This window comes from Nyctereutes procyonoides, unplaced genomic scaffold, assembly GCF_905146905.1.
Source record: "Nyctereutes procyonoides isolate TBG_1078 unplaced genomic scaffold, NYPRO_anot_genome, whole genome shotgun sequence".
Taxonomy (NCBI): Eukaryota; Metazoa; Chordata; class Mammalia; order Carnivora; family Canidae; genus Nyctereutes; species Nyctereutes procyonoides.
In genome coordinates this window covers 446,004-518,092 of record NW_026575025.1, presented here as the reverse complement: position 1 = coordinate 518,092, position 72,089 = coordinate 446,004, and the positions used below count along the sequence as shown (strand labels likewise).

Genomic DNA, 72,089 nt, shown 5'->3' with positions numbered 1-72,089 from the left:
CTTTATCCATTCATCTTTCGATGGACACCGAGGCTCCTTCCACAGTTTGGCTATCGTGGACATTGCTGCTAGAAACATTGGGGTGCACGTGTCCCAGCGTTTCATTGCATCTCTATCTTTGGGGTAAATCCCCAATAGTGCAATTGCTGGGTTGTAGGGCAGGTCTATTTTTAACTCTTTGAGGAACCTCCACACGGTTTTCCAGAGTGACTGCATCAATTCACATTCCCACCAACAGTGTAAGAGGGTTCCCCTTTCTCCACATCCTTTACAACATTTGTGCTTTCCTGCCTTGTTAATTTTCCCCATTCTCACTGGTGTGAGGTGGTATCTCATTGTGGTTTTGATTTGTATTTCCCTGATGGCAAGTGATGCAGAGCATTTTCTCATGGGCTTGTTGGCCATGTCTATGTCTTCCTCTGTGAGATTTCTCTTCATGTCTTTTGCCCATTTCATGATTGGATTGTTTGTTTCTTTGGTGTTGAGTTTAATAAGTTCTTTATAGATCTTGGAAACTAGCCCTTTATCTGATATGTTATTTGCAAATATCTTCTCCCAAAAGCTTCTTATCTTGATGATGTCCCAATAGTTCATTTTTGCTTTTGTTTCTTTTGCTTTCGTGGATGTATCTTGCAAGAAGTTACTGTGGCCAAGTTCAAAAAGGGTGTTGCCTGTGTTCTCCTCTAGGATTTTGATGGACTCTTGACTCACATTTAGATCTTTCATCCATTTTGAGTTTATCTTTGTGTATGGTGCAAGAGAGTGGTCTAGTTTCATTTTTCTGCATGTGGATGTCCAATTTTCCCAGCACCATTTATTGAAGAGATTGTCTTTCTTCCAGTGGATCGTCTATCCTCCTTTATCGAATATTAGTTGACCATAAAGTTCAGGGTCTACTTCTGGGTTCTCTATTCTGTTCCATTGATCTATGTGTCTGTTTTTGTGCCAGTACCACACTGTCTTGATGACCACAGCTTTGTAGTACAACCTGAAATCTGGCATTGTGATGCCCCCAGATAGGGTTTCTTTTATAAGATTCCCCTGGCTATTCAGGGTCTTTTCTGATTCCACACAAATCTTAAAATAATTTGTTCTAACTCTCTGAAGAAAGTCCATGGTATATTGATAGGGATTGCATTAAACGTGTAAATTGCCCTGGGTAACATTGACATTTTCACAATATTAATTCTGCCAATCCATGAGCATGGAATATTTTTCCATCTCTTTGTGTCTTCCTCAATTTCTTTCAGAAGTGTTCTATAGTTTTTAGGGTATAGATCCTTTACCTCTTTGGTTAGGTTTATTCCTAGGTATGTTATGCTTTTGGGTGCAATTGTAAATGGGATGAACTCCTTAATTTCTCTTTCTTCAGTCTCACTGTTAGTGTATAGAAATGCCATTGATTTCTGGGCATTGATTTTGTATCCTGCCCTGCTACCAAATTGCTGTAGGAGTTCTAGCAATCTTGGGGTGGAGGCTTTTGGGTTTTCTATGTAGAGTATCATGTCATCGGCGAAGAGGGAGAGTTTGACTTCTTCTTTGCCAATTTGGATGCCTTTAATGTCTTTTTGTTGTCTGATTGCTGAGGCTAGGACCTCCAGTACTATGTTGAATAGCAGTGGTGAGAGTGGACATCCCTGTCTTGTTTCTGATCTTAGGGGAAAGGCTCCCAGTGCTTCCCCATTGAGAATGATATTTGCTGTGGGCTTTTCATAGATGGCTCTTAAGATGCTGAGGAATGTTCCCTCTATCCCTACACTCTGAAGAGTTTTGATCAGGAATGGATGCTGTATTTTGTCAAATGCTTTCTCTGCATCTAATGAGAGGATCATATGGTTCTTAGTTTTTGTCTTGCTCATATGATGAATCACATTGATTGTTTTACGAGTGTTGAACCAGCCTTGTGTCCCGGGGATAAATCCTACTTGGTCATGGTGAATAATTTTCTTAATGTGCTGTTGGATCCTATTGGTTAGTATCTTGTTGAGAATTTTTGCATCCATGTTCATCAGGGATATTGGTCTGTAATTTTCCTTTTTGGTGGGGTCTTTGTCTGGCTTTGGAATTAAGGTGATGCTGGCCTCATAGAATGAATTTGGAAGTACTCCATCTCTTTCTATCTTTCCAAACAGCTTTAGTAGAACAGGTATGGTTTCTTCTTTAAACGTTTGATAGAATTCCCCTGGGAAACCATCTGGCCCTGGACTTTTGTGTCTTGGGAGGTCTTTGATGACTGCTTCAATTTCCTCCCTGGTTATTGGCCTGTTCAGGTTTTCTATTTCCTCCTGTTACAGTTTTGGTAGGTTGTGACTTTCCAGGAATGTGTCCATTTCTTCTAGATTGCCTAATTTATTGGCATATAGCTGTTCATAATATTTTTTTTAAAATCGTTTGTATTTCCTTGGTGTTGGTAGTGATCTCTCCTTTCTCATTCATGATTTTATTAATTTGAGTCTTCTCTCTCTTCTTTTTAATAAGGCTGGTAATGGTTTATCTATCTTATTAATTCTTTCAAAGAACCAACTCCTGGTTTTGTTCATCTGTTCCACTGTTCTTCTGGTCTCGATTTCATTGAGTTCTGCTCGAATCTTTAACTCTCTTCTTCTGCTGGGTGTAGGATCTATTTGCTGTTTTTTCTCTAGCTCCTTTAGGTGTAAGGTTAGCTTTTGTATTGAGTTGTTTCCAGTTTTTGAATGGATGCTTGTATTGCGATGTATTTCCCCCTCAGGACTGTTTTTGCTGCATCCCAAAGATTTTGAACGGTTGTATCTTCATACTCATTAGTTTCCATGAATCTTTTTAATTCTTCCTTAATTTCCTGATTGACCCTTTCATCTTTTAGCAGAATGGTCCTTAACCTCCACGTGTTTGAAGTCCTTCCAAACTTCTTGTTGTGATTTAGTTCTAATGTCAAGGCGTTATGGTCTGAGAATATGCAGGGGACAATCCCAATCTTTTGGTATCGTTTCTGACCCGATTTGTGACCCAGCATGTGGTCTATTCTGGAGAAAGTTCCATGTGCACTTGAGAAGAATGTGTATTCAGTTGAGTTTGGATGTAAAGTTCTGTAGATATCTGTGAAATCCATCTGGTCCAGTGTATCATTTAAAGCTCTCATTTCTTTGGAGATGTTGTGTTTAGAAGACCTATTGAGTGTAGAAATTGCTAGACTGAAGTCACCAAGTATAAGTGTATTATTATCTAAGTATTTCTTCACTTTGGTTACTAATTTATTTAAGTATTTGGCAGCTCCCACATTTGGGGCATATATATTGAAGATTGTTAAGTCCTCTTGTTGGAGAGATCCTTTAATTATGAGATAGTGTCCCTCTTCATCTGTCACTACAGTCTTCGGGGTAATTTTAGTTTATCTAATAATAAGGATGGCTACCCCTGCTTTCTTTTGAGGACCATTTGAATGGTAAATGTTTCTCCAACCTTTTATTTTCAGGTTGTAGGTGTCCTTATGTCTAAAATGAGTCTCTTGTAGACAGCAAATAGATGGGTCCTGCTTTTCTATCCAGTCTGAAACCCTGCGCCTTTTGATGAGTCATTAAGCCCATTCACGTTCAGAATTACTATTGAAAGATATGAGTTTAGTGTCATCATGATATCTACTCAGTCCTTGCTTTTGTGGATTGTTCCATTGAACTTCTTCTTAAAGGGGAATTTTAAGAGTCCCCCTTAAAATTTCCTGCAGAGCTGGTTTGGAGGTCACATACTCTTTCAGTTCCTGCCTGTCTTGGAAGCTCTTTATCTCTCCTTCGATTTTGAATGAGAGCCTTGCTGGATAAAGTATTCTTGGTTGCATGTTTTTCTCATTTAGGACCCTGAATATATCCTGCCAGCCCTTTCTGGCCTGCCAGGTGTCTGTGGAGAGGTCTGCTGTTACCCCAATACTCCTCCCCATAAAAGTCAGGGATTTCTTGTCTCTTGCTGGTTTAAAGATCTTCTCTTTATCTTTGGAATTTGCAAGCTTAACTATTAAATGTCGAGGTGTTGAATGGTTTTTATTGATTATGGGGGGGATCTCTCTGTCTTCTGGATCTGAATGCCTGTTTCCCTTCCCAGATTAGGAAAGTTTTCAGCTATGATTTGTTGAAATGCATATTCTGGACCTCCGTCCCTTTTGGCGCCCTCAGGAGCCCCAATTAAACGTAGGTTTTTCTTCTTCAGGCTGTCACTTATTTCCCTCTACTATCCTCATGATCTTTTAATTGTCTGTCTCTTTTTTCCTCAGTTTCCCTCTTTGCCATCAACTGGTCTTCTATGTCACTCACTCGTTCTTCCACCTCGTTAACGCTCCTTGTTAGGACTTCTAGTTTGGATTGCATCTCATTCAATTGATTTTTAATTTCTGCCTGATTAGCTCTAAATTCTGCAGTCATGAAGTCTCTTGAATCCTTTATGCTTTTTTCTAGAGCCACCAGCAGCTGCATAATAGTGCTTCTGAATTGGCTTTCTGACATTGAATTGTAATCCAGATTTTGTAACTCTGTGGGAGAGAGGACTGTTTCTCATTCTTTCTTTTGAGGTGAGGTTTTCCTTCTAGTCATTTTGCTCAGTGCAGAGTGGCCAAAAGCAAGCTGTATTGGGAAAAGGAGAAAAAGACAGGAGAGAAAGAAGGAAAGGAAAGAGAAAAATAAAAAAGAAAAAAGGAAGAAAAAGAGAAAGAAAAAGAAAGAGTAAAAAAAGGGTGGCGGAAGGAAACAAATCAAAAAGCAAAAAACAAACAAAACAAAACAAAACACAACAACAACAAAAACACCACGGGGGAGTATCTTCTGATTCTGTATACTGTAAGTCCCTTGAGTTCCCCCGGTACTTGTCCGTCCAGCTGGTCTTCTGGGGGAGGGGCCTGCTGTGCTGATTTTCAGGTGTTAGCACTTGGGGGAGCTGCTCTGCCCCTGCTTGGTGCAGGGCTCAGTGGGGGTTGTTTACCCCGTGAGGCCCCAGGTGAACAGCCACAGTGGCTATTGCAGCTCTGGAGCCCTGGAGTCAGCTCCCGCAGTAACTATGGGGCTCTCCGTGCAGGGCTTGGAGGCTCCGGGGCGGGGCCGCTGATCTGCTCAGCTCGGGGCAGGAGCGTCCTCGCTGTCCTGGGCCCTCCCGGCCTCTGCCTGTCCCAGGGGGAGGCCGGATCCTGGGCTGTGTCCCGGCGCCCTGTGCTCCGGGGCCTGCGCTGTTGGCTTCGCGCTCCCGCCCCGCAGCCCCCTCCGCGGAGCCGCCGCCCGAGCCCCTCCGAGCTGCTCCGGCCCCGCCGTGCGCGCTGCAGCCCTTAGGGAGCTCGGCGCACTCTCCCGGGGCGCAGGTGTCTGTTAGTGTCCCAGGGAGCCCGAGGGCATCCCCGCCCTCCTGGGTCCTGCTCTAACTCCCTGCAAGCCCCTTTCCCCCGGGAAGGTTGGTGCAGCTCCTGCTTCTCCGGGACGGGGCTCTCCTGTCCTGGGGACACTCGCCCCGGCCTCAGCCCGGCTCCTCGCGGGGCCCCTCCCCCTCGGAGGCTTTTTGTTTCTTTATTTCCTTTTCCCCGTCTTCCTACCTTGATAGAAGCGCGAACTCTTCTCACTGTAGCATTCCAGGTGGTCTCCATTTAAATCTCAGGCCGAATTCATAGATTTTCAGGATGATTTGAAGGTTATCTAGGTAATTTGGTGGGGACAGGTGACTGGGGACCCTACTCTTCCGCCATCTTGCCCCCTCCCTCCTGCATCTGTCTGGAGTTATTTTTGAGAAGGATTTTAACCACAAATTCCATTTCTTTACCTGATATAGGACTATTCTGGTTTTCTATTTCTTTTTCAGTCAGATCTTGTAATACTTTTCAAAATAATTGGGTTTTAGTTGTCAAATGTATTGGCATTAGTTTGTCATAATATTTCCTAGTATCCTGTTAATGTCTGAAAAATATGTAATGATCTATTATCTTTTATTCTTTCCCTTTTTTAGAGACAGAGAGAGTACACTTGCATATGAGAGGTAATGGGAGAGGGCTGAGGAAGAGGGAGAGAGCAAATCTGAAGCAGGCTCCATGCCCAGTGTGGATCCCAACCCCAGGCACAATCTCACAACCCTGAGATCATCACCTGAGCCAAAATCAAGAGTTGGATGCTTAACTGATGGAGCCACCAGACACCCCATGTTTTATTTTCGATATGAGTGATTTGCCTCTTTTTTTTCTTATCCTTTCTTACTCTTCCTCTTTCTCTCTCCCTTCCTCTTTGTTATTCTAGCTAAAGTTTTGTCAATTTTATTTAAGCTTTCAAAGAACCAGCTTTTCATCTCATTGATTTTTTCTATTGTTTTTCATTTTCTGTTTCATCAATTTTTGTTCTTATCCTTATGATTTCCTATCTTCTACTCTCTGATTAATTTCCTCTTATTTTTCTACCTGTGTAATCATCGCAACTACCTAATTGCAGAACATTTTTATCACACTATACCAGTTATATAGTCCATTTCTAGTTCTCCCTTCCATAGCCCCTGTAGCCAGCCACTACCCTGTTTTCCATTTCTATAGATTTGTTGATTCTGGATATTTTTTATATACATAAATAACTTTTTGAGAACCACCAACTTTTTTCCACATCTCTAGACCATTTTATATCCCTATAATAATAGGGATAATAAATAAAAATAAGGTATAACAAAGTAATGTATCAGATTTTTATTTATTCCTCATTTCAAGAAGCTGGTTACAATTGGGGTTCTTCAGCTGCTTTATGCATTTTAACTCTTCTGCTAAAGTAATTTTCAGCTAATTGATAGCGACAATGAAAGTTTGTAGTCAACTTGAATATATGATTGGAAAAGTACAATTGATTGGTCTTAACTCTAACAGAATAGAACCACAAATACCTTTGGTGGGCTCACACATAAACCCTGTTCATTGTTGACATTCACCAAATGGTATAGTCTGGCTCAATCTCCTCTCTTACGTATTTAATCTAGACCTTGGGTAATGTTTTTGTAGGTTCAACTTCAACATTACTTTGTCTCCAAGAATTCCACCTCCACACTAGTTTAAAGCATGTTCCTATTGTGGCACTGTGTTCTTTTTTTATAATGCTCACCGCTGTCTCTTCTTTTTTTAATAGTTGAATTCTTTCATATGAGGGCAGAGACACTATCTGGGCTGTGGGGGCAAATATGTATTTAAAGTTTAGTTTTTTTAAAATTTTTTTAATTTATTTACGATAGTCATACAGAGAGAGAGAGAGAGGCAGAGACACAGGCAGAGGGAGAAGCAGGCTCCATGCACCGGGAGCCCAACGTGGGATTCGATCCTGGGTCTCCAGGATCGCGCCCTGGGCCAAAGGCAGGCGCCAAACCGCTGTGCCACCCAGGGATCCCTTAAAGTTTAGTTTTATGGGTTGTCTGTGTGGCTCAGTCAGTTAAGCATTCAACTCCTGATTTCAGCTCAGGTCATGATCTTGGGGTCCTGGGATTGAGCCCCATGTTGGGCTCCATGGTCAGTGGGGAGTCTGCTTCAGGGTTCTCTCTCTCCCACTTCCTCTGCCCCTCCTCCCCCTCCTGCATGTTTTCTGTATGTCTCTAAAATAAATAAATAAATCTTTAAAAATGAATAAATAAATTTTAGTTCTGTCACCACTCAGCTTCTGATCATGGTTAAATTACCTATATTCATAGTGCCTGTTTCCTCATTTGTAGAATGAAAATTAATAATAGTGCCCATCACAAAGTGTACATCATGTATTGTGTTTAATACAGGGCTTGGCATATAGCACTCACTAGTTACCATTATTATTATTGAACAACATTGTGCCTGGTATATTTTAGATGTTCCATGAACATTTATTGGGGAAAAAAAGAAACAAATAATCTAAGGTTCTAACTAGGAATAATTATCCTATTCCTGGAGACAAACTCTAACCCTTGTCAAAAAAGTCCTTCTGGGGATCCCTGGGTGGCGCAGCGGTTTGGCGCCTGCCTTTGGCCCAGGGCGCGATCCTGGAGACCCGGGATCGAATCCCACATCGGGCTCCCGGTGCATGGAGCCTGCTTCTCCCTCTGCCTGTGTCTCTGCCTCTCTCTCTCTCTCTCTCTGTGTGTGTGACTATCATAAATTAAAAAAAAAGAATTAAAAAAAAGTCCTTCTGTAGTCAGAGGGACTATAGGAGGAAGAGAGAAGCATTTGGCTGCCATTTTGGCAAAGATTCTTAAAATTAACTACTCTTCCTTTGGGGGAATAGCATAGAGGTGTTCACCATTTAAATAAAACTGATGCCTTTCTCATGAGAATTGAAGGAGTTGAGAAGCAGGACTGTGAGGATTCCTTGGCAGAGTGAACCATAAAGGCAGCACCTCTTCTTGACTATGTCTGTGCCTGGACATGGGGAGCTAGTGAAATGATGGGAGAAAACAGTGCACCCCAAGGACCAAAGTACGTGGCTCAGCACTAAGCATAAATGCTCTGAAAAAAGGCTCAGAATTGGCTTCAAGAGATTCCTCATCTCAGAGACTTTTAGTCGACTGCTGATGTTTTGGTAATTGAATTTACTTTTCTGGCTTCATGTGCTTAGGGCCTGTATCAAGTCTCTCACAACAACATCTATAGAAAAAACTTAAAAATCTATAGATTGCTGTGAATCCCACAGAAATAGAAATGTGCTAATCTGCTGAAGCTCTTCCCCATTCCTCCCAGCCCAAATTCCTTTTAAATATAAAGTGAATGTGTCTACTATCTGGAATAGTTTCTTATCTGAACAAATCATGCCAGGGTGAGAAGTTCCAGGCATACAACATATAGGGAGGATTGGTATGTAAGAAGAGCATAATTTTCTTCTTTTTGATTTCTGGAAACACTTTGATTCTTTTCTTTGAACAAGTAAATTTACATAAATTAAATGACTATGACTTGGGTTTCATATACCTTGAATCGAAGATAACCCTAATGGTGTTAAGTATTATTGAAGTTGCAAAGGACCAACTCTTGACAAGACAGTAGTTTATAACCCTCAGCACCAAGGTAGGCAAAAACAACTTCTTTTTCTGACCAGTGTGTGTGTAAGGACAACCTATGACTTCTTGATTTGTTAGCATTTTTCTCTGAAGTTGACCCAGAGGACCATTATCAGCAAGCAAATTTGATAAAAAGTTCAGATTTCAGATGCAGCACTTTTGGAAATATTCCAACATCTAAAGTCATAGATGACTTTAGTAAGTGTAGTGTCTCCATTTTCTCCCTCTTGCCTTTTTTTTCTCTTTTTCCTTTTTGGTTTTACCTTTTCTCCTTTTTCTTTCTCCTTTTCTCCCTTTGTTCTGTCTCTACATCTCTTTTGTTGCTCTCTCTCAAATGCTTCCCCCCCTTTTAAAAATTTAAATTCAATTAGCCAACTTATAGTACATTATTAGTTGCAGATGTAGTGTTCAATAATTCATCAGTTGCCTATAACACCTAGTACTTATCACGTCACAGACCCTCCTTAGTGTCCATCACACAGTTATCCCATCCACCCTCTTACCTCCCCTCCAGCAACCCTCAGTTTGTTTCCTATAGTTAAAGAGTCTCTCATGATTTGTCCCCTTTCTGATGACTTCCCATTCAGTTTTCTGTCCATTCCCCCCATGCTACTCTGACCTGTTTCTTATACCCCAGTGTTCAAATGCTTTCTAATACCTCATATTGGTCATCACTGTGGATGTAAAATTGAATAGGGTTATAAAACTAGTAAGACACAACACTGTACAAAGCACTTATTTGTTTTTTTTTAATTTTTATTTATTTATTTTATGATAGTCACAGAGAGAGAGAGAGAGAGAGAGAGAGACAGAGACAGAGACAGAGACACAGGCGGAGGGAGAAGCAGGCTCCATGCACCGGGAGCCCGATGTGGGATTCGATCCCAGGTCTCCAGGATCGTGCCCTGGGCCAAAGGCAGGCACCAAACCGCTGCGCCACCCAGGGATCCCCAAAGCACTTATTTGAATAATGAACAAGGTTTATATGATTTCCTGTTTCCTGGAAAAGTCCATGCTTGGTCATAGAGTTAAATTTGGAAGGAGTACATTATTTTGTATTTAGAATACATCTTCAACAAATCAATTGATCAATAGAGAATACATTACACAAACAAAGCAAGCAAATTAAATAATAATATTTATATTAAAGAGTCTTGTAATCACTTGCTTAAAATTTTTTCTTAAATCTGATGACCTTTCTTTTTGATATTTATTACTTTTACTTTTTCTCCTGTTTCTTCTCACTTGGTTAGCTTACATTTTTAGAATCTTTGCCTTTTGGAGATGTTCAGAGACAATTTTGAAAGATTTCTTTGGTGATACTCTTGTGAGTATCTTGTAAAGTCATATTAACAACAACAATAGTAAATTTAAAATGATTTGATCTTCATGACACTCCTAAATACAGATATATTTATTCCCCGCTTTAACAGATGAAAACGTTGAATCCCAGAGAGATAAAATAAATTGATGCTATGCAGTCAATAAGTGGTGTATACCAGATTCTAAACTAAGTCTTTGAATTTAAGCTCACTTCTCTTTGCTCTTTTTCCTTTATATTTCTCTCCCTCTTTCTTTGTCTCTTTTTTTCTTCTCCCTCTCTCAGTGAATGCTTTATGACTGTTTACTTTTTGGCCATCACTGGGAATATAAAAATTAATTATTACAATTGCATGAAGGCACATTTTTGCCTTCAGGGATGCACACTGTTGAAGAAAGAGAGATGAGTACCAGACAATGTGGCACAAGTCTTTAGGGTGGTTTACCATCTTCTGTGAGATTAGGAGGAGGTAGCAAAACCATTTTTAGTCTTAAGCTGAGAAGCTACCACACAGGTAAAGTATGAAAAAACATGGCTTGTGAAAGAATCTTTATATGTCTTTGAGTATTTTGCATGACCTCAATTATAACAAATTGGATTTTTCACTGGTAAACATATCCAGCCATTTTGGAGGTAAAATACACAAATCTTTGGGTATTTGTGAATGTCCCACATCCAGGGCTATATCATTGATTGGCTCTTCCAAATTGATGCATGGCATTTTTTTTCTGATTTTAAATGTTGCACATTTTGTTGTGAAAACTAAAACAAGGGATGCCTGGGTGGCTTAGTTGATTAAGCTTCTTGATTTCAGCTTAGGTCATGATTTCAGGGTCATGGGATTGAGCCTGTACTGGGTGTCGAGCTTGCTTAAGATTCTCTGCCACCACATCTCCTTCTGCCCCTCTCCCTAACTTGTGTTCTCTTTCCTTCTCTTTCACTCTCAAAAAAAAATCATTGCACCTACAAACAATAGCACCTACATTGTCACTTATAAGAATACAAAAAATGAAACAGTCAATAGGGTTTTGGGCTTGTTTTCATCTTCTGCACAACTAGAAAAAATAAGGCATGCCATGAATATGCATTAGGTGAAAGTGTCATTATTGAGGATGAGTGTGACTTTCTTTTCAGGGATGTCACTTGTCACCTGAATGGATTTGATGGAGAAGATGAATAATGTGACAGAATTCATCCTCCTGGGCTTGACTCAAAATGTGGAACTTCAGAAATTTTCATTTGTTGTGTTTTTAATTGTCTACTTGGTCACTTTGGCAGGCAACTTGCTTATCATGATCACCATCAGCACCAACAAGGCCCTGGAAACCCCCATGTACTTCTTCCTGTCTTACTTGTCCCTTATAGATGGCTGCTGTTCTTCCTCCATGACCCCTAAAATGCTGGCTGACACTCTTACTATGAGAAAAATAATCTCTTTTAGGGGATGTATGACTCAGGTCTTTGCTGAGCATTTTTTTGGTGCTGCTGAGATTATCCTCCTTACAGTGATGGCCTATGACCGCTACGTGGCCATCTGCAAACCCTTGCACTACACAACCATCATGAGTCAACAGTTCTGTAGCCTCCTTGTGGGCGTGGTCTGGGCTGGAGCCTTTGTCCATGCAACCATTCAGATCTTCTTCACAGTCTGGCTGCCTTTCTGTGGGCCCAACGTTATAGATCATTTCATGTGTGACTTAAACCCTTTGTTGAAACTTGTCTGCATGGACACTCATACCCTTGGTCTCTTTGTTGCTGCCAATAGTGGGTTCATCTGTTTGTTAAACTTTCTCCTTTTGGTGGTCTCCTACATGGTCATTTTGCACTCTCTAAGGACCTACAGCTTGGAGGGGAGACGTAAAGCCCTCTCTACATGTGTCTCTCACATCACCGTGGTCATTTTATTCTTTGTGCCCTGTATATTTGTGTATTTGCGTCCAGCGATCACCTTTTCCATTGATAAAGCTGTGGCTGTGTTTTATACCATGATAACTCCTATGTTAAACCCTTTAATCTACACCTTGAGAAATGCAGAGGTGAAAAATGCTATAAAGAAGCTCTGTATCAAAAGGTGACTTCAATGGAGAAAGAATCACAATAGCATAAAATGACCTTATCTTTTAAATGGCAAAGAGAAGATAATATAATTTCAATGGTTCAGGGCCAAGTGAACATTATATGTAAAAGTATGTTTATGTTGGCATGTAAGTTTTCTGAGGAAAGGCCCAGGCAGGAAATTATTAATCATTTAAAACTATGACATTTAGATTTACTTATTGCCCATTTAGTTGTCAAACTTTGATTACTTTCAGAATCACTTGGAACTCTTGTTAAAACACACATTTCCAGGATATAGACTCGGGAGATTCTAACTCAGTGGGGGACTGTTCTTGGATTGGCATATTTGCATTTTAAACCAGTTATGTAGATGTGTCTAAGCAGATGATCTATGCATAAACTTTGAGCAATAATGCTATAGATTATGTTTGCATCCTTAGCTTATTAACAGATCACTTTATTACAGCACTTCCTGGGAAGTATATTTCATAGCAGTTGCTATGCTATGAGCATCATGAAACTGAACTCTTCATAAGTCATGCAGTGCAAGCTTACTGCCTTTGCAATGGCAAAACAAAAATGTAGTGTTCTGTGAAGCTTTCTCTGTTCTTTATGTTCACTTCCTATACTTTTTAATCTTTTGCTACATCTGGTCTGATTCTCTCTTTTCCTCTCTATTTCCAAAGGGAAGACCTACTATCCTTGCTGGGTTATTTGGACTAAAATTTATTGTTACTGTAATAACAATTAGTCATTTACATTGAGAATATCATTGTCATGATTTTGCTGTGTGAAGGAGACATTATGTAGCATTTTTATATGCACATTTGTAGGAATGAGTTTAGTGTATTCTAATCGTTAAGAGAATAGTCTCTAAGTGAGATAGTTCTGAGTCAAAACTTAGTTTTACTACATTCATTGTGAACTTTAGGAAACTACAGTATCTTTGATTTAAAGGAGAGTGATAGAGATATTATTAGGATTAATACATAATTCTTGTAAATCTTTTATTACCAATAAATTCTCAAAGGCTGTTAGTGATTATGAAATTTATTCCTGGAGTCTCTATAATATTGCAGAACCACTTAATCTACTTTTTGAGAATTGGAATGGATAATACATAATTTCTTTCTACCTTCTTTGAAGAATAATATTCTATACTCACTGGCCTTGTAAAATTCTTGGTGTCTGGAATGTTTCCGAACATCCTTGACCAATTACTTTCTTGCATTCTCCTGTTTTTCTCATTTCCATTGGGCTCATGCTTCCTAGGCCTTGGGGCTGGTCCACTTATCGGTATGATTCTCTTCTGACAAGTCTTAACTGAAGGGCCAAAAGGTCATTTTATTATGAACCTGAGGTCAACAAAAATAGGCAACCAGAATGTGAACAGAATTGAGATACTTGTTTAGAGGAGGTGGTGTGGTGAAAGTAGATCTGGAGTCAGATTTCCTGAGTTTGAATGCAACCTGAGGAAATTATTTTATCTTTCTACAATATTTTTTTTAAAGATTTTATGTATTCATGAGAGACACACACAGAGAGAGGGGCAGAGACACAGGCAGAGGGAGAAGCAGGCTCCATGCAGGGAGCCCGATGTGGGACTCGACCCCGGGTCTCCAGGATCACACCCTGGGCTGAAGGCGGCGCTAAACCGCTGAGCCACCAGGGCTGCCCCTCTACAATATTTTTTATGTGTAAAAATGGTAACAATAATACAAATTTCATAATATATTTGGGCTATGTAAATGAGTTTTTATATGCTAAATGCTTATGAAAGTTCCTGGCACATAGTAAACATTATAAAAGCATATTTAAAAGAATAAAAAAAAACACTGCTTGCCCAACTCAGTATGAACAGATTTTTGCTTATATCTCTTTTTGAACTAGCAGGGTCCTCATTGTGTTTGGGTCAACACCTTTATGGATGTTGGTCCCTGTCTCCTTAGGTGAAAAAAGACAGCTAGTTCCTTATATTATCTTATATATTATCAATACTATGTCAGGTAACCTTTTCCTTGAAGTTTAGGTAAGAGCATAATTGACTTTATGTTATTATTCAGCCTCTGGAAGTTAGTGTTAGTGGCAGTTTTGGGTGATGTGGAAAGATTTGAGTTATGGAGTAAACGGAATTAGTATTGAATTCTGGTTAAGTTTATGTAATTCATCAACTCTGAGGATCTAATTTTATTTATTTATTTATTCTTAAAGATTTCATTTATCCATTCATGAGAGACACAGAAAGAGAGAGGCAGAGACATTGGCAGGGGAGAAGCAGGCTCCATGCTGGGAGCCCAACATGGGACTAGATCCCAGGACTTCAGGATCACACCCTGGGCTGAAGGCAGAGCCCTTAACCACTGAGCCACCCAGGCATTCCTCAGGGTCTTATTTTAATCTGAGCTCCCATGGACAGTGAAATGGTAATACATTTTTCAAACAGTAGTTTTAAGCATTAGATGAGACACTGCATGCCAGATATCCAGGACAATGCTTGTCACTTAGTGGGTACCTAATAAGCGTCATTGTCTTTGTTGCTCCTTCAATTGTTCATTTGTGTTCTATTTCTGTCTGACTTTTAAAAAAACCTTCTGATTTATACATGTTATTCAACTCTAGGCAGATATTTCTATTATGAAGTCATGAGGCACTTTCGAAATTCTGAGAGTAAAGCCCTCAAAATTAATACAAGATAGGTAAGATTCACTCTCTACAAAATTCACCTTAAAATGTGAATGTCTCTGAAGTTACAATTAGGTGAAGGAAAACACCAAAATTTGAGACACTTTCTATGATAAAAACATCTGTATTACAATAATTAGTAATTGTAGTAAAAGTGGTTCCTACTTATTAAAATTTGACTGCTGCTACAAAGGCAAGTTACTGTTTAATCCCCTAAGATCTCTATGAAATAATGTTATTATTATTTCTTTCTAGAAGAACTGAAGTATGGAAAATTTAAATAATTTACTGTAGGTCATGCTAGAAAATGCCTGAGATGCAGTTTAGAACCGGTGCTCCTAAACACTATGGTATACTTCATAATAATGACAGATCACATAGCACTTTGTAGGGAGATAGACAATAAATAAGTTAATATATATATATGAAAAAAAGTTACATTCAAGTGCTTAAAAATTTAAAGATGTAGTTAATGTGATAATGACTCAAAAGACAAGGGGCCACTCTAGGTTTTGTGTTCAAGGAAGACCTCAAAGCAAGAATTCATAGTGTTTATCTGTGTCCAGGTATGAGAGACAGTGAGCTGAAAGGTCATGAGTAAAACCACTAGAGAGGAGTTTGTACATAGGAAGGGGATTTTTATCTGATATGGGTGAGTGTCATTAACTACTCCCTTCTGACTCGGATATCACCAAGCAACCTTAACCTTACAATTAATTCAGCTCTAATTAAAGTCAGATGAAGTGAAATAAAACATCTGGACTCAAGCAATCGTCTTTCCCCAGAACCTGTATGTGCTTTCTGGCAGGTGTTTTCTTTGGTGGACTTGGTGTAGCCAATGACATTCATCTCCACTTTTGCCTCTTCATGGCTTCTTTAATTTCCACAAATTTTATTCCCATGTGAAAGCATTTGCTTAAATTGCACATCTCTATATAGTTGTCCCACTCAAGCACATCTCTTTGACCCTGTTATATCATTCTCTCCCTTACCCACTAGCTTCAGCTGCAATGGTTTCACTTTTGCCTATAGGCCTTTGAACTAGTTCTTTATTCTCCAAATGCTCTTCCTCTAGGCCTTCCTATTGCTTGGATTGTTGTCCTCACTCAGTCTGCAACACAATGGCCACCTCCTTAGAGGTCTTTAACCACCATCACCATGTAAAGCCATCCTCTATCTCCCTGAGTTATTCTGTCACAGTACTCACAATTTCTCTATAGCACCTTTGCCATCTGATTATCTGATTTACTTGTTTATTCTCTGTCTCTTCCAATTAGAATGCAAGCTTCACGAAAAGTAGGTGTATTGGCTATTTTACGCCCTACTGTATTGCCAGCACCTAGAGTAGACTTGGCACACGGTAAATGCTTCATACAGACTTACTGAATAAAAGGCCATCATTTCCACTTAACCCTCCTAAGAATAAATGCATTTTTAAAAGAGACCCTTGTTAACTGGAAGCTCCTGAAGTTGATGACTTTCCATTCTTGGTGATAAATTGAAATGGAGAATTTTAGGTCAGTTGAATATATCATCTGGGGTTCTTAGCCGATGATCCAGCATCTCTGTAGCTAGTTTCAGTAGAAGGGATATTTGATATGCAATTAAATAGTTTAAGGATATTTGGAAGAGTGGGAATCACAGATTGAAGGCTGAGCTATCAGGAAGAGCTTGCAGAAGCATACCTGACTGGACTGGCATGCAAGGGAGATGCTGCCTGTGCTCTAATCAGGATCACCCTACCCTGACTAAACTGCAGTGGTGCCATCACATTCCTGACCTCAAAGTTGCCCTGATGCTTGGAACTACCTATCGCCAGATAACTGACTTCTGCTCCAAGACTTGCATACAGACTCTTAGTTGACGGAACACATCACATGTCTGCACCTTTGTTGCAGGGAAACAAGGAAATGAGATTCTTTGGATTTTATGTTGGAATAGTGGATACATACCTTGGAAACTAACATGTGTGGCATGCTTTTAGGAGATTTTGGGGCAGTCACACACTCGGATGTGCACAATTGGGGATGGGAGCTCACAAAATGGGTTTCATTTATCCCATAGATAGTTTTTAATTTCCACAGAGTTTAAGAGTATCCCAGTCTCTATCCTAGATCTAGGAGAAGAAGCAGAAATAAATGACCACAAGGAAGCTGAGGGCAGGAAAATTGTTGATACCATAGAGTTATTCGTATCATTTATACCTGCTGTGCTAATAGTTGTGGTTAGTGCTAAGGTAGAAATGCAATGGAAAGCATTGTCTTTCACCTTGTGGCATTAGCATAGTGTAGGGTATGATGCAGTAGCACTTCCCAAATACCTCTTCTAGCTTAATTTTGAAATGTTTATTGGAAGGAAAGTTTTCTCCATAATAAACCAAAATGCTTGTCTTGCTTTAGTGACTCTCATCTTTTAAAAAAACCACCCCAAAATGTATTGTGTACTTTGTGTATCAGGCACTTTGCATACATTATATCATTCAATCATCATGATTTCTTTAAGTGCACATTATTCTCTTAGAGCTAAAAAACGAGGCTGAGGGATATTTAAAATAATGTTCTCCAAGTTATGCTATTGTAAGTAAGAAGGCGAATTAATCCTAGTCACCTCTCTCCAACACATTTGAAATTCTGTTTAAAATCCACAGTTGTCTAGGTTTAAAATGGTACGCTCATTTCATCTTACCTCAGATCTCCATCTAGTTGGATCTTGGCTCTTAATGCAGGCCTCCAGGATATTCAGCTTATCCACATGCATCTGTGTGCTTCCTCTTCCTGGACACATGTCACCTTAAAAAATTAATAAACTTTACTTTTAGAGAAGTTTTCAGCTTCTGGCTATTTGAGCAGGAACTACAGAGAGTTCCTGTATAATCCTTGTCCCCACACATGGAAATTTCTCCCACTTTGGACCTCTCACAAGACTGTGTACATTTGTTACGACTGATGAACGTATGAAACATTATCACATAAAGTCCATAATTTACATTAGAGTTCACCTCTGGTGCTGTACATTCTATGGGTTTGGAGAAATGTATAATGACATGTATCCACCATTGTAGTATCATGCAAAGTAGTTTCACTGCCCTAAAAACATTCTAGGCACTGCCTGTTCATCCTTCTCTCTCCCCTAACTCCTGGCAGCCACTGATCTTTTCACTGTCTGCATCATTTTTCCTTTGACACAATTGCACATAGTTGGAATCATACAATATGTAGCCTTTTGAGATTGCATTCTTTCACTTAGTAATACACATTTGAATTTCTTCCATGTTCTTTCCTGACTTGGTAGGTCAACCTTTTAGTGCCAAATAGTCTTTATTTTCTGTCTGTACCACAGCTTTATTTATCAACTCACCCACCAAAGAGTGTCTTGGTTGTTTTCATGTTTTGACAATTGTGAATAAAGTTGCTAGAAACATCTAGGCATAGATTTTTTTCCTTCTCATCTTGATTAAAGTATAATTGGCACATAATATAAGCTTAATGTGTACAGTGTGATTTGTCATACATATATATTGTGAAATTATTACCACAATAAGGTAAGTTAAAACATTCATCCCTTCACATAATTACATTTTTTTGGGGGGAGAACATTTAAAATTTACCCTCAAGTATATAACACAATATTGCTAACTATGTCACCATACAGATTATTAGATACTCAGGACTTATTCATCTTCAGCTGGAAGTTAGTAGTTTTTGGTCAACATCTCCGTCTTTTCTTATCCCCACCTCCTGGCAACCACTGTTCTACTTTCTGATTCTATGAGTTTGACCTTTCTTCTTCACTTTTAAAGGATAATTACACAGAGCACAGAAATTTAGATTTGTGGGGTTTTTTTCTTTTCTTTTCTCTCAGCATTTTATTTATTTATTTATTTCTCTCAGCACTTTAAATACTCCATTCACTTCTTTCTTGCATGGTTTCTGAGAAGTTGGATCTAAGTCTTTCTTCTGCTTCTTGTGGTGGTGGTCCCAGTCTAGTGATAGTGATGTGATTGTCTAGGAATGCCTCTGGCACTCACCTGGGCTTGTATTACTTATAGTAAGTCCCCATAGACATTTCCTCCACTGAGGCCAGTGTTGTGGCTGGACTGGCTCTTGTGGTTCTTACTATGATTTCAGGATACACTTGACTGCAGTAAAAATGATCAGGAGCTTCAAGGTACACGATTTTCTACACCCTAGTCTTGGAGGGTAAACAGCATATCTGAGGGCCACATCTGAGTTTGCAGTTAAAGAGAGCAAGAGTACAGACCTGGGGCTATGCCTTTATTAGGATCTGATGGTAGTGGGGACCTATGCAGGGTTTCATGGGTTCACTATTTATTGGCTCACTTAAAGCATGAGAGTGAGAATTAAGGCACAGAAAAGGAGAAGCAGGGTCACTCAACTGGTCAGTTGTTGAAGTTACCCAGGGCTTTCTGAATGAAAGAGGAAACTTCATGAGTGGAGGTGTCTTAATTCCTAACCTGGCTGCTTTGCTAGTAGCTGTGTCATATAGCTGGTAATATGTTTATTCATGATAGATGCTTTTGAAATGGATGCTTTGTCAATCAAAAACTTAATGTCAAGCAAGCACTTACAGTACAATCAAAGGGCTTAATGTCAGACACTCTCCTATAGGTAAGATACTTTTTCTTTGGTTTCTTGCAAGATTAAAAATTTTACCTTTGATTTTCTGAAGCTTGAATATGACACACTTCTATCTGGTTTTTGTTAGGCATTTATCTTATGAAGTATTACCTGAGCTTCCAGAGGCTTGGTGTTCAACATTAATTTGAGGGGCAATTCTCAGTCATTATTGCTTAAAATCTTGCCTCTATTCTTGTCAATTTTTCTAGTATTCCCATTACATGTATGTTACCTGTTTGGTAGTTGTCCCACTGTTTTGCATATTCTGTTCTAGTTTGTTTATTTGTCTATATTTTTTCAGGCTTTTTTCTTTTTGATTTTCAGTTTTGGAAATTTCTATTGCCATGTCCTGAGGCTATGTCCAGTCTATTAATGTTCATCAAAGGCATTCTTGAATTCTGTCAGTGTTTTTGATCTCTAGCATTTCTTTTCAATTTTTCCTTAGAATTTCTCTCTCTTACATTATCCTCCTTTCTTGTCTTTAGTGATATAACAGGGCAAGTGTTCTGGAGTTCTATGATAAAATCTAAGTCTTCTGGGGAGTTTGTACTCTGGGGCTGTATAGTTCACCAGTGCTTCTCATCTGACCTGTCCATAATGTGATAGATCTAAAAGAATATTTACACCTAGATGTTCTTTTAAAATTTGGTGGAAAAATCAAAGTAAATAGAATAAAGCAAGAGTCAGTCTAGGACATACTCCCAGGGCATGACTTGATAATATATCTGGTTGGAAGGCAAAAAATGGCCCATGGATCTTTGCATTTTTGGGGAGAAGATGCTATTCTCTTCAGCAATGTTACTATTCTTTCAGAACATTTCAAGAATGTCTTCTCTAGATCTCACTTCAATTAATTTTGCCATACAAACAGAATGAGATGGCCCCAAAATGGGAATGGTAATTTTTCTTTTTTTTGAGGTACTAGAAAAGAAGTTATTTTTTGGAAGAGATTTTTCCTTTTAAAAGAGCTTGTTGCTGACTTGTTATTTCAATAGATTTGCCTGCCTCAATAAATTACCCTAATGTGGAAAATTTTTGGTTTTCTATTTGCATCATGGAATTCCTTTTAAATAGATCTACAATCAAGTAATAACAATTTTCTGAAGTACTTAGAGGACTCTGCAGGAAAAGCACAGATCTGGTCATGTGAAGTAAAATATATCCTTAAGGACTAATGCAGCTTTTTGACCTCGTTGGTCATACTGGATAGGAGAGGCATTTCCAGGTCTTTATTAGTTAGTTTAAAAGTCTCCTGCTGACTGTAAGCAAGCTTTCAAAAGGTAAGCCTATATAAGAGTTAATGGTGGAGATTTTCAATTGTATGAATTATTTTATAATGCAGGAAATTCTTACAAATTTGAGCTTATGAGAATTAAAAGTTGAAAAGTTCTTCAGAATCACAGGAGCTTTGAAGTCAATCAAAGTTAGTTTTTTTTTTTTGACTCATAAGCTGCTTTATTTGCATGCAGAATTGTAAAGAATTGAGAAAACATAATTGAAAAAAATTGCCATAATAATTAAAAATGTTAAATGTCTAAACATGTAACCAGAATTGGATATTAGAGAGTCCTCTTAGTTAGGATACCCAAATAGAAAAAAAAAGAAGAAGAAAAAAAGTAGAAATATAAAAGTAAGTTTACCAAAATTATGTATTACATATTAACATTTAATATATAAATGTTTTTAACAAAAATATACAATTAAAATAAAATATAAATCCCTGGCACAGATGATAGAGTTATAGACAACCTAGCAGAGAAGACATGTTAACTAATGATCTGCAGTGTAACACAGTAAATACTACTCTAAAGCTATAAGCAAATTTTACATATGTACAGAGGAAGAAACACACTACTGCTTATTTCTGTTGTAAATATGATTTAATTATTTGTTCAAAGTTAGTTTTTAATCTTATCTCTGTCACTAAAAGGTATATGACTGAGAAATTAAGTATTCTAAGCCTGTTTTTTCAACTATAAAATGGAGATAGCAGTGCTTGCTACTGTAAAGATAAAGTGTACATTAACTGTGATCTATATAGATGTGCATATGTATAGATATAGATGTATATGTGTATACATATATATATATATACATACATATATATATATATATATAAAATGCCTATGTAAGCATGGAAATAGCACATGATGTAGAGTTATGCATGACAAATAATAGATGTTGTTCTTGCAGTATTACCATTTCCTGTCATTAAAATACTTTGTACCATATAATGAGATGGAGATCATTTAGGAAGGAATAGGTTTATTGTGGAAAATTAAAAACTTATCTTAATAAATAATTGATATCTATTTGGAAATGTCAATTAGGTAGATGTAAACAGAGAACCATTCATAAATTGTTCTCCCACTTTGAATATGTAAATTACCTTGAGTGATTCTTCATTTAGGAATTAAACTTTGTGTAGGACTTTATACATTGCGTATCTTTCAAGGAATTTCCTTTCCATCTTGTTCTCTCACTTCTCCTTTAAATCTCAGGTAAAGTACTGCTTTCTCTGGGAAGCCTTCCCAGATCACAAGTTGATTTATGTGTTATGGCACATGGAATCCATAGTCTACATGAATATACTTGTGGTGACACTTATTAAATTGATCTATAGCGGTCTGACTCCCTATATATGAAATCACTGAGAAGAAGAAACCATGTTGTATTTAACTAAGTGATATCAATTATGATAGGTTTGATAGAAATAGATTTTGCATGTGCACTTTTTGTTGACTAAATAAAAAATTAAGCTTATAATATACTTAAAAGTTTTTTCTTTGTTTTAAAGGTAAACTGTTTCTAATAACAAAGGTCAGGACCTATAAGGAATAGAAAGAGCCAAGGAAATGGAACCAAAGAACAATGTTACTGACTTTGTCCTCTTGGGCCTCACACAGAATCCAAAGGAACAGAAGGTCCTTTTTGTTATATTCTTGCTCTTCTATATTTTGACCATGGTGGGCAACCTACTCATTGTGGTGACTGTTTCTTTCAGTAAGACCCTGGGTTCGCCTATGTACTTTTTTCTTGCCAGCTTATCATTTATGGACGTCATTTATTCCTCTTCTATTTCTCCTGAACTGCTTTCAAATTTGTTCTTTGGGGAAAATATCATATCCTTCCAATCTTGTATGATCCAGCTGTTTACAGAGCACTTTTTTGGTGGATCAGAGGTCTTTCTTCTGCTGGTGATGGCCTATGACCGCTATGTGGCCATCTGTAAGCCCTTGCATTACTTGGTTATCATGAGGCAATGGGTGTGTGTTGTGCTGCTTGTGGTATCCTGGGTTGGAGGTTTTCTGCATTCAGTAATTCAACTTAGCACTATTTATGGGCTCCCATTCTGTGGCCCCAATGTCATTGATCATTTTTTCTGTGATATGTACCCCTTACTGAAACTGGTCTGTACTGACACCCATGTCATTGGCATCTTAGTTGCTGCCAATGGAGGGATGATCTGCTCTATTGTGTTTGTGCTCTTGCTCATCTCTTATGGTGTCATCTTGCACTCTCTAAAGAACCTTAATCCGGAGGGGAGGCGGAAAGCCCTCCAGACCTGTGGCTCCCACATCACTGTGGTGGTCTTCTTCTTTGTTCCATGTATTTTCATGTATGTAAGACCTGCTAAGACCTTCCCCATTGACAAATCTCTGAGTGTGTTTTATACTGTCATAACCCCCATGCTGAACCCACTGATCTACACTCTGAGAAATTCTGAGATGACAAATGCTATGAAGAAGCTCTGGAGCAGAAGTATCATAACTTGCAGCAAATGAGCCCATCTGCCACCATGAATAGAGTCATTTGACATTAGGGTTCATTTCCTTAGAATGCAGAAGTCTTCTTCTTTTTTTAAAAGGATTTATTATTTATTTATTTATTATTTATTTGGTTTTATTTATTTAAAAGAGAATGGGTGAAAGCGAGAGAGACAGAATCTGAAGCAGACTCTGCATTGAGCACAGAGCCTGACATGGGACTAAATCCCCGAGCCGGGAGATCATGACCTGAGCCAAAACCAAGAGTTGGACGATATACTGATTGAGGCACCCAGGTGCCCCAGAATTCAGAAGTCTTCTTAAATCTGATTCTGACTTTACTTTCTTTAATGAATTTCTGGTAATTATAATTAAAGCATGGACTAGATGATTGTACTGTAATAAGTTTTCCTCCTTGCAAGAATATAATGTCTATAATGTCTTGTGTATCACTTCACTTAGAATGATATAATGCTTTTAAAGTAAGGAATCAATAGTAGGTGATAAGTTAGTGAGGAAATTTTTGTATGATTATACTAAACAGTCATCAATTTATGTATTTATCTTTCACTTTTTTTCCTGAGATTTAGTATTATTTTTAATTAGATTCTTGTCATTTCATCATTTTATTATACTATTTAAAATATTCAAACATGTATAGAATGTCTTCCTTGTTAAATTTTGGTTGTCTTATATAAGAAAAGTTGAAGTGTAATAGGTAATTATAGCAAAAATGAAAACCTTACGAAATAGGATAAGATTTAGGGCAGCCCGGGTGGCTCGGTGGTTTAGTGCCACCTTCAGCCCAGGGTGTGATCCTGGAGACCCGGTATCCAGTCCCACGTCGGGGGCCCTGCATGAAGCCTGCTTCTCCCTCTGCTTGTGTTGTCTCTCTCCCTCTCCCTCTGTCTCTTTGTGTCTCTCATGAATAAACAAATTAAATCTTTAAAAAAATAGGATAAGATGTAGCATAAATTTCCTGCTTATCTCTCAGCATGGTCTCTAGTCTTCTTCCTCAGGAGCAGTCACTTCATTGGTTTCTGAAGATTTATCAGATAACAATCTTTACAAACGCATGTGCATTTAAATATACAGATGTGTGTTTTTTCTGTGTATGCAAATGTTTGCTTTTACTATGCAACATTTAAAATATGTTTTATCTTATTTTATTTAAATTCCATTAATTAACATATAGTATATCATTACTTTCAGATGTAGAGTTCAATTATTCATCAGTTCCATACATACCCAGTGCTCATTACATCATGCGCCCTCCTTATTGCTCATGCAATACTTCTTTAAAATACACCTTTAATTTTAGGATTGTTTTTATGTTTTTTATTTTCTCTTTATTTTTTTCTATACACACACACATATAATGTGTATATATATATATTGGAGCTCGATTTGCCAACATATAGTATAAAACCCAGTGCTGATCCCATCAAGTGCCCCCCTCGGTGCCCATCACCCAGTCATCCCATCCCCCTGCCCACCTCCGCTTCCACTACCCTTTGTTTGTTTTCCAGGACTAAGAGTCTCTCATTTTCATTTTAAACTGAAGTATACTTGATGTACTGTCTTAGGTTCAGATGTACAAGATAGTGCTCTGACAATTATAGACATGACATAAGAATATTCACCATGTAAGTGTAGTCATCATCTGTCACCATCCAAGGGTAATTACTACAGTATTTATTTCTTATGTTGCATTATATCTTTTGACTTAAATATTTTATAACTGGAAGTCTGTACCTCTTAATCATCTTCACCTATCTTGTCTGTCCTCTCAGCCTCTCCCTTCTGGTAATCATCAGTTTGTTCTCTGTGTTTGAGTCTATTTTGTTTCTGCTTATTTGTTTTTTAGATTCTACATAAAAGTCAAATTATCTGCAACACTGAAGACCTTCCATACCTGTTTATATAGATCTCTTAGTTTTTTTTTATATTAGGTAATACTCCCTTATAAGTATATACTAATATTAATGTATGCATTTCTCCTCAGATTGTTCTTAACCTTTTCGTATGACAAAGAATTTTGTAATAAATACATGTCTTTATTCAAAAACATGTGCAAAGATGGGTTCTGAGGAGTGGAGTTCTTGTTATACGTATTTGAGTCAATGGTCAGATATTTATAGTTACTGCCATACTGCCATCCTTGAGGTAATACTAACAGCTATACTGCTGCTCACAGTCTGAGATGCATTCTGTCCGTATACTCAACAAACTGTGTCCATTGCATATTTAAGGGACAGAACAATCTGATTAAAGTTATTTTATTTCATTTTATACTTTAAGTCCTTTCTTTCAAAATCCTTTTAATGTAGTTGAATTTAAGCATTTTCTCATAAATTTAATATGATTTGTATTTCTTTCCTGTGGATTAACTATTAAAGTCTTTATTTCATTCAATTGTTGATCTTTCCCATGCTGATTTTTGAGTCATTTATGTACTAAAATGATCCCGTTTACTATTGTATATGTATTATTTTTCTGGCTTGTGATATTTTTAACTTTTTTTGTATGATGTAAAATGTCTTTGGCATGTAAAGCATTTTGTCATATATTTTATATTTAATCTTTTTTGTTTTGTATCTTGCTTAAAAAGACTTTCTTCACTTCATTCATACAAAAATATTCCTTTAAAAATTATTTAAATTTAACTAGCCAACACCAAAATATTCTTCAACTATTTTTAGCACTAAAGTTTTAAACACTTTTTTGGTCTTAGATTAAAACTGTTGATCCATCGGGAATTTAATTTGACTTTAGGAATTAAATAGGGATTGAATATTATTTGTTTTCCTAAAGTTTAGTTGCCTTTTTATAGTTGCATGATTGTCTTTTGACTTGAAATCCTGACTATATAGTCTAGTGTTCCATTTGTATTTGGTTCCAGTCTATTCTGTTTTATTGAACTCTTTGTTCATGGCCCAATTGATATGCAGTACATTGTTTTGATATATAATACATTTTGATTTGTGATGGGACTAACAGTACTCATTTCTGTTCTTTTTCAGATTTTTGCCTAGTCTTGCATATTTACATTTCAAAATCAAGTTTAAAAGCAAATAAGATAAATAAGTTTAACATTAAAATAAGTTGCGTAAAAATAAGTTTAACATGGTTTAGTTACAAAACAAAGTCAATTATTAGGTTCAAGAACATTCAATTTAAGGAGATTAATCTAAGAAGAGTTTACAGCTTTCAAGTACTGAGAACCGTTATCAATGAATGGATCTTTTCATTCAACAAGTCATCTTTCATAAGCTTGGGTACTGCTTCTATTTTCTGCCTGTGTGGCTCAACCCTTCCAGATATCTGTTGCTCTTCATCCATGACCCCTGAAATGCTGCTTGGCATTTTTGCAGTAAGAAAAACCATCTTTTTCAAAAAGTGCATGACCGAAGTCTTTGCTGAGTACCTATGTGGCCATCTGCAAAGCCCTGTAGTATGAAATCATCACAAGGACAGGGATACAGCTTTGTCTTTCAGGTGGCATGTGCTAGAGGCTTGTCCTTGCAATCACTCAGGTCCTCATCACAGTGTGGCTGCCTGTGTGTGGCTCCAATATCATAGACCATTTGTGTGTGATATAAATCCTTGGTTGAAAACCATCTGCATGGACACTCATACCCTTGGTCTCTTTGTTGCTGTCAAATGTGCGTTCATCTGCCTATGAACATTTTCCTCTTGATGGTCTCCTAGCTGGTCATCATATGCTCCTTGAGAGCCTGTAGCTTGGAGGGCAGACCCAAAGCTATGTGGGTCTGTGTTTCTGCCTGTGTTCTCATGTCACTGTAGTGGCTTAGTATTGTGTCCTGAATGTTTATATATTTGTATCCAATCACCAGCTTCTCCACTGATCAAGCCAAGAAGCCATGGTAACTCTGTTGTTAAACTTAAACCTATGTACTCAGAAATTTGGAGGTAAAAAATGCCATGAGGAAGTTTTGGGGGTAGAAGATGTAACGTTGAGAGATATCCATAAGTTTTTAGATCAATTTGTCTTTTATTTTATTTTTTTATTGGAGTTCAATTTGCCAACATATAGCATAACATCCAGTTCTCATCCCATCAAGTGCCTCCCTCAGTGCCCATCAATTTGTCTTTTAAATGGAAAAGAGAAAAGATAATTTCTATGGTACCGAGGCAAATGAACACTCTTTGTCCAAAGTATGTTTATTTTGACACATAGGCACTATGAGGAAAGGTACAGGGAGGAGATTATTTACCATTGTAAAAATATCCTACTTAGATTTATATATTGACCAATTGATTGTCAAGGTCACTGTACTATGGGAATTAGAGTTCTTGTAAAATATGAATTGTCAGGACACAGCTCTGAGATTTTAATTGACTAGTTTTGTTTTTGGATGATGTACCTACTTTTAGATAAATTACCCAGGGATATGTGAAGCCAGTGATCTTTCCATATATTCTAGCTATTGTGCTATAATTTGTCTTTACATCATGAACCTAATAATGAAGTCACCTTAGTTCTTTCTTCTGGTACTCATTTTTTCTTATTTGTTTGTTTGTTTATTTCCAGTATAATTAACATATAGTGTTATATTAGTTTCAGGTGTACAGTATAGTGGTTCAACAATTCTATACAATACTTAATGCTCATTGAAATAAACTGTGTTCTTCATCTCCTTCATCTACCTCACTCACCACCCCATCCACTTCCCTTTTGGTAACTACCAGCTCTCTATATTTAAGAATCTGTTTTGTTTATCTCTTTTTTTCCTATTACTCATTATTTTTTTTCTTAAATCCTACATATGAGTGAAATATGGTGTTTGTCTTTCTCTGACTGACTTATTTCGCGTAACATTATACCCTCTTTCTCTCTCTAATAATCATACATATTATTTATATATATTATAAATAAATAAATATATATTATATAAAGTGACTTTATCCATTCATCAGTCAACAGACACTTCCATAATTTGGGTAGTGTAAATAATGGTGCAATAAACATAGGAATGCATATAATCTTTTCAAATTAGTGTTTTCATTGAGGCACCTGGGTGACTCAGTTAAGCATTTGCCTTTGGCTCAGGTCATGATCCCAGGGTCCTGGAATCCAGCCTTGTGTTGGGCTCCTTGCTCAGCAGGGAGCCTGCTTCTCCCTCTCCAGCTTGTGTTCTTTCTCTCTGTCCTTTTCTTTCAAGTAAGTAAGTAAGTAAGTAAGTAAGTAAATAAATCTTTTAAAAAAATTGTGTTTTTGTATTCTTTGGGTAAATACCCAGTAGTGTAAGTACTGGATCATATAGCAATTCTATTTTTAATTGTTCAAGGAGCCTTCATGCTATTTTCCACAGTGGCTGCACCAGTTTGGATTCCCACCAACAGTTCCTTTTTCTCCACATCCTCGCCAACACTGTGGTTTCTGGTGTTTTGATTTTAGCCATTCTGACAGATGTGAGGTGATATCCCACTGTGGTTTTGATTTGTGTTTTACTGTTGATGAGTTATGTCAAGCATCTTTTCCTGTGCCTGTTGGCCATCTGGATGTCTTCTTTGGAGAAATGTCTGTTCATGTCTTTTGCCTATTTTTATTTGGATTATTTGTTTTTTTGGTGTTGAATTATATAAACTCTTTATATGTTTTGGATACTAACCTGTTGTTGGATATGTCATTTGCAAATATCTTTTCTCATTCCTAGCTTGTTTTTTAGTTTTGTTGATTATTTCCTTCACCTTGTAGGTTTTATTTTGACATAGTGCCAATAGTTTAGTTTTGCCTCCTTCCCCCTTGACTCAAGAGACATATCTAGAAAAATGTTGCTGTGGCTGATGCCAGAGACACGACTGCCATCTCTCTCCTCTAGGGTTTTTGTGTTGTCAGGTTTCACATTTAGGTCTTTAATCCATTTTCTGTATGACATAAGAAAGAGGTCCAGTTTCATTCTTTTGCATGTGGCTGCTGTCTGGTGTACCCAGCACATTGTTGAAGAGACTGCTTTTTCCCCATGGCACATCCTTTCTTGTAGACTAATTGCCCATATAGTCATGAGTTTATTTCTGGGTTTCTATTCTCTTCTATTGATCTATGTGTCTACTTTTTGTGCCAGTACCATACTGTTTTCATTGCTACAGCTCTGTAGTATATCTTCATATCTGGGATTGTGATACCTCCAGCTTTTTTCCTCTTTTTTTTTTTTCAGCATTGCTCTTGCTAATCTGGGTCTCTTGTGGTTCCATGCAAATTTTAAGATACTTGTTCTGTGAAAAATGCTGGTGGTAGGATTTTATAGGGATTGCATTAAATTTGTAGATTTCTTTGCATAGTGTGAACATTTTAACAATATTTGTTCTTTCCATCCAAAGGCATGAAATATCTTTCCACTTGTTTGTGTCATTTTGAACTTCTTTTAATCAATGTTTTATAATTTTCAGAGTACAGATCTTTCACCTCCTTGATTAAGTTTATTCCTAGGTATTTTATTGTTTTTGGTGCAATTGTAATGAGACTGTTTTCTTAATTTCTCTTTCTGCTACTTCATTATTAGTGTATAGAAATGCAACAGATTCCTCTATGTTGATTTTGTATCCTGTGACAAGTGAATTCATTTTTTTAAGTTCTAGTAGTTTTTTGGTTGGGTCTCAGGCTTTTTAAAAAATATTTTATTTATGAGAGAGAGAGACAGAGAGAGAGAGAGACAGAGAGAGAGAGAGAGAGAGAGAGAGAGAGAGAGAGACAGGCAGAGACACAGGCAGAGGGAGAAGCAGGCCCCATGCAGGGAGCCCAATGTGGAACTCGATCTCAGGACTCCAGGATCATGCCCCGGGCCAAAGGCAGGCGCTAAACTGCTGAGCCACCCAGGGATCACCCTCTTTTTTTAAAAATAGGGATATATATATATATATATATATATATATATATATATATATATCACGTCATCTGCAAACTGTGAAAGTTTTATTTCCTTTTTACCAATTTAGATGCTTTTTATTTCTTTTTGTGGTTTGTTTCTCTGGGTAGGACTTTTAGTATTTTGTTAAATAATAGTAGTGAGAGTGTACATCCTTGTGTTGTTCATTGTCTTGGGGGAATAGCTTTCAGTTCTTCACCATTGGCTATGATGTTTGCTGCGAGTTTTTCATATATGGTCTTTGTTATGTTAAAGTATGTTTCCTTTAAACCTGCTTTGTTTTGAGGATTTTCATCATGAATGGATGTTGCACTTTGTCAAATGCTTTTTCTGCATCTATTGAAATGATCTTGTGGTTTTTATCTCTTCTATTGTTGTTGTGATATATCATGTTGATTGATTTATGAATATTGAACCACTCTTGCAACCCAGAAATAAGGCCCATTTGATTATGACAAATGATTTTTAAAATTCATTTAGGATTGCTAATACTTTGTTGAGGATTTTTGCATCTATGTGTATCAGAGATATTGACCTGTAGATTTCTTTCTTTGTAGTGTCTTTATCTGGTTTTGGTTTCAGAGTAATGCTGGCCTCATTGAATAAATTTGGAAGCTTTCCTTCCTCTTCTATTTTTTGGAATAGTTTGAGAAGATTAAGTATTAACTTTTCTTTAAATGTTTGGTAGAATTCATCGTGAAGTCATGTAGTTCTGGACTTCTGTTTGTTGGATTTTTTGATTACTGATTCAATTTCATTATGGTAATTTGTTCAAATTTTCTATTTCTTCCTGATTCAATTTTGGAAGTTTTTTCCCATAGGAATTTTTCCATTTCTTCTAGCTTATCCAATTTGTTGGTGTATAATTTTTCATAATATTGTCTTTTTTTTTGTTTGACCTACGCGACTTTATTGGTCCAAGTACAGAAGCTGTTAATAATGACACCGATTCCCCCAAACCCAGCCAACAGGAAATCTAGGGCAATGTGACCGTCCACCACTATTCATCCCAATAGGATTTGACTGATTGGTATTCCATCTGGAACATACATTGTATTACCAGTAACATTTGCCAAAATTAGAGATTGATGCTTTTTTCCCGGCTTCCTGATTTATGCAATTTCCACCCATGGGAACAGTTTTCTAAACTTTCACATAAATAGTAAATCCTCCGAGTCCTGTGCCTGAACAAACAAAAGTGGTCTTATATGGAAATTCACACATAAGTTGGAAATTCCAGCCTTGGTGATTCATTTCATTGCTGAAATCAACTTTTCTCAGAGGGATTTACCATGAGCTTCCTTGATGCATGGCATATCCAGCAGTCAGAAAAACAGGGAGTCATGACACTTGTTTGGCTATGTTCTGAACTAACAATGATTATAATTAGTTTAGCAAGTATAACAAGAAGAAAAAGGGGGCAATGAGTCATTCTGGCAGAAGGGCCACAAGGGGTCTGTGGAAAGTGAGAAGAATTATTTTAACTGAGCTAATAGAAAATAGAAATGAATTAGATGAGAATCTTGTCCCATTATCTTGGGTGGAAGCTGCCCACTATCTATCATCATCATCATTGCCTGTTCTGAAAGTCTTGGGTCAATGCCCTTTTCCTTTTTTTTTTATTGGAGTTCAATAATATTGTCTTATATCGTCTTATAATCCTTTGTATTTCTGTCATGTTGGTTGCTATTTATCCTTTTTAACTTATGATTTTGTTTGTTTGTTTGTTTTAACTTAAATTTAGTTATCCAACATAGAGTACATCATTACTTTCAGATGTAGTTATCAATAATTCATCAGTTGCACATAATACTGAGTGCTCATCACATCATGTACCATCCTTACTGCCCATCACTGAGTTACCCCATCCCCCTTCCAACCTCCCCCTCAGAAAACCCTCAGTTTGTTTACCAGAGTTAAGAGTCTCTTATGGTTTGTCTCCCTCTCTGATTTTTTCCCATTCAGTTTTCCCTCATTCCATTATGGTCTTCTGCACTATTTCTTATATTCTGCATATGAATGAAACCATATGATAGTTGTCTTTCTCTGATTGACTTATTTTATCTAACATAATATCCTTCAGTTCCATCCACATCAATGTAAATGGTAGGTATTCATCCTTTCTGATGGCTGAATAATATTCCCTTGAATATATATTCCACATCTTCTTTGCTTTTGAGTCCTCTCTCTCTTTCAACTTATTCTTTTTTTGATGAATAGCAATGCTTTATCAATTTTGTTATCTTTTCAAAGAATCAGCTCTTGGTTGCAATGATTGTTTTTATTTTTTTAAAATTTTTTTGCAATTATTGTTTTTAGTTTCTAGTTTGTTTATTTCTGCTCTAATCTATATTACATCCTTCCTTCCACTGGTTTTATTTTTTTTCTTTCTGTACTTCCTTTAGGTATTTTTATTTGAGATTTTCTTGCTTCTTGATGTAGGCCTGTACTGGTATAAACTTCCCTGTTAGAATAGCCTTTGCTGCATTACAAAGATTTTGGACTGTTTAGTTTTCATTGTCATTTGTCTCCATGTATATTTTGATTACTTCTTTGATTCCTTGCTTAAGTCCCTTATTGTTTACTAGTATGTTATTTAACCTCCATGTATCTGTGTTCAATCCAGATTTTTTCTTGTAGTTGATTTCTAGTTTCATAGTATTGTGGTCAGAAAAGATGCATGGTATGACTTCAACCTTTTTGAATTTGTTGAGACTTTCTTTGTGCTCCAACCTGCAATCTATTCTGGAGAATGTTCCATGTGCCCTTGAAAAGAGTGTATATTCTGCTGTTTTAAGATGGAATGTTCAGAATATGTCTATTAGATACATCTTGTCCAATGTGTCATTAAAAACCACTGTTTTAACAAAAAACAAAACAAAACAAAAAACCCCAAAAGCAAACCACTCTTTTCTTAATCATTATCTGTTTGGATGATCTGTTCATTGGTGTGAGTGTGGTGTTAAGATCCCTGACTATGATTGTAGTATTATTTATTACTTCCTTTATGTTTGTCAATAGTTGCTTTATGCATTTGGGTGCTCCCATATTTGATGTATAAATATTTACATTTTTTAATCTTCTTGTTGAAATTTTCCCTTTGTGAGTATATAGTGTCCTTGTTTGTTTCTGTTAACCATATTTGTTTTAAAGCCAATTTTTTTTCTGATAAAAGTATTGCTATCTGGCTTTCTCTTCACTTTCATTTGCATGGTAAATGTTTTTCTATCCCTTCACTTTCAGTCTGCATGTGTCTTTAGGCCTGAGATTAGTCTCTTGCAGGCAACATATAGTTAGGTCTTATTACTTATTTATTTATTTTTTATTTATTTATTCACAAGACACACACACACAGAGAGGCAGAGACACAGGGAGAGGGAGAAGCAGGCTCCTTGCAGGGAGCCTGATGTGGGAATCTGATGGCGGGACTCCAGGATCACATCCTGGGCTGAAGGCAGAGCTAAACCGCTGAGCCACCTGGGCTGCCCAGGTCTTACCTTTTTATCTGTCTGTTATTCTATGTCTTTTGATTGTAACATTTAGTTCATCTATATTCAAAGCGATTATGATAGGTGTGTACTTATTGCCATTTTGTTACTTGTTTTATGGTTGTTTTAGTATTTTTCCCTGTCCCTTTCTCCTCTTGCTCTCTCTGTCATGGTTTGTTGGCTTTCTTTAGTGATATACATGGATTCCCTTCTTTTTATTTTTTCCATATTTATTACTGGTTTTAGTTTTGTGTTTACTATTAGGTTTGTATGTAACACCTTATACATATAGCAGTCTGTATTAGGCTGATGGTTGCTTAAGTTTGAACCCCTTATAGAAGCACTAAATTTTTACTCCTGTCTCTGCCAAGTTTTAGTTTTTAGGTATATGGTAACCTACTTTATGTCCTTTTATTTTGTGAATCCCTTGACTGCTTTTTGTTTTAGATTTTTATTTATTTACTCATGAGAGACACACAGAGAGAGGCAGAGACACAGGCAGAGGGATAAGCAGGCTCCATGCAGGGAGCCTGATGTGGGACTCGATCCTGGGTCTCCAGGATCAGGTCCTGGGCTGAAGACGGCACTAAACCGCTGAGCCATCCAGGCTGCACCCTTGACTGCTTTTTATAGATAGACTTATGTTAGTTTTTAATTTAGCTTTTAAGTGTGGTAAAATATATGTGACAAATTTACAATTTTAGCCTTTGGTAAGTTCATAGTTCAGTGGCATTAAATACCTTCATTTTAGTACAATAACATCACCACCATTCATCTTCCCAAACTGAAACTGGACACCCATTAAATATTAATTCCCCATTCCCTCTCCCTGAGCCCTGGGAAACAACAATTTTACATATCTGTGAATTTGATACTTTAAATACCTCAGGTAAGTGGAAACATACAGTATTTGTGCTTTTGTGACTGCTTTTTTTTCACTTAGTAATTGTACTTTAGGTTAATGTATATTTTGGCATGTGTCAGAGTTTCCTTCATATTTCAAGGCTGAATAATATTCCACTGTGCACATAGATCTCATTTTGTTTATACAATCACCTGTCAGTAGATGCTTTGGTTGGTTCTTCTTATTGGCTATTGTGAATGCTGCCATGAAAATGAGTGTAGAAATATTTGTTTGAATTCCGGATTTCCATTATTTTAGATATATACTCAAAAACAAATTGCTAGGTCATATAACAATTCTTTAGGTTTTGAAAACTACCGTAACATTTTCATAGCAGCTATATCACTTGACCTTCCCATCAGTAGTGCACAATTATTCCAAGTTCTCCACATTCTCTCCTACATTTGTATGTGTATGTGTGTGTGTTCTTTAATAGTTATCTTAATGGGTCTGAAGTGGTATTTCATTACGGTTTGGGATGCCTTTCCTAATGATTTGTGACATTGAGATTTTTTCAGGTGCTTACCTGCCATGGATATATATCTTCTTCTGAGATGTGTCTACTCAAGTCCTTTATTCTTTTTTAAAAAATATTTTATTTATTTGAGAGAGACATACACAGAGAGGGAGAGACATAGCAGAGGGAGAATCAGGCTTGCTGTGGGGAGCCTAATGCAGGACTTGATCCCAGGGCTCTGGGACCATGACCCAAGCCAAAGGTAGACGCTCAACTACTGAACCAGCCAGATGCCCTCCCTTGTTCATTTTTGATCAGATTGCTTATTTCTTTTTTTAAAATAAATTTATTTTTTATTGGTGTTCAATTTACCAACATACAGAATAACACCCAGTGCTCATCCTGTCAAGTGCCCCCCCAGTGCCTGTCACACATTCACCCCCACCTCCCATCCTCCTCCCCTTCCACCACCCCTAGTTCGTTTCCCAGAGTTAGGAGTCTTTATGTTCTGTCTCCCTTTCTGATATTTCCCACACATTTCTTCTCCCTTCCCTTATATTCCCTTTCACTATTATTTATATTCCCCAAATGAACGAGAATATATAATGTTTGTCCTTCTCCGATTGACTTACTTCACTCAGCATAATACCCTCCAGTTCCATCCACGTTGAAGCAAATGGTGGGTATTTGTCGTTTCTAATGGCTGAGGAATATTCCATTGTATGCATACACCACATCTTCTTAATCCATTCATCTTTCAATGGACACCGAGGCTCCTTCCACAGTTTGGCTACTGTGGACATTGCTGCTAGAAACATCGGGGTGCAGGTGTCCCGGCGTTTCATTGCATCTGTATCTTTGGGGTAAATCCCTAACAGTGCAATTGCTGGTCTTAGGGCAGATCTATTTTTAACTCTTTGAGGACCCTCCACACAGTTTTCCAGAGTGGCTGCAGCAGCTCACATTCCCACCGACAGTGTAAGAGGGTTCCCTTTTCTCCGCATCCTTTACAACATTTGTGCTTTCCTGCCTTGTTAATTTTCCCCATTGTCACTGGTGTGAGGTGGTATCTCATTGTGGTTTTGATTTGTATTTCCCTGATGGCAAGTGATGCAGAGCATTTTCTCATGTGCATGTTGGCCATGTCTATGTCTTCCTCTGTGAGATTTCTCTTCATGTCTTTTGCCCATTTCATGATTGAATTGTTTGTTTCGTTGCTGTTGAGTTTAATAAGTTATTTATAGATCTTGGAAACTAGCCCTTTATCTGATATGTTATTTGCAAATATCTTCTCCCATTCTGTAGGTTGCTTTTAGTTTTGTTGACTGTATCCTTTGCTGTGTAAAAGCTTCTTATCATGATGAAGTCCCAATAGTTCATTTTTGCTTTTGTTTCTTTTGCCTTCGTGGATGTATCTTGCAAGAAGTTACTGTGGCCAAGTTCAAAAAGGGTGTTGCCTGTGTTCTCCTCTAGGATTTTGATGGAATCTTGTCTCACATTTAGATCTTTCATCCATTTCGAGTTTGTATATGGTGCAAGAGAGTGGTCTAGTTTCATTTTTCTGCATGTGGATGTCCAATTTTCCCAACACCATTTATTGAAGAGACTGTCTTTCTTCCAGTGGGTAGTCTTTCCTCCTTTACCAAATATTAGTTGACCATAAAGTTCAGGGTCTACTTCTGGGTTCTCTATTCCTTTCCATTGATCTATGTGTCTGTTTTTGTGCCAGTACCACACTGTCTTGATGACCACAGCTTTATAGTACAACCTGAAATCTGGCTTTGTGATGCTCCCAGCTATGGTTTTCTTTTTTTAAAATTCCCCTGGCTATTCGGGGTCTTTTCTGATTCCACACAAATCTTAAAATAATTTCTTCTAAGTCTCTGAAGAAAGTCCATGGTATTTTGATAGGGATTGCATTAAACGTGTAAATTGCCTGGGTAACATTGACATTTTCACAATATTAATTCTGCCAATCCATGAGCATGGAATATTTTCCCACCTCATTGTGTCTTCCTCAATTTCTTTCAGAAGTGTTCTATAGTTTTTAGGGTATAGATCCTTTACCTCTTTGGTTAGGTTTATTCCTAGCTATCTTATGCTTTTGGGTGCAATTGTAAATGGGATGGACTCCTTAATTTCCCTTTCTTTAGTCTCACTGTTAGTTTATAGGAATGCCATTGATTTCTGGGCATTGATTTTGTATCCTGCCACGCTACCAAATTGCTGTATGAGTTCTAGCAATCGTGGGGTGGAGGCTTTTGGGTTTTCTATGTAGAGTATCATGTCATCGGCGAAGAGGGAGAGTTTGACTTCTTCTTTGCCAATTTGAATGCCTTTAATATCTTTTTGTTGTCTGATTGCGGAGGCTAGGACTTCCAGTACTATGTTGAATAGCAGTGGTGAGAGAGGACATCCCTGTCTTGTTCCTGATCTTAGGGGAAAGGCTCCCAGTGCTTCCCCATTGAGAATGATATTTGCTGTGGGCTTATCATAGATGGCTTTTAAGATGTTGAGGAATGTTCCCTCTATCCCTACATTCTGAAGAGTTTTGATCAGGAATGGATGCTGTATTTTGTCAAATGCTTTCTCTGCATCTAATGAGAGGATCATAGGGTTCTTGGTTTTTCTCTTGTGGATATGATGAATCACATTGATTGCTTTATGAGTGTTGAACCAGCCTTGTGTCCCGGGGATAAATCCTACTTGGTCATGGTGAATAATTTTCTTAATGTATTGTTGGATCCTATTGGCTAGTATCTTGTTGAGAATTTTTGCATCTATGTTCATCAGGGATATTGGTCTGTAATTCTCCTTTTTGGTGGGGTCTTTGTCTGGTTTTGGAATTAAGGTGATGCTGGCCTCTTAGAACGAATTTGGAAGTACTCCATCTCTTTCTATCTTTCCAAACAGCTTTAGTAGAATAGGTATGGTGTCTTCTTTAAATGTTTGATAGAATTCCCCTGGGAAACCATCTGGCCCTGGAGTTTTGTGTCTTGGGAGGTTTTTGATGACTGCTTCAATTTCCTCCCTGGTTATTGGCCTGTTCAGGTTTTCTATTTCTTCCTGTTCCAGTTTTGGTAGGTTGTGGCTTTCCAGGAATGCGTCCATTTCTTCAAGATTGCCTAATTTATTGGCGTATAGTTCTTCATAATATGTTTTTAAAATCGTTTGTATTTCCTTGGTGTTGGTAGTGATCTCTCCTTTCTCATTCATGATTTTATTAATTTGAGTCTTTTCTCTCTTCTTTTTAATAAGGCTGGTAATGGTTTATCTATCTTATTGATTCTTTCAAAGAACCAACTCCTGGTTCTGTTCATCTGTTCCACAGTTCTTCTGGTCTCGATTTCGTTGAGTTCTGCTCGAATATTTATTAACTCTCTTCTTCTGCTGGGTGTAGGATCTATTTGCTGTTTTTTCTCTAGCTCCTTTATGTGTAAGGTTAGCTTTTGTATTTGAGTTCTTTCCAGTTTTTGAATGGATGCTTGTATTGCGATGTATTTCCCCCTCAGGACTGCTTTTGCTGCATCCCAAAGATTTTGAATGGTTGTATCTTCATTCTCATTAGTTTCCATGAATCTTTTTAATTCTTCCTTAATTTCCTGGTTGACCCTTTCATCTCTTAGCAGGATGGTCCTTAACCTCCACGTGTTTGAGGTCCTTCCAATCTTCTTGTTGTGATTTAGTTCTAATTTCAAGGCGTTATGGTCTGAGAATATGCAGGGGACAATCCCAATCTTTTGGTATCGTTTCTGACCCGATTTGTGACCCAGTATGTGGTCTATTTTGGAGAAAGTTCCATGTTCCAGGTGCACTTGAGAAGAATGTGTCTTCAGTTGAGTTTGGATGTAAAGTTCTGTAGATATCTGTGATATCCATCTGGTCCAGTGTATCATTTAAAGCTTTCGTTTCTTTGGAGATGTTGTGCTTAGAAGACCTATCAAGTGTAGAAAGAGCTAGATTGAAGTCACCAAGTATAAGTGTATTATTATCTAAGTATATCTTAACTTTGGTTATTAATTGATTGATATATTTGGCAGCTCCCACATTTGGGGCATATATATTGAGGATTGTTAAGTCCTCTTGTTGGATAGATCCTTTAAGTATGAGATAGTGTCCCTCTTCATCTGTCACTACAGTCTTCAGGGTAAATTTTAGTTTATCTGATATGAGGATGGCTACCCCTGCTTTATTTTGAGGACCATTTGAATGGTAAATGGTTCTCCAACCTTTTATTTTCAGGTTGTAGGTGTCCTTATGTCTAAAATGAGTCTCTTGTAGACAGCAAATAGATGGGTCCTGCTTTTTTATCCAGTCTGAAACCCTGCGCCTTTTGATGGGGTCATTAAGCCCGTTCACGTTCAGAGTTACTATTGACAGATATGAGTTTAGTGTCATCATGATATCTATTTAGTCCTTGTTTTTGTGGATCGTTCCACTGAACTTCTTCTTAAAGGGGAATTTTAAGAGTCCCCTAAAATTTCCTGCAGAGCTGGTTTGGAGGTCACATATTCTTTCAGTTCCTGCCTGTCTTGGAAGCTCTTTATCTCTCCTTCCATTTTGAATGAGAGCCTTGCTGGATAAAGTATTCTTGGTTGCATGTTTTTCTCATTTAGGACCCTGAATATACCCTGCCAGCCCTTTCTGGCCTGCCAGGTCTCTGCAGAGAGGTCTGCTGTTACCCTAATACTCCTCCCCATAAAAGTCAGGGATTTCTTGTGTCTTGCTGCTTTAAGAGTCTTCTCTTTATCTTTGGAATTTGCAAGCTTCACTATTAAATGTCGAGGTGTTGAATGGTTTTTATTGATTATAGGGGGGGATCTCTCTATCTTCTGGATCTGAATGCCTGTTTCCCTTCCCAGATTAGGAAAGTTTTCAGCTATGATTTGTTCAAATACATATTCTGGCCCTCTGTCCCTTTTGGCGCCCTCCGGAACCCTAATTAAACGTAGGTTTTTCTTCCTCAGGCTGTCGTTTATTTCCTTTAATCTATCTTCATGGTCTTTTAATTGTTTGTCTCTTTTTTCCTCAGTTTCCCTCTTTGCCCTCAACTTGTCTTCTATGTCACTCACTCGTTCTTCCACCTCGTTCACCCTTGTCGTTAGGACTTTCGTTTGGATTGCATCTCATTCAATTGATCAATTGATTTTTAATTTCTGCCTTAGCTCTAAATTCTGCAGTCATGAAGTCTCTTGAGTCCTTTATGCTTTTTTCTAGAGCCACCAGTAGCTGTATAATATTGCTTCTGAATTGGCTTTCTGACATTGAATTGTAATCCAGATTTTGTAACTCTGTGGGAGAGAGGACTGTTTCTGATTCTTTCTTTTGAGGTGAGGTTTTCCTTTTAGTCATTTTGCTCAATGCAGAGTGGCCAAAAGCAAGTTGTATTGGGAAAAGGAGAAAAGGAGAGGAGAGAAAGAAGGAAAGAAAAGAGAAAAAGAAAAAAGAAAAAAGGAAGAAAAAAAGAAAAAAGAGAGAAGAAAAAGAGAAAGAAACAAAGAAAGGGAAAAAAAGGTTGGGGTAGGAAAGAAATCAAAAAGCAAAAGCAAAAACAAAAACAAAACAGCAAGAACAACACCAAAACAAAAAACCACGTGGGAGTATCTTCTGATTCTGTAGACTTTAAGTCCCTTGACTTCCCCTGGAACTGGTCCGTCCAGCTGGTCTTCTGGGGGAGGGGCCTGCTGTGCTGATTTTCAGGTGTTAGCACTTGGGGGAGCTGCTCTGCCCCTGCCTGCTGCAGGGCTCAGCGGGGGTTGTTTACCCCGTGAGGCCCCAGGAGGAACAGCCCCAGTGGCTATGGCAGCTCTGGAAGCCTGGATTCAGCCCCCGCAGTAACTCCGGAGCTCTCCGTCTGCAGGGCCTGGAGTCTCCGGGGCGGGGCCGCTGATCTGCTCAGCTCGGGGCAGGAGCGTCCTTGCTGTCCTGGGCCCTCCCGGCCTCTGCCTGTCCCGGGGGAGGCCGGATCCTGGGCTGTGTCCCGGCGCCCTGTGCTCCGGGGCCTGCGCTGTGGGATTCGCGCTCCCGCCCCGCAGCCCCCTCCGCGGAGCCGCCGCCCGAGCCCCTCCGTGCTGCTCTGGCCCCGCCGTGCGCGCTGCAGCCCTTAGGGAGCTCGGCGCACTCTCCCGGGGCGCAGGTGTCTGTTAGTGTCCCAGGGAGCCTGAGGGCATCCCTGTCCTCCTGGGTCCTGCTCCAACTCCCTGCGGGCCCCTTTCCCCCGGGAAGGTTGGTGCAGCTCCTGCTTCTCCGGGACGGGGCTCTCCTGTCCTGGGGACACTCGCCCCGGCCTCAGCCCGGCTCCTCGCGGGGCCCCTCCCCCTCGGAGGCCTTTTGTTTCTTTATTTCTTTTTCCCTCCGTCTTCCTACCTTGATAGAAGCGCGAACTCTTTCTCACTGTAGCATTCCAGCTGTTCTCTCTTTAAATTTCAGGCCGAATTCATAGATTTTCAGGATAATTTGAAGGTTTTCTAGGCAATTTGGTGGGGACAGGTGACTTGGAGACCCTACTCTTCCATCATCTTGCCCCTCCTCCCTCCAGATTGTTTATTTCATTGTGTTTTTAGATGTAGCAGTTCTTCATGTATTGTGGATATTAATACCTTATTAAGTATATTATTTGTAAATACTTTCTCCACTTCTGTGGTTTGTCTTTGCACTCTGTCGGTAGTGTTGCTTTATGCACAAAAGTTCTTAATATTGATAAAATACAATTTATTCCTTTTTGGCCTGTGCTTTTGGTGTCATACCCAAGAAATCATTGCTAAATCAAATGTTACTGTTTTTCTTTTATGTTTTCCTATAAAAGTTTTTTTTTTTAGTTTTAGCTTTATTTTAAGTCTTTTATCCAATTTGAGTTAATTTTTGTATGTGGTATGCTTCAAGGGTTCAATTTCATTCTTTTGTGTGTGGATATCCAGTTTCATAGCACCATGTTTTGAACCACTTGTCCATATTCCATGAGTATTCTTGGAACCGTTGTTGAAAATAATTGAATACATATGCAAAACTTTACTTCTAGGCTCTATTTTATTCCATTACTATGTCTGTTTTTTATACCAATATCATACTGTTTTGATTAGCATCACTTTGTAGTAAGTTTTAAAACTAGGAAGCTTAACAACTTTGTTCTTTCTTTTTTTTTCTTTCCAATATTTTCTTCATTTTGGGTTCCTTGAGATTCTACATGAATTTTAGGTTTAATTTTTCTATTTATCAAAAAACATGTTTTTTGAATTTTATAAGGATTACATTGAATCTACAGATCAGATTGGGTAGTACTGACATCTTAATAACATGAACTATATCAGTTTATGAGTCTTTATATTTACTTGTGTCTTTTAGATTATCTTTCAGAAACATTTTGTAGTTTTTCACTTAGAAGATTTTTGCTTCTCTACTTAAGTTTATGCTTAAGTATTTATTCTTTTGATGCTATTATTTTTTAAAAATTATTTATTTATTTATGATAGTCACACACACACAGAGAGAGAGAGAGAGAGGCAGAGACATAGGCAGAGGGAGAAGCAGGCTCCATGCCCCGGGATCCCGACGTGGAATTCGATTCCGGGTCTCTGGGATCGCGCCCTGGGCCAAAGGCAGGTGCTAAACTGCTGCACCACCCAGGGATCCCCTTTTGATGCTATTATAAAGGAATTTTCTCAGTCTTCTCTGGGTTATCCATTGGTAGGATAAAAATTCAATATATTTTCATGAAAAAAAGTAATCTTTCAACAAATTGGGTATAGAAAGAATGTACCTCAACATATAAAGGCCATATATGAGAGATCCACAGTTAACATCACACTCAACAGAAAAAGTTTGAAAGCTTTCCCACCAAAATCAGGAATAAGATGAGAGTTCCCAATCTCTCCCCTCCTTTTCACAAAAGCACTGGAATTAAAATCCCTGTGAAATTGTTAGCAATTTCTATATGTATGTCATGCCATTAGTGAAGTGAGATCATTTTACTTACTTAATTTTTCTTAAAATGATTAGCTAAAACAGTGTTTCCAATGGTAGCCACTATCTATGCCTTGTATCTCAGCTTAAGCATCACCTCTGAAGAAACGCCTTCTCCATAGCAGAATTCTCCCTCTGTACCTGCTTGTTGTCATATTAGCACTGACAAAGGTTATAATTAGAACACTAAATTGTCCCTTTATTTACTGTCTGACTCTATTATGAGAATATAAGGTCCCTGCAGGAAGGACCTTTTGCATAGTTTTCTCCCTATTTCATTAATTGCTGTGTCTTCACTCACAGAATGGTTCCTGGAAGTAAATAGGAGCTTCAAATAAAAAAAAAGGTATTTGGGTACTTATTATGTCTAAATCTGTGAATAAATATCTAGAACATCTAAACACACTGCCAGGCAGCAGAAATTGAATACAAATAAAAGGAAAGAAAACTCTCCATGACAAGTGGGGAAATATATGATAAATCAATCTTTCCTAACACAACATGACTGGACTGAAATTTTATTCTTGACTGGCAGTAGTCTTACAAAGCTATTTTTTTTGTTTATTTCACATCTTTATGACCCTACTTATGTGATTTGACCTAAGACTATCTTCACATAGATATTTTAAAAGAATTAAAAAATTCCCAGCAATTTTAATTAAGCAAGAATCAGTCTTGGACACTTCCCAATTCTAGCACTTAATGACGAATGTAGTTAGAAGAGATAAAATGTCCAGTGATCTTTGCTCAAATTGGGAAGATGCTAGGCTCCTAGCAACTGATACACACTTTTTAGGAGGTTTCAGTTAGGCTTAAAGTATTACCTAATAAAAGCACTAGAATGTCTCTTAAAATACAAAGTCAGCTTATCTGACTTTAGCAACAGGACAGAATGAGGATAACTAAACAGTTAAATGGTATTTTTCTATTTAGAAATTAGTAGGAAAGTTACTTGAAATAAATCTCCCTTAGAAATGACTGATTGCTGTCTTCTTTTGTAAGCATAGGGGTTTCTTGTCTTTTTGATAAATTATCTTAATGTGATAAATTTTTGCTGTTCTGTGTGGACCCTGGGATTTCTAGGAACTAATCTACAGTGCAATTAAAGCAACCTTCCGAATAACCAGAATCGTCCATGGAGAGAATGGATAGATAGTTGAATCAAATAAAATATGTCCTCAAGTAATAATGCAGCTTTTTATCCTCTCTTGTCAAACTGGATGACAGAACTGCAGGTTCCTGTGAATGAGTAAAAGGTGTCCCTTCAGATTATGGACTTGCCTTCCTCAGGTAATACAGTAAATAGTGGGAACCAGGCTTTGTAATTTTGTGAGTTTCTTTATTAGGAAAATGTTAGACCACTTTGAGATAAAGCCAACTTGGATTCCAATTCAAGTTTTATCACTTGAAAATGAGTGACCTTGGAAAATTAATTACATGATCTGAGCCACATTTTGTTGAACTATGAAACAGGGATTACAGTTTCTTTTACTGTTAGATGAAAGGTGATTCATTAAATTGTGTGTGTGATTGGAATCCACTGTAGTTGTGAGCAGTGGAGTGATAGATCAGAATCAGATTTAAAAAGTATCATTTGGTTGCATCAGGGCAATGAATTGATGGAGGCCAGAATGAAAGGGGAGGGACATTGCAGGAGGCTACTGCAGTGGGTCAGAAGAAGTGATGGGGGGAGGGAAATGATCCAGTTAGTGATATATTTTAAAGTGGGTTAATAAGATTTGTCAAAGGTGTCAATGTATGATACAGGAGGAAGAGTGGCATGAAGGATATTCATCTGAGCAATGATGTGGAAGGTGGTACCATTTAATGAGATGGGAAACATGTTTATTGCTGAAAATTAAAAATTTTCATAGTACTCAATATGATATCCAATTGGAGATGTCCAGAGTTGGAAATGTTGTATAAATGAAATTTAAAAATTAAGGGAGAGGGATCCCTGGGTGGCGCAGTGGTTTAGTGCCTGCCTTTGGCCCAGGGCGCGATCCTGGAGACCCGGGATCGAATCCCACATCAGGCTCCCAGTGCATGGAGCCTGCTTCTCCCTCTGCCTATGTCTCTGCCTCTCTCTCTCTCTCTCTCTCTCTCTCTCTCCCTGTGACTATCATAAATAAAAATAAAAAAAATTAAGGGAGAGACATAACACTGGAGTACTTCCCCATTTATTGGTCAGGGAAAGGGGCATATCCAACCAAAGATCTTAAAAAAGAGGTCTCAGGGAAGAGACAATCCAGGGCAGCAACTTTCCATTCCTAGTTTGACCCTTGAATATGCCAATTACCATAAATGGGTCTCAAGTATTTAACTTTTATGACTATAAACTGTGTACATTTTCTTTTTTTTCTTTTTTAAAATTTTTAATACATTTATTTTTTATTGGTGTTCAATTTACCAACATACAGAATAACACCCAGTGCTCATCCCGTCAAGTGCCCCCCTCAGTGCCCGTCACCCATTCACCCCCACCCCCGACCCTCCTCCCCTTCCACCACCCCTAGTTCGTTTCCCAGAGTTAGGAGTCTTTATGTTCTGTCTCCCTTTCTGATATTTCCCACACATTTCTTCTCCCTTCCCTTATATTCCCTTCATGGAATTCCCTTGCCCTCTTTCCTTGTCCTTCTACTGTTTCTTTGAAAGTCAGCTAAAGCATTGCTTCCTCTGGGAAGCTTTCTTTGATTGCTGTTTAGTTGAGAAGTCCTTTGTGACATTTGCATTGTGCAGTCATTTTTATAGTGGCACTTACTACATTGCTGATTATTATGTATTATATCACTGAGTGTTAGAACATAGCTTATTCAACTTGGAAATCACAACATCTGTGACACATGTGACATTAATAGTTACTCCTTCCACAATCTTTTAATGGAATGAGTCAATGAAAGAGTAATCTTATAACGCATTTAAATGTTTTCTCCCTTGTTTTGTAGATCACTGGTTTCTAATATGAGAAGTCAGCTCCTATGCAGACTAGATGGAACCAAGGAGCAATGTAACTTACTTTGTCCTCTTGGGCCTCACACAGAATCCAAAGGAACAGAAGGTCCTTTTTGTTATATTCTTGCTCTTGTATATTTTGACTGTGGTGGGCAACTTGCTCATTGTGGTGACTGTAACTGTCAGTAAGACCCTGAAATCACCTATGTACTTTTTTCTTGCTAGTTTATCATTTATGGACGTCATTTATTCCTCATCTATTTCTCCCAGATTGATTTCAGACTTGTTGTTTGGGGAAAATACAATATCCTTTCAATCTTGTATGACTCAGCTATTAACAGAGCACTTTTTTGGTGGATCAGAGGTCTTTCTTCTTCTGGTGATGGCCTATGACCGCTATGTGGCCATCTGTAAGCCTTTGCATTATTTGGTTATCATGAGGCAATGGGTGTGTGTTGTGCTGCTGGTGGTATCCTGGGTTGGAGGTTTTCTGCATTCAGTAATTCAACTTAGCACTATTTATGGGCTCCCATTCTGTGGGCCCAATGTCATTGACCATTTTTTGTGTGACATGTACCCTTTATTGAAACTGGTCTGTACTGACACATATGTCATTGGGCTGTTAGTTGTAGCCAATGGAGGGATGATCTGCTCTATTGTGTTTGTGCTCTTGCTCATCTCTTATGGTGTCATCTTGCACTCTCTAAAGAACCTTAGTCCAGAGGGGAAGCGGAAAGCCCTCCAGACCTGTGGCTCCCACATCACTGTGGTGGTCTTCTTCTTTGTTCCATGTATTTTCATGTATGCAAGACCTGCTAAGACCTTCCCCATTGATAAATCCCTGAGTGTGTTTTATACAGTCATAACCCCCATGCTGAACCCACTGATCTACACTCTGAGAAATTCTGAGATGACAAATGCCATGAAGCAGCTCTGGGGAAGAAACATCATATCTCTTAGTAAATAAGTATATTATTTACCATGAAAAGAATTATTTGACTTTAGGGTCCTTATCTTTGGAAGGCAGAACTCTTAAGTTTGATTCCAACTTCCTTTTTTGAAAGGATTTAAGTGGATTATAATTAAAGTATGAACAGGATGATTGTGTATAATAACAAAATGCTTTGTGACTAGGATGTAAGCTCCATAACAGCTTATCAACCTCTTCACTTAGAAATATGTAATGCCTTTATAGCAAGGAATCCATAATAGGTAATAAATTAGTGAGGACATTTTTATATGATTACACTAATTTTTAATCACTTAACGATTTTTTAAAAATATTTTTTTCTGAGACAGTATTATTTTTAGTCAGATTGTATCAGTTAAGTTTATTATTTTTATTATGTTATTTGAAATACTTAATGCTATATAGACTTTTCTTTATTAATTTTTGGTTGCTTAATATAAAAATATTGAGACTAATACTTTAGTATTAGACTAGTATTAGTCTACAAATTGAAGTGTAATAGATAATAAATAGTAATAATGAAAACCTTACAAAATTAGATAAAGTTTAGATGCTGTTTAATTCTCAGCATAGTTTCTAATTCTTGTCCCCTGAAGCAGTCCTTGATCTCTGTCTTTAAACTCAACAGGTAATAATCTTTACAAATGCTAATGTATTCAATATCTGCATATGGGTCTTTGTGTATGTAAATGTTTGCTTGCCTATAGAACTTCTTTTCAGAAATAAACTTTTAATTTTTTGATAGTTTTGTTTATTTATTTTTACTATTTTAATTGAAGGATAATTGACATACAATATTACACCAGTTTGGGTGTATATCATTGTGATTCATCAATTATGTATGGTATAGTAGCAGGTGGGATTAAAGAGGGAGAGAGGTGTTGAGCAATCCCTAGGAGAGCCCTCGTTTTTCCAGGTCCCCAGTCTTGGGGTGCCTCTGTTCCCCACAGCAGGATGTCCTGGCATTCTTGCACCCATGGGAGTGTGGAGGTGGAGGCGATGGGCTGGGAGAGCTGAACACCACTGGGTTAATCCTCAGACCTGACTGAACATCCACTACCCTCCTGGAGGGTCAGGAATTGGGCTGGGGGATTGGGCCAGGCGCTGAGTTGTGGGGGATTCCCCTATGCCTGCCTGCCATATGAATTCTGCAGGGAAGAGCATACTGAGGACTTTAGATTGGATTGGGGCGAGTGTCCCAAGGCAGTTTGGAGACCTCTCAGTGGAAGGGCTAGCCACGTTCCGAGGTGTAGAGCCAGCTCCGGGGGTGCCTTCCCTGGGCAGAGCGCTGACCCATCTGTGAAGCCAGACAAGGAAAAACTGGAGCAAAACCCCAAGGAGCCCCAGGAAAGCAAAGCACTGCAGAAAGACCTGGAACAATTTGCCAAGCCCCTGAAGCAGAAGCGGATCACTCTAGGATATACTCAGGCTGATATGGGGCTCACCCTGCAGACTCTCTTTGAGAAGGTTCCCCAAACAGCTATCTCTGTCCCTTTGAGGCTCAGCGCCAGGTTTCTAGAACACGTGTAAGTTGTAGTCCCTGCTGCAGAAGTGGGTGGTGGAAGCTGACAACAATGAAGATCTGCAGGAGAGGCACAAAGCAGGGATCCTTGTGCAGGCTGCAGAGAGGAAGTGAACAAGGATGGAGAACCCAGTGAGGTAACCTGGAGAACATGTTTCTGCAGGGCTGGAAAGCCACTGTGCTTCCAGTCAGGCCCGCAGCTTGAGTGTGTAAAGGATGTGGTCCAAGCTTATTTCTGCAATTAGTAGTGACTAATGGCAAGGAGAGGACTTTGAGGCTGCTGGGTCTCTTTTCTCAGGAGCACCAGTATCCTTCCCTCTGGCACCAGGACCCCTTTCTGGTACCCCAGGCTATGGAGGCCCCCACTTTACTACTCTGGGCTCCTTGGTCCGTCTCTCTTAGGGTGAAGCCTTTCCTTCCCTCTGTGTCTGTCACCACTCTGGTCTCTCCCTTGCGTTGAAACCGAGGCGCCAGCTCTTCCCAGGGATGGGGGCAGAGGAAGGGGAAGAGCTAGAGAATGAGAACCTAGGGTTAGTACCAGGGCTTTGGGATTAAAGTTCTCCATTCACTGTAGAAAGGGTTTGGCACCACAACGGGTGTGGGAACAGAGTTTGGGGGGAACTGGTTGGAGGGAAGGTTAAGTTCAAGGATGCTCTTGTTTTTAATCCCCACATCACTTATCACTTTGTTTTTAAATAAAGAAGCCTGGGACACAGTAAAAAAAAAAGTACTTTAGGAAATACTAATCATGAAAAGTGTAGCTTCAATCTGTTACCATCAAAGTTACTATAATATTATTGAGTATATTCCCTAAGCTGTACTTTTCATTCTTGTGAGTTATTTATTTTATTCCCAGAACATTGTATCTTTCAGCCCTTCACCTATTTCGCCTATCCCTCTACTCCCTCCCCTGTGGCAGCTGCCAATTTGTTCTCTGTATTTATGAGTCTGGTTTTGTTCTTTGGTTGTTTTGGATTGTTGATTATATTCCACATGGAAGTGAAATCTTTTGTGACATCTTGAAGATATCTCACCCCAGTCCATGTAGACCTCTTAGTTTTTCTTGTACTCCATATTACTCACTTATAAATATGTACCACAATAAATGTATCCATTCCTGTTCATATTATTACTTTTTTCTATGAGAAGGAATTTTACAATCGTATTTTTGTGAATACGTGCAAGCATGAGTTCCTAGGAGAGGAATTGTTGTTACATGTATTTGAGTCAATGAGTCATGTATTTGAGTTAAATGTCAAATTTCATAGTTATTGCCAAACCGTCATCTTTGAGATTGTACTAACAGCTATCCTGCTGTCACATTCTATGAGAATACTTCTGTTCACATCCTCAACAACAACTACCTTATAAATATTAATGGCATAAGGCAATCTGAATAAATTGCAGTCTTTCTCATAGTACTGAATTTGAGTATTTTCTATGCTTAGTATGATTTGTATTTCTTTTTCTTGAATTGTGTATTAACATCTTTTATCTGTTTCATGTAATTGTTGATCTTTTCCATACTGATATTAGTGAGTTGGTTATACACTAAAGAAATCGTCTCTGTTACTGTTGTGTAAGTAATTGTTTTTTTGGCTTGTGATGTGTTTTTAGTACTTGTATACTGTATAGAATGCTTTTGGCATGTAAACAACGTTTTTATTAATTTAATACTAATTTTGGTTTTTATGACTTGCTCACCAACACTTTTCCCACTTCATTCATACTGAAATATTCTTCACTGTTTTTTTAGCATTTGATTTTACAGCACTTTTGAGGTCATGTATCTATTAAACTTTTGCTCCATCTGGAATTTATTTTGATATAGGCATTAAAAACATATGGACTTTTAGTTGGTTTTCTAAATTTTAAGGTTTTTAAAAATAGTTACTTAATTCTCTTCTTGCCATTGACTTGAAATCCTATTATCTTCTAAAGCTCCATATTTACTTGGATCCCATTTAAGTTTAAGTTCTCTTTCATTGATTTCTATTCATGTCCCAGTTGATACACAATAAAATTGCTTTCATATATAAGATATTGTGACATGTGATGAGGCTAGCAGCCTCTCATTTCTGATCTTCTTCAGATTTATGCCTAGTCTTGCATATTTATGTTTCAAATTCAAACTTGAAATAAAATAATGAGTTTACATTGAGATAAGATAAATAAATTTAGCATTAAAATAAGTTGTCATCTAAAATAAGTTTAAAATAATTTAGTTACAAACAAAAGTCAGTTATTACTTTAAAGAAGATTCATTTTCGGATTAAGAAGATTAATTTAAGATTCAATTAATTTAAGTTTACTGCTTTTGAGTACTGGGAACTGTTATCCATAAGTTGGGATCTTTGATTCAACAAGTCATCTTTCATAAGCTTGGGTACTGCTTAACTCCTGCCTGTGTGGCTCAACCCTTCCAGATATCTGTTGCTCTTCATCCATGACCCCTGAAATGATGTTTGGCATTTTGTAGTAAGAAAAACCATCTTTTTCAAGAAGTGCAAAACTGAAGTCTTTGTTGAGCACCCATGTGGACATCTGCAAATCCCTGTAGTATCAAATGATCATGAGTGACAGGGATACAGCTTTGTCTTTCAGGTGGCATGTGCTAGAGGCTTTGTCCTTGCGACCGCTCAGGTCCTCGTCACTGTGGCTGCCTGTGTGTGGCTCTAATGTCATAGACCATTTGTGTGCGATGTAAATCCTTGGTTGAAAGCCATCTGCATTGACACTCATACCCTTGGTCTCTTTGTTGCTGTCAAATGTGCGTTCATCTGCCTGTGAACATTTTCCTCTTGATGGTCTCCTAACTGGTTCATATGCTCCCTGAGGACCTGTAGGTTGTAAGGCAGACACAAAGTCATGTCTACCTTTGTCTCTCATGTCATTGTGGTGGTCTTGTGGTGTCTTGTGGTGGCATTGTGTCCTGAATATTTATATATTTGTACCCAAGCACCATCTTCTCCACTGAGCAAACTTTGGCTGTATCTTATACCATGGTAACTCTCCTGTTGAACTTAAAACTTGCACATTCAGAAATTTGGAAGTGAAAAATGCCAAGAGGAAGTACTGAGGTAAAAATGATAACTTTGAGAGATATCCACAACTTTATAAAGTTGTCTGCTAAATGGAAAAAAGAAAAGAATTACTGTACAGGGGCACATGAACACTATTTGTCCAATGTATCCTTATTTTGACATCTAGGTACTGTGAGGAACGGTCCAGGGAGGAAATTACTTATCATTGTAAAAATATCCCACTTAGATTTATGCATTTATTGTCCAATGGACAGTCAAAGTTCAATGTACTGTGAGAATTAGAGTTCTTATAAAATGCAGAGTGTCAGGACACAGCTCTGGTGATTAATTTACCAGTTTTGTTGTTGGATGATATATGTACTTTCTAACCTGGTGTCTCTAAAGCCAATGATAAATAGCCATTGCAGTTTATATTGAAATCATGTACTTATTAATGAAGTCAACTTAATTTTTAAATGTAGTTTTTAACTTGCAGTAAGATACAAATAAATATTTCTACATGTGTAGTTCAGTGGTGCTGTCATTTCACATTGTCATGATGGTTAATTAAGTTAATTGATGTTTGTTATGCAAACACCAGTACCATCTATGTCCAGTGCCTTTTTATCTTCCAAACTGAAATATCACACTCATCAAACACTAATTCCATATTCCCTCTCTCTGCGCCTTAGACAACCACCATTCTGTTTTCTTTCAGTCTATGAATTTGACGATTTAAATACCTGTGTCTGTGGAATCGTAGAATGTTTGTCTTTTTGTGACTGTCTTACTTCACTTGGCATGGTGAATTGTAGGTTAATGTATGTTTTAGCAGGTGTCAGAATTTCCTTCGTTTTTAAGGGTAAATAGAAATCCGTTGTGTGCATATATCTCATTCTGCTCATACATTTGTCTGTCAGTGCACACTTTGGCTCCTTGTACTTTCTAGCTCTTGTGAATTATACTGCGATGAAAGTGGGTATGGGACTATCTGTTTGAGACCATGATTTCCATTATTTTATGTAACAGCACAAAGTGGAATTGTGGATCATATAATAATATTTTCCTTAATTTTTTAGGAAGTGTCATAACATTTTTCCTAGCAGCTGTATAATTTTACATCCCCACCAGCAATGCACACTTGTTCCAATTTCTCCAATGTCTTGTATGTGTTATTTTTTTTGCATTTTATGGTCATAGCTTGGATATGAAGTAGTATTGCATCATGGTTTTAAAATGCGTTTCTCTAATAATTAGTGACATTGAGCATCTTTCCATGGGCTTATAGGGCATTCACATATCTTCTTTGGAGAAATATCTATTGAAGTTCTTTGCTCATTTTTAATCAAGATGGTATTTTGTGTGTGTGTTTTTGAGATGTAGAAGTTCTTTCTATAATCTGGATATTAACACTTTATCAAATGTATCAGTTGCAGATATTTTGTCTCATTTGTAGGAAGCCTTTTCTCTCTGTCAATAGTGTCTTTTGATGTTCAAAGTACGTAAGTTTGATAAAGTATAACTTATGTTTTTTCTTGCCTGTGATTTTGGTGTCATACCAAACTCATTGCCAAATCCAAAGTTATGATATTTTCTCCTAATATTTTCAGAGTTCTAGTCAGTAGTTTAGGTCTTTGATCCATTTTGAGTCTATTTTTATATATGATGTATGTTAAGGGTTCAGTTTCAGTACTTTGTAGATATTCAGTTTCACAGTGTCATTTTTTTTTTTTGAACACGCTGGTCTGTTCTGTTCTTGTTATTCATTGAAAATCATTTGGACACCTATGTAAAGGTTTATTTTTAGGTTCTGTATTCTATGCCATTGCTATGATTATCACACTGTTTTGATCACCATAGTTTTGTAGTAAGTTTTAGAACCTAGATATAGTCCAACTATTTGTTTTTTTCCCCAAGGTTATTTTGGATACTTGGAATGACTTGAGTTTTGACCTGGATTTTAGGATGAATTTTTCTTTTTCTGCAAAAAACAATTTTTTAAAGATTTTTATAGGGATTGCATTGGATCTTTAGATCATGTTAAGTAGTACTGACATCTTAATAACATGAACCATATCAATTCATTACAATCTTTCCATTTATTTGTGTCTTTTAGAATATCTTTTAGCAACAGTGTGTAGTTTTAAAATATAGGAGACATTTGCCTCCCCTTTAAGTTTATTGCTAAGTGTTTTTTTCTTTTTGATGCTGTTGTAAAAGGAATTGTTTTTTTAAACTTCTCCAGGTTATAAGTGGTAACACAGAAATTCAATGTGTTTTCTTAAAGAAAAAAACAAAATCAAAACAACCTTCTGGGGTTGTGGTGCCTGGGTGGCTCAGTCAGTTAAGCATCTGATTCTTGATTTCAGCTCAGGTCACTGTCTCAGGGGTAGTGAGTCGAGCCCCACGTTGGGCTCCATGTTGAGCATAGAGCCTGCTTAAGGTTCTCTCTCTTTCTCTCTCCCCTTGCCACTCCACAGATCACCAGTTTCTCTCTCTCTCTCAAACTCCCTCCCCACCACCCAAAACAAGAAAATAAAAACCAAAAACTTAACAGGGAGTTAATATGGGGGAGCATTATGAGGAGCATATGCTTGCCTATGCCTTGAACACAACTTGATAAATATCAAATCATCTGGACACCAAGGAAATTGTTCTGAGTACTGAGAGAAAAATGCAGAACCAGGAGGAGAAAAGAGGCCACATCATGGAAAGTATGTGATGTGATCTGGGGGAGAAAAGAATGGTCAGTCCAGTAGAAGGGAGGGAGCCCTGATCAAGGAGGCAGGAGAGAAAGAGAGAACAGAGCACAAGGCTTTGCATACTTTCCCCAAACCACTATTAGGAAATATGAGAAGGGCTGATTATTGTAAGATTTTACAAGCAGTGGTGTTCAAAGTCTGAAGTTTTAGAAGTTTGCGCCATGGCTGGATGGAAGCTGGAAGGTGTGAAGTTTCTCCTGTGTTATAGAGGACAGAGACTCACGGAGAATAGTATGATCTAAGGATCACCTGGGTCACACTGGCAGAGACATTTCCCCTTCTTGAGGTGCACTGAGAGAGGTGGCACACCTCTTCAGGGACAAGAGAGCCCAAGAGTGTCATTGAGCTGCCCAGTTCATTAGCAAAGGAGCAAAGACTCCTGCTAACTTGGATGCTGGCTTTTTGCTGTGCTTTGCCATAAACTTCAAGGGCTTGTGCATTCATGCAACAGCCCTTTTGGGACAAATTGGCACCAGCCATAGTGTGGCAAGACCCTCCCTCAGATGATCACCACAACTCTGCCATGCCAGGTTCCTAACATTTGGAGTTTTAAAATCAAGCTAGAATGCCTGAGGTAGAACACAGGAGCACTCTGCTGCTGGATGAGCAGATAATTCTGATGTAGGGTAAAGGCAGGGGCCTGAGGGAAGCCTGAGACAAATGAGGGGAGATTTTTCTTTATGTGAGGGCTTCCTGAACAGTGGTGGGTGCAAATTCCCCTCTCGAGGGACAAGAGAGCCAGTTGATGCCATTTTTACCCACACCCATCAACACAGTACTCACAGTGGACACTTGCACTGCTTACACCAGCCCCATCCCCCTGTACTCTGCAGGTGCTTTTTTTCCCCCCTGGGCAAGTGTGTCTGAGAGTCAGCATCAGTGTCCCCACCAAAGACCAGCACAAACCCCTGCATGCACCAAATCTAATGACCATAGAGTGCTGCAAAGCTCCAGCTCTAGGGGATAAAGGATCTAGCCTCTTTTGATATGCAGACCAAAACACACCTAGCCAAACTCCACACATGGTAGACAAGGTCCAAACATTCCCCAGTGGACGCAAGGACATACTCTGCAGATGACTCATCTGAGGGAAAGAGAAGCCAGAACACAATAGCACAGTGCAGACAGACTACACCAGAAACACTTCCTGACATGCCCGCCTCTTGACAGTATATGACCTCTTCCTCAGATAACCATTACTCTCAGGAGCAGGAAACATAACAGGCCTTTCTAGCACACAAAAGACAGAGACCTAGATGAAATGTCAAGATGGAGGAATCCATAGAAAGAATAAGAAGAGTCACGGGAAGGGATCCAACCAAAACAGATATAAGTAATATGCCTGAACTAGATTTTAAAACAGTAATCATAAGGCTATTACTTGGGCTTGAGAAAAGCATAGGAGTCACTAGAGACACCAATATCTCTTATTGCAGGGATAAAAGACCTAAAAACTAAAAGTTAGGCTGAAATAAAAAAATGGGACGACCAAGATGGAAAACCAAGATGGATGTAATGACCATAAGAAGGGAGAAGCAGAGAAAGGAATCGGTGATATAGAAGACTAAATTATGGAAAATAATGAAGCTGAAAAGACCTAAAAACTAAAAGTTAGGCTGAAATAAAAAAATGGGACAACCAAGATGGAAAACCAAGATGGATGTAATGACCATAAGAAGGGAGAAGCAGAGAAAGGAATCGGTGATATAGAAGACTAAATTATGGAAAATAATGAAGCTGAAAAGAAAAGGGAAAGAAAATTATTGGATTATGAATGTGGACATAGGAAACTCAGTGACTTCCTAAAGCATAATAACATTCATTTCATAGAAGTCTCAGAAGAAAAAGAGGGATTACAAGGGGAAGAAGGTTTATTTGAGCACATCTTGGCTGGTAATGTACCTATCCTGGGGAGGAAAGAGACACCGCATCCAGACAGCATAGTGAACTCCTGTCAACATCAACAAAAGCAGGCCAACACCAAGACATATTGCAGTCAAATTTGCAAAATATTGAAAGGCTCCTGAAAGCAGCAAGGGAAAAGATATCCCTAAACTATAAGGGATGACTGATCAGATTCATATCATGTCTGTCCACAGAAACTTGGCAAGCTGGAAGAGAGTGGCATGATATATTCTATATTCCAAATGGGAAAAATATAGAGCCAAGAATACTTTATCCAACAAAGCTGTCATTCAGAATAGAAGGAGACATAGTTTCCCAGACAAAAACTAAGGGAGTTTGTTACCACTAAATCAGACCTATAAGAAATATTAAAGGGGATTCTGAGTGGGAAAGAGAGATGGAAAGTGACAAAGACTAGAAAGGACCAGAGCAAATCCTCAGAAACACCAACTTTACAGGTAATATAGTGGCATTCAATATATATCTATCATAATCATTCTAAATGTAAATGGAATAAGTGCTCCAATCAAAAGACATAGGGCACCAGAATGGATTAAAAAAACAAGACCTATAAAAAAAAACCAAAACAGGACCTATCTATATGCTTCCTGCAAGAGACTCATTTTTGTCATTTTATTTTACTTTAAATTTTTTTATTTAAATCAATTTTGTTAACATATAATGTATTATTAGTTTCAGGGGTAGAATTTAGTCACTCATCAGTTGCATATGACAACCAGCGCTCATTACTTAAAGTGCCCTCCTTAATGCCCATCACCCACTTACCCCATCCCCTAACTACCTCCCCTCCAACCCACAGTTAGTTTCCTATAGTTAAGAGTCTCTTATGGTTTTCCTCCCTCTGCTTTTATCCTATTTTATTTTTCCTTCTCTTCTCCTGTGTTCACTTCTTTTGTTTCTTAAATTCTAGTTATGAGTGAAATCATGTGGTATTTTCTTTCTCTGCTGACATATTTCCCTTAGCATACTTGCCTCTAGATCCATCCTTATCACTGCAAATAGCAACCTTTCATTCTTTTTGATGGATGAGTAATATTCCATTGTGTGTGTGTGTGTGTGTGTATGCACACACACACAATGGATAAAGAAGATGTGAGTTTTATATACATATTTTATATATATATATACTATATATATAGTATATAATGTGATGTGAAGATGTGAGTTTTATATATATACATTATTATATTATATTATATATATTGTTACATATATTATATTATAAAATATATTATTATATATTAGTATATTTTATATATTATATATATTATTATATTATTATCCATTCATCTGTTAATGGACATCTGGACCCTTTCCATATTTTGGCTATTGTGGATCTTGCTTCTATAAACATTGTGGGGGGGGGCATTGACCCTTCAAATGACTGTATTCTTTGGAGAAATACCGAGTAGTACAAGTACAATTGCTGGGTCATAGGGTAGTTTAATCTTTAACTTTTTGAACGACCTTCATACTGTTTTCCAAATTGGCTGCACCATTTTGCATTCCCACCAACAGTGTAAGAGAGTTCACCTTTCTCTGCATCCTCAGCAACATCTGCTGTTTCCTGAGTTGTTAATTTTAGCCATTTTGACCAGTGTGAGATGATGTTTTATTGTGGTTTCGATTTGGATTTCCCTGATGCTGAGTGATGTTGAGTATATTTTTCATAGGTCTGTTAACCATTTGTTTGTCTTTTTTGGAAAGATGTCTATTTGTCTTCTGCCCACTTCTTGACTGAATTTTTTTTTTTTTAGGTGTTCAATTTGATGAGTCCTTTGTAGATTTTGGATACTAGTCCTTTATCTGATATATCACTTGTGAAGGTCACCTCCCATTCCATATAGTGCCTTTCAGTTTTTTTATTGTTTTCTTCACCTGCAGAAGCTTTCAATCTTGTTGAACTCCCAATAGTTTGTTGTTGTTGTTGTGAGGTAATTTTTTTTTTTTTTGCTTTTATTTCCCTTGCTGTATCTAACAAGAAGTTGCTGCAGCCAATGTCAAAGAGGTTGCTGCCTGTGATCTCCTCTAGGATTTGATAGATTCCTGTCTCACATTGAGGTCTTTCATTCATTCTGAATTTATTTTTGTGTATGGTGTGAGAAAGTGGTTCAGTTTCATTCTTCTGTATGTGGCCCAATTTCCCCAACACCATTTGTTGAAAAGACTGTCTTTCCTCCCTTGGATATTCTTCCTGCTTTGTTGAAGATTGACCATAGAATTGAGAATCTATTTCTTGTTTCTCCCTGAAGGATTTCAGCACTGATGGGCAGGATGAATACGGCTGTGCCCTCTCTCTTGCTCCAGAGCTGAAAATTCCTGCCCCCAATTCCAGTAAGCCCTCACAGAGAATCGATTAGTCACTCTTTTATCCCAGTTTCTGTCAGAACTCTGTGTTCACCTGGCCTGTGACTGAGTGTTTTTATCTCAGGCATGTAAGGAGTTTCAAAACCAAAAGCTATGGACCTCCATGGCACGGACTTGCGCTGTTCCTTCTGGGGTGCGGGGGTGTCTGGCCATGCTTCTGTCTTTTGCAGGAAAGTGGTCACATGATCTCAGAGAAGTTTGTAGCTTATTGGAACACAGAGCAGAAAGCGGGCACCTACACTCACTGTTCCATACCAGCCTCCTCACTCCTATGCCCGGGAATTCTACCACATGCAGGCACCAACCATTCTTCTTGCAACCATGGGGTTCCTAAGACCATGCTGTCACACCTGGGATTCTTCCCCAGTTCACCACTTAGGCACCTTGAGTCCTGGCACATTCCTCACTGTAGCCCACTTCTAAAAGGTTCAGTTTTGCACTCCACTTGTCATAATATTTCACAGTAGCCTCCTTAAGCAAGTTTCCCCCCACCACATCCTCAGCTATCACGTGGGATTGAAGGATCAATTCTCCATACCTGTACCTTCCAAGCAGTGGTCCCTTTTCTACTTGTAGACTTACAACATTTGTTTTCCTAGATCTCTGATTGATTTCTTGGGTGTTCAGAAAGATTTGATAACTATCTAGTTGAATTTGAGGGATGCTAAAAACTTAGGGTCCCTCTACTCCTCCACCATCTTAACCCCTTGAGAGACTTATTTTAGACCTGCAGATTGAAGGACTAAAGACACCTGCAGATTGAATATGAGGGGTTGAGAACCATCTTGTATGCTAATGGACACCAGCAGAAGGCTGGAGTAGTCATACTTATATCAGATAAACTAGATTTTAAGCTTCAGACTGTAATAAGAGATGAAGAAGGGGACTATATCATAATAAAGTGGCCTGGGGTACCTGGGTGGCTCAGTTGGTTAAGCATAAGACTCTTGATTTCAGCTCAGGTCTTGACTTTGGGTTATGAGTGCAAGTTTCTCATTGTGAAAAATTAATGAGAAAATAAAGAAACTCATTGATAACAACATAGTAATAATAGGGGACTTTAACACCCACCTTACAGCAGTGGACAGATCATGTAAGCAGAAAACCAAGAAGGTAACAAAGGCTTTGAATGACACACTGGACCACATGGACTTAAGGGATATATTCAGAACATTTCATCCTAAAGCGGCAGAATACACATTCTTTTTGAGTGTACATGGGACATCCTATAGAATACATCACATATTAGGTTGCAAATCAGGCCTGAACAGGTACAAAAGCATTGAGATCATACCATGCCTATTTTCTGACCACAGTGCTATGAAACTTGAAGTCAACCACAAGGAAAAATTTGGAAAGTACAGTAATGCACGAAGATTAAAGAACATCCTACTGAAAATGAATAGGTTAACTAGAAATTTAAGGAATACATGGAAGCAAGTGAAAATGAAGACATAGCCATCCAAAATCTTTGGGATGCAGCAAAAGCAGTCAGGAGAGCGAAGTATATAGCAAAACAGGCCTTCCTCAAGAAGTAAGAAAAATCTCAAATATGCAACCTTAGCTTGCACCTGAAGGAAGTAGAAAAGGAACAGCAAATAAAGACTCAAGCCAGCAGAAGAAGGGAAATAAGAAAGATTAGAGTAAAAATAAATTATATATAAACAAAAAAAACCCCCAGCCCCCTCCCCAAGCCCCAGTAGAACAGACCAATGATATCAGGAGCTGGTTCTTTGAAAAAATTAATAAAATTGATAAATACATTGCTAACTTATCAAAAAGAAGAGAAAGAACCAAAATGAATAAAATCATGAGTGAAAGAGGATATATCACAACCAACACCACAGAAATATAACCAAATATAAAAGAATATTAGGGAAAATTATATGGCATCAAATTTGGCAATCTGGAAGAAATGGAAAAATTCTTAGAAACATATAAACCACCAAAACTGAAACAGGAAGAAATAGAAAATTTGAACAGACCCATAGCCAGCAAAGAAGTTTAAACAGAAATCAAAAATCTCCCCAAAAGTAAGAGTCCAGGACCAGATGGTTCCCAGGGGAATTCTATGAATCATTTAAAGAAGAGTTAATACCTGTTCTTTTCAAACTCTTCCAAAAAATAGAAATGGAAGGAAAACTTCCTAACTCATTCTATAAGGCCAGCATCACCTTGACTCTACAACCAGACAAAGACCCCACTAAAAAGGGAGAATTACAGATCAATATCCCTGAAACATGGATACAAAAATTCTCAATAAGATACAAGGAGAACAAATCAAAGTGTACATTAAACGAATTTTTCACCACAAAAAGTGGGATTTATTCCTGGGCTATAAAGTTAGTTTGGTATTTGTAAATCAAACAACATGACCTACCACATTAATAAAATAAAGGACAAGAGATATATGATCTTCTAAATAGATGCAGAAAAAGCTTTTGACAAAATAAAGAATTCACTCTTGATAAAAACCCTCATGAGGGTAGAGATAGAAGAAACATGCCTCAACATCAAAAAGGCCATATAGGAAAGACCCAAGGTAAAAAAATGCTCAATATGGAAAAACTGAGAGATTTTCTTCCATGGTCAGGAACAAGACATGGATTTCCACTCTCACTATTCTTATTTAACATAGTACGTGTAACCCTAGCCTCAGGAATCAGACAACAAAAAGAAATAAAAGGAATCCATATCAGCAGGAAGGAGTCAAACTCACTATTCATAGATGACATGGTAGTCTATGTAGAAAACCCTAAAGACTGTATGTTGGCAAATTGAACTTAAAAATAAAAAAATATATAAATACCCACACCCCCCAAAAAGAGTACATCAAAAAATTGCTGGTACTGATACACACATTCAACAAAGTTACAGGATAAACAAAATGAACATACAGAAATCTCTTGTATTTCTACATATCAGTAATGAAGCAGGAGAAAGAGAAATAAAGGAATTGATTCCGTTTCCAATTGCACCGTAATCCATAGGATGCCTAGGGACAAACCTAACAGTGAGGTAAAAGATCTCTACTCTGAAAAATATGGAACACTTATGAATGAAACTGAAGATGACACAATAAAATGGAAACACATTCAATGCTCATGGATTAGAAGGATAAATATTGTTAAAATGACTGTACTACCCAAAGAAGCTACACACTCAATGCAATCACTATCAAAATACCACCAGCATTTTTCATAGAGCTGGAATAAACAATCCTAAAATTTGCATGGAACTACAAAAGATCCCAAAATGGCCAAAGTAATGTTTAAAAGAAAACCAAAGCTGGAAGCATCAAAATTCCGGACCTTAGGGTATATTGCAAAGCTGTAATCATCCAGGTAGTATAATACTGGCACAAAAACAGACATCTTGATCAATGGCATAGAAGAGACAACCCAGAAATGGACCCTTTACTGTATGGTCAATTAATCTTCAACAAAGCAGGAAAGAATATATAATGGAAAAGTGATAGTCTCTTCAACAAATGATATTGGGAAATCTGGACAGCCATGTGCAGAGGAATGAAACTGGACAATTTTCTTACACCATACACAAAAATAAATTCAAAATGAATGACAGACCTAAATGTGAGACAGGCATCTATCAAATCCTAAAGGAGAACACAGACAGTGACCTCTTTGACATTGGCTGCAGCAACTTCTTGTTAGACACATCTCCAAAGGCAAGGGAAATAAAAGCAAAATGAAACAAAACCATTGGGACTTCATCAAGATAAAAAGTTTCTGCAAGTGAAGGAAACAGTCAACAAATATAAAAGACAATCCCTGGAATGGAAAAGATATTTGTAAGTCACATATCTGATATTGGGTTAGTATTCAAAATCCATAAAGGACTTCTCAAATTGAGCACTGCCAAAATAAATAATCCAGTTAAGAAATGGGGAGAAGACATCCAGATGTCTAATAGATACATGAAAAGATGTTTGACATCATTCATCATTAGGAAAATACAAATCAAAACCAGGATGAAAAATCATCTCTTATCTGTCAGGATGACTAAAAGGAACAACACAAGAAACATCAGGTGTTGGAGAGGATGTGGAGAAAGGGTAACCCTCTTACACTGTTGGTGGAAATGCAAACTGGTGCAGCCACTCTGGATAGCACTATGGAGGTTCCTCAGAAACTTAAAAAGTGAACTAATCTATGTCCCAGCAAATGCACTACTAGGTATTTACCAAAGGATACAAAAATACGGATTCAAAGAGGCACTTGCACCTTATGTTGATAGCAACATTATCAGCAATAGCCAAATTATGGAAAGAGCCCAAATGCCCATTGACTGACATATGGATAAAGAAGAGGTGGTGTGTGTATGTATAAACACACACACACACACACACACAGAGGAATATTACTCAGCCATCAGAAAGAATGAAATATTGCCTTTTGCAACAATGTTAATGGAGCTATCCTGCATATTGCTAAGGGAAATAGGTCAGCTTGAGGAATAACAATACCATATGATTTCACTCATGTGTGAAATTTAAGAAACAAAACAGATAAACATAGGGGAAGGGAAGGAAAAACAAAATAGGATAAAAACAGAGGGAGGAAATCCATAAGATAATCTTAATTATAGAGAACAAACTGAGGGCTGCTGGAGGGGAGGTGGGGGGAAGATGGGTTAGATGGCTGATAGGCATTAAGGAGGGCACTTGTGATGAGCACTGGATGTTGTGTGTAAGTGATGAATCATTAAATTCTATTCCTGCAACAAACATTATACTATATGTTACCTGACTACAATTTTTTTTATTTTTTTAACTGACTAGAATTTAAATAAAAACCTATGAATAACTAAATAAATAGAAGAAAAAAGAAACAAAAAAGAAACTTCAATTTACATAAAGAAACACAGTCCACTCACCCGCACCCCGATGTTTATAGCAGTAATGTCCACAATAGCCAAGCTGTGGAAGGAGCCCTGATGTCCTTTGATAGATGAATGGATAAGGAAGATGTGGTATGTATATATACAATGGACTATTACCCAGCCATCAGAAAGGATGAATACCCACCATTTGCTTTGACATGAATGGAACTGGAGGGTATTATGCTGAGTGAAGTAAGTCAATTGGAGAAAGATAATCATCATATGGTTTCATTCATATAGGGAATATAAGAAATAGTGAAAGAGATTATAAGGGAAAGGAGGGGAACTGAGTGGGAAAAATTAGACAGGGAGACAAACCATGAGAGACGCCTAACTGGGAAATGAACAAAGGGTTGCAGAAGGGGAAATGCGCAGGGGGTTGGGGTAACTGGGTGATGGGCACTGAGGAGGGCATTTGAAGGTATGAACAGTTGGTGTTATACTATATGTTGGCAAATAGAACTTCAATAAATGGAAATGGAAAAGTAATGTTTAAATAATATAAATTCTATATTCATATGTTATTTCCATACATTGATAAGAAACTTATATGTATTTTTTGTTTATAATATCTCAAAGCCAAAAGCTGCATGCTAATTAAAGATAGAGATAAAAAGGATAGGATAAACATCAAAAAAAAAAAAAGAAAAGGGACGAAAAGAAAAGGAAAAAAAGAAAAAAGAAAGAAAAGAAAAGAAAAGAAAAGAAAAGAAAAAAGAAAGACAAGAAATACAGTCCACTGAAGAACGGTCAAAGTAAGGTAAAATAACATATCTTATTTATCTTAAAAAATAAATTTAAACTTCCAAAGACGTTGCAAAATACTAAAGAATTCTTACATACTTTTTGCCAATAGCACAAGAAATTAGATGCTCTGTAAACATACGGAAATGTAAAGTAAAAATCACTTCGAGAATGAAATAAAAAAAAACTTCTCAACAAACTGGATACAAAAGGAATTTACTTCTTCATATAAAGGCCAGATTTAATATGGGTAAAATGACATTCAAGAGGGAAAGGTTGAAAACTTTCCTACTCTTATCAGGAATAAGATGAGAGTGCCTACATTCACCATTCCATTTTACAATAGCAGTGTAATAAAAATCGTGGGGAAATTTTTAGCATTTTTCTGAATGTAGGTCATACCATCATTGGAGTGAGAACAAATTACTTAGCACGTTTATTTAATTTTACTGCCTTTAACAGTGTTCCTGATGGTAGCCACCTTCTATCCTTTGGATCTCAGCCTAAGCTTCACCTTTGAAGAAAGGTCTTCTCCATAGTAGAATTCTCCCTAAGTACCTTGTTTGTTATATTAGCTCTGATGAAAATTATAATTAGTTTAGTAAGTTGTCCCCTTATTCGCTGTCTGACTCTATTATGAGTATACCAGGCCCATGCTGGAAGGACCTTTTGCATAAATTTCCTCCCTATTTCATTAATTGCTATGTTCTCCCTCATAGAATGGTTCCTGGCATTAAACGGGACCTTCAAATTAAATAAATTAATAATTTAATAGTGATTATGTCTAAATCTGTAAGTAAATAAAATATCTAACCTCACTTAAATTGTCTATTAAGTAAAAGGAAAGAAAACTTACTATGACAAGTGGGGAAATATATGATAAATTAATCTTCCCTTACACAAAATGACTGGGCTGAAATTTTGTTCCTGACTGGCACTAGTCTTATCATGGTTCTAATGCTATATATTTTGTTTATGTTAATCTTTTTGGCTCTACGTGATTTGACCTAATCCTGTATCCAGATATTTTCAGAGTTTTTGTTGAAAGTCCCAGTGAATTTAATTAAGCAACAATCAGTCTTGGACACTTTCCAATTTTAGGACTTAATGAGGAATGTGGTTAGAAGGGATAAAATGTCCAGTGATCTTTGCTCAAATTGGGAAGAAGATTCTATGCTCCAAACAACTGATACATATTTTTTAGGAGGTTTCAGTTAGGTTTAAAGCATTACCGATAAAAGCACAAGAATATCTCTTGAAATATCGTCAGCTTATCTGAGCTAACTAACGGGACAGAATGAGGACAACTGAACAGTTGAATGATATTTTTCTTTTTATAAGTTAGTGGGAAAGAAGTTATTTGAAAAATCTCCTTGGGAAATGGCTAGTTGCTCTCTTCTTATGTAAGGATAAGATTTATTTGTCTTTTTAATAAATTATCCTAATGTGATACCTTTTTCTTTTTCTGTGTGGAAACTGGAATTCCTAGGAAGTAATCTACAGTGCCAGTTAAAGCAACTGACTAAATAACCAGAAGACTCCCTGGATAAAATGAATAGACAGTTGAAGGAAATAAATATATTGTCAAGGAATGTATCTTTTTACCCTCTCTTGTTAGATTGGATGACAGAAGGATTCCAGGTCCTGATGAGTGAGTGAAAAGTGTCCCATCAAATTGTGGATATGCGACACATATAAGACTAACAAAAAATAATGGAAACCAAGCTTTGCAATTGTGCGAGTAGCTTTATTATGTAAGAGTTAGACCACTTTGAGATAAACCAAACTTGGATTCCAATTCTAGTTTTATCATTTAAAAATGGGTGACCTTGGAAAATTAATTACATGATCTGAGCCACACTTTGTTGAACTATGAAATGGGGATTACAGTTTCTTTTACTGTTAGGTGAATGTGATTCATTAAGTTGTGAGTGTGTGATTGGAATCCACTGTAGTTGTGAGCAGTGGAGTGATAGATCAGAATCAGATTTAGAAAGGATCATTTGTCTGCTTCAGGTAACAAATTGATGGAAGCCAGAATGAAAGGGGAGGGAGGTGGGAGGGGGTTAGTGCAGTAGGGAAGAATAAGTGATGGGGGGGGGAGGCAAATGATCCAGTTTGTGATATATTTTAAAGGAGGTTAATAGAATTTGTTAAAGGCATCAATATGCCATATGAAAGCAAAGAAGCCATGCAGGATACTGTGGTATTTCTTATGTGAGCAATGATGTGGAAAGTGGTATCATTTAGTGAGGTAGGAAACACCTATGATTTTCTGAGGAAAATAAAAAATTCAGTTTCACAAGTACTGAATTGAATTTGAATTGGAGATGTCCACAGTTGGAGATGTGGACATATATACATATGTCCAAATTTTCATATGTATATATGAAGATTAAAAATTAACGGAGATTGGGGATCCCTGGGTGGCGCAGCGGTTTAGCGCCTGCCTTTGGCCCAGGGCGCGATCCTGGAGATCCGGGATCGAATCCCACGTCGGGCTCCCGGTGCATGGAGCCTGCTTCTCCCTCTCCCTCTGCCTCTGTCTCTGCCTCTCTCTCTCTGTGACTATCATAAATAAATAAATTTAAAAAAAATTAACGGAGATTGTAAATAAACCTTCCGTGTGTTTGCCAAAAAAAAATTAATGGAGAGACAAATGCTGGAGTGCTTTCCCATTTATTGGCTAGGTAAAGGGGTCATAATCAACCAAATTCCAGAAGAAAGAGGTCTCCAGGAGGGAAGAGACAATCCAGGGCAGTGGCCTTCCATTCCTAGATTGATCCACTCACTTTAAATATGTCAATTACCTTAAATGGTTCTCAAGTATTTCACTCTTTTGACTTTATAAACCGTGGCATCTTTATTTGGAATTCCTTTGCCTTCTTTTCTTGTCCTTCCTCTTTTCCTTTGAAACTTAGCTAAAGCATTGCTTCCTTTGGGAAGTCTTCTTTGCTTTATCTTTGGTTAATATATTCCTTTCTTTAAAATTTTTTTTATTTGAATTCAATTTGCCTGCATTTTGCATAACACCCAGTGCTCATCCCCCTAGGTGCCCCCCACAGCGCCCATCAGCCAGTCACCCCCCCCACCTCCCTTTCTACTCCCCTTGGTCGTTTCCCAGGGTTAGGAGTCTCTCATCTTTTGTCACCCTCACTGATATTTTCACTCATTTTCTTTCCTTTCCCTGTATTCCCTTTCACTAATTTTTATATTCCCCAAATGAATGAGACCATATACTGTTTGTCGTTTTCCGATTGACTTATTTCACTCAGCATAATACTCTCCAGTTCCATCCACGTCGAAGCAAATGGTGGGTATTTGTCGTTTCTAATGGCTGAGTAATACCTATTGTATACATAGACCACATCTTTATCCATTCATCTTTCGATGGACACCGAGGCACCTTCCACAGTTTGGCTGCTATGGACATTGTTGCTATAAACATCGGGGTGTAGGTGTCCCGGCGTTTCACTGCATCTGTATCTTTGGGGTAAATCCCCAGCAGTGCAATTGCTGGGTTGTAGGGCAGATGTATTTTTAACTCTTTGAAGAACCTCCACAGTTTTCCAGAGTGGCTGTACCAGTTCACATTCCCACCAACAGTGCAAGAGGGTTCCTCTTTCTCCACATTCTACCCAACATTTGTGGTTTCCTGTCTTGTTAATTTTCCCCATTCTCACTCGTGTGAGGTGGCATCTCAATGTTGTTTTGATTTGTATTTCCCTGATGGCAAGTGATGCAGAGCATTTTCTCATGGGCTTGTTTGCTATGTCTATGTCTTCCTCTGTGAGATTCCTCTTCATGTCTTTTGCCCATTTCATGATTGGATTGTTTGTTTCTTTGCTGGTGAGTTTAATAAGTTCCTTATAGATCTTGGAAACTAGCCCTTTATCTGATACGTCATTTGCAAATATCTTCTCCTATTCTGTAGGTTGTCTTTTAGCTTTGTTGACTGTTTCTTTGGCTGTGCAGAAGCTTCTTATCTTGATGAAGTCCCAATAATTAATTTTGTTGCCTTTATGGATGTATCTTGCAAGAACTTGCTGTGGCCACGTTCAAAAAGGGTGTTGCTTGAGTTCTCCTCTAGGATTTTGATGGAATCTTGTCTAACATTTAGATCTTTCATCCATTTCGAGTTTATCTTTGTGTATGGTGAGAGAGTGGTCTAGTTTCATTCTTCTGCATGTGGATGTCCAATTTCCCAGCACCATTGATTGAAGAGACTGTCTTTTTTCCCAGTGGATAGTCCTTCCTACTTTGTCAAATATTAGTTGATCATAGAGTTGAGGGTACACTTCTGGATTCTCTATTCCGTTTCATTGATCTATTGATCTATGTGTTTGTTTTTGTGCCAGTACCACACTGTCTTGAAGACCATAGCTTTGTAGTACAACCTGAAATCTGGCATTGTGATGCTCCCAGATATGGTTTCTTTTTTAAAATTCCCCTGGCTATTTGGGGTCTTTTTGATTCTGCAGAATTTTTAATGATTTGTTCCAACTCTCTGAAGAAAGTTCATGTTATTTTGTTAGGGATTGCATTAAATGTGTAAATTGCCCTGGGTAGCATGGACATTTTCACAATATTAATTCTGCCAATCCATGAGCATGGAATATTTTTCCATCTCTTTGTGTCTTCCTCAATTTCTTTCAGAAGTGTTTTGTAGTTTTTAGGGTATAGATGCTTTACCTCTTTGGTTAGGTTTATTCCTAGGTATCTTATGCTTTTGGGTGCAATTGTAAATGGGATTGACTCCTTAATTTCCTTTTCCTCAGTCTCATTGTTAGTCAATAGAAATGACCCTGATTTCTGGGCATTGATTTTGTATCCTGCCACACTGCCGAATTGCTGTATGAATTCTAGCAATCTTGGGGTGGAGTCTTCTGGGTTTTCTATGTATAGTATCATGTCATCTGTGAAGAGGGAGAGTTTGACTTCTTCTTTGCGATTTTGAATACCTTTTATTTCTTTTTGTTGCCTGATTGCTGAAGGTAGGACTTCTAGTAGTTTGAGTGTAAAGTTCTGTAAAACCAGATGTGAAATCCATCTGGTCCAGTGTTTCATTTAAGCTCTCGTTTCTTTGAAGCTGTTGGGCTTAGAAGATCTATCGATTGTAGAAAGCACTGTGGTCAAGTCACCAAGTATAAGTGTATTATTTTCTAAGTATGTCTCAACTTTGGTTATTAATTGATTGATATACTTGGCAGCTCCCACATTTGGGGCATAAATATTCATGATTGTTAGGTACTCTTGTTGGATAGATCCTTTAAGTATGATAGTGTCCCTCTTCATCTCTTACTACAGTCTTTGAGATTAACTTTAATTTATCTAAGGATGAATACCCCTGCTTTATTTTGAGGAACTTTTGAATGGTACATGGTTCTCCACCCTTTTATTTTCAGGCTGTAGGTGTCCTTCTGTCTAAAATGAGTCTCTTGTAGACAGCAAATAGATGGGTCTTGCTTTTTTATCCAGTCTGAAACCCTGCGCCTTTTGATGGGGTCATTAAGCCCATTCACGTTCAGAGTTACTATTGAAAGATATGAATTTAGTGTCATCCTGATACCTCTTCAGTCCCTGTTTTTGTGGATCGTTTCCTTGGACTTCCTCTTTCTTTTACAGAGTCCCCCTTAATATTTCTTGCAGAGATGGTTTGGTGGTTACATATGTTTTCAGTTTCTGCCTATCTTGGAAGTTCTTTATCTCTCCTTCTATTCTGAATGAGAGTCCTGCTGTATAGAGTATTCTTGACTGCATGTTCTTCTCACTTAGAACCCTGAATATATCTTGCCAGCCTTTACTGGCCTCCAGGTCTCTGTGGAGAGGTCTGCTGTTAACCTAATACTTCTCCCCATAAAGGATAGGGATATCTTGTCTCTTGCTGCTTTAAGGACCTTTTCTTTATCTTTGGAATTTGCAAGTTTCACTATTAAATGTCGAGGTGCTGAAAGGTTTTTATTGATTTTAGTGGGGGATCTCTCTATCTCCTGGATGTGAATGCCTGTTTCCCTTCCCAAGCTAGGGAAGTTCTCAGGTATGATTTGTTCAAATACACTTTCTGTTCCTCTGTCCCTTTAGGCATCCTCTGGAATCCAAATTAAACGTAGATTTTTTTTCTTCAGAGGCTGTATTTATTTCCCTTAACCTATCCTCATGATCTTTTAATTGTTTTTCTCTTTTTTCCTCAGCTTCCTTCCTTGCCATCAACTTGTCTTCTATGTCACTCACTCATTGTTCTACCTCATTAACCCTCATTGTTAGGACCTCCAGTTTGGATTGCATCTCATTTAATTGATTTTTAATTTTGGCCTGATTAGATCTAAATTTTGAAGTCATGAAGTCTCTTGAATCTTTTATGTTTTATTCTAGAGCCACCAGTAGCTTTATAATTGTGCTTCTGAATTGGCTTTCTGACATTGAATTGTAATCCAAATTTTGTAATTCTGTGGGAGAGAGTACTGTTTCTGATTCTTTCTTTTGTGGTGAGTTCTTCCTTCTAGTCATTTTGCTCAGTGCAGAGTGGCTAGAAACAAGTTTTACTGGAAAAAGGAGAAAAAGAGACAAATAACAAAAAAAGCGAGGGGGGGGGACTAACAGAAAACAAAAAACAAGGGGGAGTATCCTCTGATTCTATATACTGTAAATCCCTCAACTTTCCCTGGAACTTACAGCCCTGCTTGGTCAAGAACTTGCTCTTCCCCTGTCCTTCAAGCTGGTCTTCTGGGGGAGGGGCCTGCTGTGCTGATTCTCAGGTGTGTGCACCTGCGGGAGCTACCCAGCCCCCTGCCGGGTGCACAGCTCAGTGGGAGCTGTTTATCCTGTGAGGCCCCTGCTCCCTGGCGGCCCTGTTCAGTCCCAAGAACAAGGTGACAGCAGGAGGTACAACCACCCCAGCAGCGGCCAGCTTTCCAGCTCTAGAGTCAGTTCCTGCAGTAACTACCCCAGCTCCCAGTCCACAGGGCCTTGGATGCTCCGGAGGCAGGGGCACCGATCTGCACAGCTCAGGGTTTCCGGGTGGCAGTAGCTTCCTGCTGCCCTGTGTCCTCTTGGCCTCCGCCTGTCCCAGGGGGAGCACGGATCTTGGACTGTGTCCCCGGCGCCCTGGGATCCCGGGCCTGCGCCACTGGAATCCCGCTCTGGGGGCGCACAGCCCTCACCTGTCTTTAAAAGTCCTTGGAAGAATGTGGGAACATGTGTCTATTCAGGTTTAAAGATAAATGGAAGTAGAGAGAGATGGGCTAAGTTACTTACATAGGGTCACATACAAGGATTTCTAATCATTAGTTTAGTGCCTTTCTACTGCTGCCTTAGCAGAACATTTAAAATTGATGTGTGTTTTATGTGTGTGGACACATGTACCCATATATATATATGTTCATATAGGTGAAGACAGGTGTATAAGGGCATATATAGGACATGTATAAACATGGATCCATAATTACTGGAGAAGATTCACCATACCAGATACAATTTCAAAATATAGAGACTACATGCTTAAGTGCACTAGTATTATTCCCTTGGCGTCTTGAAATTCTCCTCTCTTTTTTGTGAACATTCAAGCACTCACATGATAAGATTCTGAGCACAGAGTTGAATGGAAAGGGATTATTTAGTAATCTTGTTATCATCCTTAGGTTAATAGGAGTTTGTCCAGCTCTTGGAACCTTTTAGGGTGTGGGATGGGGTGCTTGTGTCTTATGGCAGAAGTTTACTGCTCATGCTGAGGTGGGGAAAAAGGAGGAAATTGAGGTTGGAGAGAACAGATCATGGACTGCA

The 72,089-nt window shown here is 38.0% G+C and overlaps 3 protein-coding genes and 1 pseudogene across 3 annotated transcripts; all 4 read left to right on the top strand.

The window, feature by feature from the left end:
- The first annotated feature begins 11,463 nt into the window (after positions 1 to 11,463).
- Positions 11,464 to 17,282, top strand: LOC129502948 (olfactory receptor 4C12-like). The gene is made up of 2 exons (XM_055314850.1): positions 11,464 to 12,361; positions 17,281 to 17,282. Coding segments are annotated over exons 1-2 (900 nt in total).
- Positions 17,283 to 22,532: 5,250 nt separating this feature from the next.
- On the top strand, positions 22,533 to 23,462 carry LOC129503057 (olfactory receptor 4A47). The gene has a single exon (XM_055314952.1). The coding sequence runs from the start codon at positions 22,533 to 22,535 to the stop codon at positions 23,460 to 23,462; it is 930 nt and encodes a 309-aa protein (XP_055170927.1).
- A 22,669-nt stretch (positions 23,463 to 46,131) lies between these two features.
- LOC129503060 (olfactory receptor 4A47-like) lies at positions 46,132 to 47,061 on the top strand. Its single transcript, XM_055314955.1, has one exon. The coding sequence runs from the start codon at positions 46,132 to 46,134 to the stop codon at positions 47,059 to 47,061; it is 930 nt and encodes a 309-aa protein (XP_055170930.1).
- A 1,048-nt stretch (positions 47,062 to 48,109) lies between these two features.
- Positions 48,110 to 48,988, top strand: LOC129503155 (POU domain, class 5, transcription factor 1-like; annotated as a pseudogene).
- Positions 48,989 to 72,089: the final 23,101 nt, after the last annotated feature.

Excerpts from the sequence above, each read along its gene's own strand:
- LOC129502948 (XM_055314850.1), top strand. The coding sequence starts at position 11,464 with ATGGAGAAGATGAATAATGTGACAGAATTCATCCTCCTGGGCTTGACT.
- LOC129503057 (XM_055314952.1), top strand. The coding sequence starts at position 22,533 with ATGGAACCAAAGAACAATGTTACTGACTTTGTCCTCTTGGGCCTCACA.
- LOC129503060 (XM_055314955.1), top strand. The coding sequence starts at position 46,132 with ATGGAACCAAGGAGCAATGTAACTTACTTTGTCCTCTTGGGCCTCACA.